We start from the raw sequence: 72089 nt of genomic DNA, 5'->3' as shown, positions 1-72089 counted from the left end.
CATCTTTAGAAAGCTGTACAAGATTAATAGTGATTACCTGATTGCTTGATGAGCTAACCTCTGTTTCATCTGACTTGGCCTTGGAGCTAGGTTGGCATAGTTCATGTCTTTATCTGCATCATCTCCATTAGCTTCCCAGATTTTTTTGAGTAATGAAAGCCTTTTTCCTTTTATTTGAGCAACTCAAATACTTCTTTTTGTAGTCAACATGCTCAAATCTCTTTTTCTCAGAATTTAGCTTTCTGCACTCATTTGCAAAATAACCACCTGTGGCGCCCTCCAAACCCGGGTCAGAAGTTTGGGGTCCACAATACACACACACCATATACATAAACCTGCTTATAACAATAATAGAGTTAATAATAATATACAGTGACCCTACTTACTAACATGCACGGATCGCAATAGGTTAAATTATGCACACAAGCCACACACACACACTTATATTACAAACATCCAAATCCCAACTATTCAAACTTACAACTAAATATTAAACCTTCTTAAAAACTTTTTAAACTTAAACTATCACAAAAGTCTTCAGCCATCTTATTCTGCTCAACCTGGAATCCTAGCTCGCACACTGGATTGGGGAGCCTCGCTACCAACGGGTTCCTTCTTAACTGGAAAAGAACATAAACAGAATCGCACAAATGAGCTAACTAGCTCAGCAAGTCACATTGACAATACTGAGATTAAATAATGATCAAGTGAAATGATTTAAGGTATTAGGTTTATGGATAAGCAATGATTTAGAATTGGATATTAAGTTTTCATTTTTAAAAAACTAAGGTTAGGCTGCTGATCAGTCACGCACTAACCCCGAGCAAGGCACACAAATCTGCTCTAATTACTGGATCCAAGGCATACTTTGGCCTAACACGACCAATAATTTGGTCTGACCATGAATCGGGTCCATATTTTATAAAACAATCTAATTCTATAACAATACCAGAATAAACAATGTAAAGCAATAAACAGAATCATAAACAACATTGAGTTTCAAGCATAAGATGGTTCGCAATCTTCACAAGGGAACAACATGGCAATTATAAAGATTGGCTATCAGCCGGTATAAGAATTGGATAACAAAAGAGTCAAAGTCTCGTGGTTATATGGGCTAGTCTTCCAATGTATAAGGTATAAAGGTTTGAGTGTTAAACAATTTCAGTTCAGTGATTGGTATTTAGTTTGTATGTATTTGTGGAGTAGTATCGTATATCTGTGGTTCGTATTTGGGTATTCAACAATCAATGCTTCAGAAAGAATAAGGATTATGGCTCAAAGATCAATAAATGGACTCAAGGTTTAGGGTTCAGTGCTTCAAAACACTTGCAATATAAACAGAACTATCAATTATTCACAATATATCTTGAGAAGGCTCAAAACACTTGCCTTGTCTTAACTCGCTAACACTTCACTGGATTTCAATGACGATCTCTTATTCACCAACTATCTGCTTCCCTTTCCTACGCCTCGCTTCTTATGCTCAGATATCACAAGTATCTATCAATACTTATCTCACTTGATTCTATTCGGTATAAGCTTCTATCTACCCTTCGTTTCACCCAAATTCGATTTACGGATTGAAAGTTACAAGTAAAACAGTCAAACAATGCACATATACGCATATAACACATCAATTATATCAGATATAGCACATAGCACGTAAGATATTCGATCAAAATACTTTTTTAAAGAAGATTTGATGTTAAAATGATTTTTCAGATATTTAATATAAATTTTTAAACATTTTTCGAAATTAAAAACGGATCGTTGAATTATTTTAAAACAATAAACAGGGTTCGATTGCCCTAATCTGGCTTCAAAATCATTTTATATTAATTATCGAGCCTTGAAAATAATTTAAAATAATATTTTAAAACTCGAAACTATTTTCAGAATTTTTAAATCAAAATAAATAATTAAATCTAATTAAATAATTAATTAATAATTAATTAAATCAATTAATTTTCAAATTAATTTACCAATTAACTAATTAATTATTAACTAAAATTAATTAACTAATTAATTCAGATTTATTTTTGAATTAAAAATAATTTTTGGAATTAAAATAATAATTTTTAAAATTTTTAATAATTAAGATCGAATTTTTGCAATTAAAATAAATAGAAAATGTGATTTTTAGATAATTTTTAAACAACAATCCTATTTTTGCAACTTTCTGAAACTACAGGGACCTAACTGCATCGTTTTCAAAACCTCAGGGACCTGTTTGCAATTTTACCAACCCCTCGCCGGAAAACGACGGGGATCACCGGAGAATTCGTTCTCGAAATCCTACCATCATCAAAATCTCCATAATTAATCTACAATTCACAAGGAATCTAATCATACCATTCAATCACACAGATAACCCCTGAGTTGGCCGGAATAACTCGAAGAAAATTCGTCGGACGACGAGTTCTTCTTTTCTCTGGCCAGCTCGATTCCGGTATCGTCTGTTGACGAGACCACCACCAATTGATTTTCTCTTTTCAAGCTCTATAAATCCATACCAACTAAACAATCTAATAACCCTTAGAACAGAAATCCCCAATTTCAATTGAAAACATTCATACGGGTTATAAACCCTAATTTTTAAATTCGAATATTAAACTTAAATTTGAACATGTTATTGAACTCTAAATCAGTCATATAATATACCAAAATCATCAGGAATAAAAGATCTACAACATGTAATCATCAAATCACAAAAACAACATTTCGAACAAAAATTCATAATTTAAATCAAAATAATTCGAAAATAAATAAAAATACAAAAAATAAACCTTTGATTCTGCAGTAATGAAACTTATGGATTATGATAGTACACCTCAAGACCTTCATTTTGAGTACTCGAGCTTTCCAAACGGATTCCGGTAACACTTTGAAATTGAGGTTTGATTCTCAGAAACTACTATGAAATTAGGGTTTTCTCTGTAAAATTATATATTTAACTGTTTGCAAATGATTATCTGTACAAAATAAAACACGGTAAAATCTATTTATATTTACGGAATATTGGTACCCCGTTGGATCATACCGGATATAAAATAGTACGTTTATTTGATAAAACAGATCCAAAACGGTCGCGGTTTTAGGATTGTTAGGTCACACACACTGTAGAGGGGGTGAATACAGTGTATAGTACACTCAAATCGAACTTTAAGAACTTAAGTAACAGAAAACAAACTTTATTGAAATAATAAACTCTGTTACAGTATGGAACTGTTACCTCTCAGTGATGAACAAATATCACGAGAGCTGCTAGGGTTACAATGAATAATCTTCTCTAATAATGATAACACTTATAGTGTAAACCCTATGTCTGTGTTTATATACTACACAGTTACAAGATAATCGCTAATTGATATGGAATATAATTCTGCTTCCTAAAATATATCAATCAGATATCTTTTCTTCCAAGTATTCCATTCTTCACGGAATTCCTTCTTCATGCATATCTCTTCTTATGTTTATCTCAATCTTCTTTCCTTTAATCAGCTACTGTCCTTATCTGATTATCCTTCAGCACTTAAGTTATGATATCTATCTTCTGATGATTATCTCCTGATAACATACGTACTGATATCCTTAAGTCCTGACTTCCAGTATAAGTACTGATCAACAGTTAAGTACTGATTTATCCTGTTCAGTAAGATCTGAAAGCTAAATATAAAATATATTAGCCATGACATTATCAAATATATCTAACAATCTCCCCCAAGTTGTAAATTAACATAATATACAAGTTTAACAGATATTTGATGATGTCAAAAACATTAAGTACAAATGCATGAGAATTAGACTAGATAACTACAACTTACAGTCCTTAAAGTTTTTACCAATTTCAACTTCTGATAACAACTTCAGTCTGTATAAATATCAGAATTTAAGCAGTTGTAGATCTTCGACTTGGCTTCTTCATTTTCTGATCTCTCTGATGTCAGGAGTTGTTCTGAGATAGTTCTTCAACAAACATTTCTCAACATATCTTAGTTCATCAATCATTCTCCTTTTAACATCTTTAAGCTCTGCAGTATCTTCACCAGTTTGAAAGATTGCAGCTCTGAGATCATTGATCTTTGCTTTTCTCAACTCCTGATCTAGTCTTATAACATAAGCTTTGTCAGACTCTAGATTGAATTCAAGTCCCTTAATACCAAGATACGTTCTGATCTGTGCAGTATTAGGCTTCATATCAACAATATCACCATTGTGATCTCTGTACTTTGGAACATATATGCTGTCAGACTTAACAGAATAAAGCCTTTTCTGTCTCTGAATCTGTTCTTTTAAGTAGTTTGTAGCAGTCCCTGTTATTCTGTCATCCACTTGAAGTAAGAAAAGTACATGCTCCAATTCTTCAAAATACTTCAATGGAATGGCATTTTGTCTTATATGATAAACCCTACCATCTGTCATGAAATACAACATGATATATTCTTTCAAGTAGGTATGGTAAACCATCTGTACAGATTCCAGTTGATTCAATCTCTCAGGAGTTGCTCCAATACCTGGTTCACTCAAGGAAGTTGGATCATTGGTAGTGTTGTGTACTCTTCTTTCATCAGCACTTCCCAATCCAGTTTTATCTCTAGCTTCCTTTCCAGTAACTACTCTTGCTTCAAAACCACTTGCAGTAGTCTTCAAAGATTGAGTCTATTTTGCTTTAGTGAATCCTGGTAGGAGTGTCTTTGATCTATTTTCTGATATCAAGTTAACTTGAGCTCTGTCAGAGGTTACTTGCTTCTTCTGAATATCAGAACTTACAATTTCTTGACTCTGAACAACTTGAGCCATGTCAGAGGTTGTTTTAAGAACTTTTCTTGAAGTCAGAGCAAGATCATCTTTTTCATCAGCAATTTCTTCTTCCTCAGGAGGTACATAAACCTTGATAGGTTCACCAACCTTTTCTTTACCCTTGGATCTTGGATCTATCTGTGGTTGTGATCTAGCCAATGTTGCTTCAGTATGTGTCCTTTCTTTGATCACAATGCCTTTAAGTTTTGGAAGTGACTTTTTACCAGAAGCTTCAGATTTAGATGTGACTTTCTCTGATTTAAGTCTGGCTTCTTCTTCCTTTAAACTTTCCAAGTCCATCCCTGGATTTTCTTGAAGAAATAACTGTCTTAACATTTCTTCATCAAGATCTAGAAGTTCATCAGAACTTATCCTTTTACCAGCAGCAGAACTTATTCTTTTCCCAGTATCAGAACTTGTCCTGTGACTAGCTTATCTTGATGTAAACCTTCTACCTTGACTATGACCGCTACCCATTCCAGAGTATCCTTGATCATCATTTCCATCATCCTTTCCTTGCAGTGTCTTGTTAGTTTTGCATTTGGACTTAATTACCTTCTCCCCCTTTTTGGCATCAGCAGGTAGTAAAATAGAGATAAGTAATTCCACTGAGGATTGGATTTCAGTAAGTTGAGATTGCTGAGAAGCTTGATTTGTCAGAATGTCATCAATCTGAGCTTGTTGTTTCTCTTGAGTTTTCTCAATATAAGCAATCCTGTCAATGGTAGGTTGAAAGAACTTTTTCTTATCAATTTTCCAAACTTGTTCTTGTTTGATAAAGTTCTCCTGAATCTTGTGTAGCTATGCATGAGTAGTTGAATGAAGACCTTGTAGATGTTTAGTACTCAATGCAGTGACTCGAAGCTGGGTTTTAAAATCATCGGAATTTAACATTTCATCAGCTTTAGTCAAGTGCTCAGCAAGATGTAATGCATTTGGAACACATGAAACTGAGTTCCATTCCTTAGTCCACTCCTGACCTGCAGGAGTTTCACTCCAAGGTACTGGTGCTGGTGCAGCCCCGGTAACAAACTTCTCTACCAGTTCAGACTTAGGAAGAGTCTGTTGAGGAGTATGTCCTGAAGGACCTGCTTCATCAGCATCTACAGTTGGAGCAGCATCAACAGTATCTCCAGCATTTTGCAGCATCAGAACTTAAAGAATTAGTATCTTCGGATAAGACAACAGTGTGAGTAGCAATGGAGGCTTCAGCATCCTCTAATTGCTGATCTGATACTAAGTTCTGATCAACAGCCAAATCCTGATGCTCACCTAAAGTCTGATCATCAGCATCTTGATACAAAGAAGGTGTTGTTGATAACTCTGGAGTTTGAACAGCATCAGTAACAGGTGTTGTGAAAGGATTATTTGCTGTTGGAGCTTCTAAGAAAAGTATATCAGGCACAACCAGGTTCTGAATATCAATTTCAGCACTTGTGCCTGGATCAACAAGAGACACAGATGGTGAGTTAGCCTTGTCAGATACAGCTTCCAGAGATGGAGTTGATGGAGAAGAAGTGACTGGAGCAAATTCCTTGTCTTGTGAGATCAAAGATTCCTGATCCCCTTCCTTAGCTGCTTCCTCTTCATCATCTGAAACTGGCCTTTGTTCCCTCTGTTTCTTGTACTTCCATGTTGATTTGGATTCCTTGGGAGTTTCAGGAACTATCATTCGTCTAAGCCTCTTGAGAAGCCTAGAACCCCCAATTTCAGAATCCTTCTGAGAAACCTCTTTATCAGCTTCAGATACAACAGGTTCTCTAGCAGGAACCGGTTCCTCAGAATCAGAATCATCTCTCAAGGCAATCCTCCTTCTCTTTTGAGGTGCTTGAGGAACATTCTTTGTCCTCTTTGGCTTGGAAGATGAAGACTTCACAGTAGGTGCTGAAGATGAAGGTTGAGCAGTCTGTGAAGTGGAGAGATAGGATTTGAGATATGTTCTGAGGGTAGGTTGAGTAGAATGAGAGGTAGGTACTGAGGATGATGGTTTTTGGGTGGTTGTGGTTGGTTGGACATCAGAGTAAACAGATCTATAAGTATCAGGATTAGCATTTACTAGGATCTGTTTTACAGACGGAGGAATCTGTAATGGTCTAACCATTGTTTTCTTTGTATCAGCATTTACCAGATCATTAAAGTATCGTTTTGTAACTCTAAAAGGTGGGGTTGAGGAACTGACTAATTGAGGTTCATCAGTACAAAAAGTATATATAAGTTGACAGAATCTAGCAAAATAGACAACATTTCTATCCTCTATCATCCTATCCCCAATAGAACCAATTATTCCAGTTGCAAAATCAAAATGAGTTTGATGGATAATAGCATACCCTATGTGCTGACTCAGAATTGGGATAGCATCAAAATTCGAACATTTGTTCCCAAAAGCTTTGGTGATGCAGTCAAAGAAGAAACTCCATTCTCTTCTGATATTAGCCCTTTTTAACTGCCCAAGCTTTGCCAAACTCTTTTCATATCCCAAATCAGCCATTAACTCCTGAAGTGCTGATTCCTCTGGAGTTGAAAAAGTATAATTTTCTGGGAGATGTAGAGCTTTGCGTATTGTACCAGGAGTGACTACATAAGATGAATCACCCACTTCAAAAACAATACTGGGAGTGCCATGTTTACCACCATCATCAAAGTGCCCAGTCCGCCAAAACGTCAGAACTTGTTGACTCGAAAAGGCTTCAGGCTGTGTTAATGCGTACCCAATCTCACTGTGTGCAAGAAGATCTTGCACAAAATGCAATTCAGATGGAGCTTCAGTATGATCAAGAATTGCAGCATAGTTGTTTGGAACAAACTTAGCTCCATCAATGATTAAATCCTTTGGTGCCATGTGAAAAAAAAAATAATATTCAAGTATGCCTGTTAGGTGTTTGAGATAATGTCTGTATGAAAAACCAACGTGAGAAAGAAGAGAAGGAGAGTAAAAGTAAGGAGAGAGATAAAGTATAAAGAAAATAAAAGATTAAAGAAATCTTCTCTCTGTTGTACTTATACTCTGAACAAAAATGTTACCGTTGGACACCTGTCAGACATGCAGTAATAACGGACAGTTACTGGGCTCGAGAAAACAGGAATCATTACTTACCCAGTTGCCTAGTTTTAAGGAAAAAACCGTTCCATTTATCAAGAGAAACAGTTTTAATTCAAAACTTAAACAGTTAGCACTGATTGAATTATTTTTCACTGCATCATTGATATTCTGAAAATACATCACATGAAAATGACCAAGATAAATTAGATAAGTGCTGAAGATGAATCAGAACTTAATATAAAACAAAATTTATATGGTCATCAGAATATCAATCAGGATTTATCAACACAAGACAAAATAACTCAGAGATAAAATCTTGAAGTAAAAACAACTTTCATTAATATATCAAGACAATACATTTATGAAATGGAAATTACATCAATACTTATACAAGATTTTCCCTAAGCTTCTAATCCTAACATCAACAGCCTTAGTCCTAGCTAAGAAGCCTGACAAAGCTGATGATGAAGAAAAACAGGAAGAAGACGAGATTAAGTCATCTTCTTCTTCCTACTCTCGACAAACAGAATGGCAAGTCTGATGATTCGCTCTTGTTGGCGGAGAGCTTCCAGCCTTTCCTCCTCCAATCACTCCAGATGGCGATGGTAGTCCATATAGAAGAACAGGAGGCGTGTCAGTACCTCCTATGGGACAGAGTCCTATATCTCCTCAGGAATGGCTGTGACATGCCATTCCTACTGCCACTCGGCACAACTTAGCTCCATATTGAAGGTTTGGTAGTTCAAAAACATGTTGTATCTGACCATTATGTTTTTGAAAGAAAAAAGAGGATAAGTGTGTGAGAAGAATGTGATGGAAAGACTGATGTGAAGTGGTTGCTTATATAGACAAGAGAATGCCAGGAGACGCAAAGAAATTGAATGCTGACAGGTAGAATTAATTCTACCTTGTCTCCCTAGACTTTGAAAAAGAATAACAGTCATTGGAAAGAGGAATCATGTTTTAAAACGCACAAGAAACAAGAACCAGTGGACTATTCAAGGACGAATACCATTAATCCTAATCATAGTGACTATTAATCTTCCACTTCAACATATTCTAGTTCGAACTGAGACTGTTATCAAATTTTATTCACAGATAAGCCAAGTAAAGGATTAGACTGAGAAATCAGAACTTAGACCTATACCAGAACTTAACAGTCATCAGAACATAATTTCTTAACTCGAAAAAGGAATACCCATCTTAGTAAATACTCATACAAGTTCTGAGTTATAGACTTCAGAACTTAATCATTAGAACATGTAACTAGAACTTGTCCTCAGAATTAGTGCAATGTGACACAATGACTGTTTATCTAAAATAACATAGACCACCACAGAAATTTTCATCATTCATATGGAGTGATTAGTGTGTGCATTAAGCTAAATAACAGACAAAGAGTAAAGTCTGATTCACTTCAGTACATCTTAGAAATAAGGCATAACTAAAATTTTGCTAAGGAGTTGTCATTGTCCTGAAACCTACTGATGAATGAGTTTATGCTTGAGTCCACCTCAACTGTTTTGTGCTAATTTTATGCATCTTTTGCAATTCTATTTTACAGTGGCTTCTCAGTGTAAGTGAGTCATGACTGTTTATCAGAATTTATGCTATTATCAGAGTATTTCTCCAGTAATCATAGAGTGTGAAAAGTCACCAAGAAAATATTTTGCTTTTCTAATGCATATTTACTTAATACCAGCAATGCACTTGGGTCGTCCCTTCCACATTTTTACTATAGATCTCAAAGGAGTACCTGATTTTATTCTTTGATCTTTTTGCTTTTTCTTTTGATAAGTGAGGTTTATCAGCACTTAGTACATTCAGCAGTTTTACTAGTATCAGAACTTAACAGATGAGTAGCATTATTCTAATTTGTGACTTAGTAATAAGATATACAAAGTAAACTTAACTAAGCTCAATTATCAGAATTTACTAGTGTCATAAGATTTCCACTGAAATAATTACTTCTTACATGGAATCATTTGTTTATTGAAGACTACTAGGTCAGTATCTAGCACAGTTATCCTCATAGGATTGAATAGGTACTAGAACAGACATATCACTTATCAGAGTTTAGAAACATATATCAGACAACAGTCAGTACTTAAAGACATTTATCAATTAAGCACAGAATATACAATGAGATTAATTCTGTAAATACTGAGCATAAAGTCTGATAACACAGAACAAGTCTAAGCAGATTTAGAGAAAGAACCTGAAACCATTCCAAGTTCATTTACCAATCTTGTAAAAGTAGCTTCACACAGTGGTTTTGTGAAGATATCTGCCAGTTGTTGATCTGTGGGAACAAAATGCAATTCCACTGTACCTTCATCCACATGTTCCCTGATGAAGTGGTACCTGATGCTGATGTGCTTTATCATAGAGTGTTGAACTGGATTACCTGTCATAGCAATAGCACTTTGATTATCACAGTAAATAGGGATTTTGAAATATGTTAACCCATAATCTAGTAACTGATTCTTCATCCAAAGAATCTGTGCACAACAGCTTCCTGCAGCAATATACTCTGCTTCTGCAGTTGATGTGGAAATTGACTTTTGTTTCTTGCTGTACCAAGAAACCAATCTGCCTCCAAGAAATTGGCAGCTTCCACTTGTGATTTTCCTGTCAATTTTGCACCCTGCAAAATCTGCATCTGAGTAACCTATTAGTTTAAAATTTGATTCTCTAGGATACCATAATCCCAGAGCAGCTGTTCCTTTAAGATACTTAAAGATTCTTTTTACAGCTGTTAAGTGAGGTTCTCTTGGATCTGCTTGAAATCTTGCACAAAGACAGGTAGCATACATGATATCAGGTATACTAGCAGTTAGATAGAGTAGAGAGCCAATCATACCTCTGTAGTCAGTAATATCTACTGATTTACCGGTATCCTTATCCAGTTTTGTAGCAGTGGCCATTGGAGTGGATGCACATGAACAATCTTGCATTCCAAATTTCTTCAGCAAGTTTCTGGTGTACTTGGTTTGACAAATAAAAGTGCCTTCCTCATTCTGCTTGACTTAAAGGCCCAGAAAATAGCTAAGTTCCCCCATCATACTCATCTGATATCTTGACTGCATTAGTTTGGCAAACTTCTTGCAAAGTTTGTCATTTGTCGATCCAAAAATGATATCATCAACATAAATCTGGACCAGAAGTAAGTCCTTTCCATGGTTGAGGTAGAACAGTGTTTTGTCTATTGTCCCTCTGTTGAATCCACTTTCCAGAAGAAATTGAGCTAAAGTCTCATACCATGCTCTAGGAGCTTGCTTAAGTCCATAAAGTGCTTTATCAAGCCTGTAGACATAATCTGGATGTTTGATAACTACAAAACCTGGAGGTTGTTCAACATATACCTCTTCCTCCAATTCTCCATTGAGAAAAGCACTTTTCACATCCATTTGAAAGACAGTAAACTTTTTGTGAGCAGCATAAGCCAAAAATATCCTTATGGCTTCTAACCTAGCAACTGGTGCAAATGTTTCATCATAATCAATTCCCTCCTGTTGAGAATATCCTTTTGCAACCAGCCTTGCCTTATTCCTTGTAATTATGCCATCACTGTCAGTTTTGTTTCTGAATACCCACTTTGTACCAACAACAGATCTATTCTTTGGTCTTGGCACTAGGGTCCAGACTTTGTTTCTTTCAAATTCATTCAACTCTTCCTGCATTGCTTGCACCCAATCAGCATCTTGAAGAGCTTCTTCCACTTTCTTTGGCTCAGTCTGAGAGAGAAAAGAATTATAAAGACATTCATTTGAAGTACCTGTTCTAGTTCTGACACCTGCATCAGGATTTCCAATTATCAAATCAGGTGTATGTGATTTTGTCCACTTCCTTGCAGATGGAAGGTTTTCTCTAGAACTGGATGCTCCCCCATGATCCATGCTATCTTCATTTTCATTTTCTGATGCTCCCCCTGAAACTATGCTCTCTGAGTTGGATTCTTCAGTATTTAGATTTTCAGCACTATCAGAACTTGGCTTATCAGAACTTGACGAATCAGAACTTGAAGAGCCAGATGCATGTTCTGATGTTTCTTGAGATGTGGTAGGATCTTGAGTATGCTCCCCCTGCATAGGTGCATCTTCCTTTGACGTAGTCACCACAGTTTCAATAACATCAGAGTTTAATCCATCAGAGTTTACAGTATCAGGACTTAGATTGTCAGGATTTTCAGTATCAGAATTTGAGTCTTCATTTTCAAATCTCAGCTGATCATGGTCAATGAAATCTTCAAGACCAGTAATCTTCTTGTCATCAAAAGAGACATTGATAGATTCCATGACCACTTTTGTTCTCAAATTATAGACTCTGAAGGCTTTTGTGGAAAGTGGATATCCAACAAAGATTCCTTCATCAGCTTTTAGATCAAACTTTGATAGCTGTTCAGGATGAGTCTTGAACAAAACACTTGCATCCAAATACATGAAAATATTTCAGATTTGGCTTCTTTTTCTTCACCATCTCATATGGTGTTTTTTCATGCTTGTTTATGAGTGTTGCATTTTGAGTAAAACAAGCAGTCTGCACAGCTTCAGCCCAGAAATAGGTTGGAAGCTTTGCTTCTTCAAGCATTGTACGTACAGCTTCAATGAGAGTTCTATTCTTCCTTTCAACAACTCCATTTTGCTGTAGAGTTCCAGGAGCAGAAAATTCCTGCTTTATTCCATGGCTTTTGCAGAACTCTTCCATTATCAAATTCTTGAACTCAATGCCATTATCACTCCTTAAAACTTTCACAGAATCTTTGACCATTTTATCCAGATGTTTGATATGATCAATCAAGGTTGATGCAGTTTCACTCTTTGTATGCAAGAAATATACCCATGTGTATCTGGTGAACTCATCCACTATGACCAACGCATACTTCTTCTTTGCAATTGACATGACATTTACTGGACCAAATAGATCAACATGTATTAGATGATAAGGTTCAAGAATTGATGATTCAGTCTTGCTCTTGAATGAAGATTTTCTTTGTTTGGCTTTCTGACATGAATCACAAAGACCATCAGGAGCAAATACTGTGTTTGGCAATCCTCTCACAAGATCTTTCTTGACCAGTTCATTTATATTGTTGAAATTTAAATGAGAGAGTTTCTTATGCCAATTCCAGCTTTCTTCAATTGATACTCTACTCATCAGACAGATTGCAGAACCATCAATACTTGTTGAAAGCTTAGCTTCATAAATGTTACAACGCCTGTATCCTTTCAGAACAACTTTGCCTTTAGATTTACTCACAATTTCACAGTGTTCTTCAAAGAAATCAACATGATAACCTCTGTCACAGATTTGACTTATACTCAGTAGGTTGTGTTTAAGTCCTGAGACCAGAGCTACTTGTTTAATTATGACATTTCCAAGATTGATATTGTCATATCCCAATGTTTTTCCAATGTTGCCATCTCCATAAGAAACACTTGGGCCAGCTTTCTCCACAAAGTCTGATAGCAGGGCCTTATTTCCAGTCATATGTCCTGAACATCCACTGTCCAGAACTAGAATATTTTTCCTGTTGCCCTGCAATCATAAAGATCACTAATTATTAGTTTTAAGGACCCAGACTTGCTTGGATCCTTTGGCCTTATTAAGTTTGTTAACATTTGCAGCGGATTTAGCATCAGAATTTATGTTAACATTTTTCTTATCAGAACTTACACTATCAGACTTTGAATCAGAATTTACACTAGAAGGAACAATGGAAACTTTCTTCAAAGAAGGTTTTATTTGATAATAATCATAGTACAAACTATGATATTCCTTACAAGTATAAATGGAATGCCATAAACTACCACAATGAAAACAAGGATTTTGTGGTTTGTATCTAACAGACTGACTCTTAACTCCTGATTTTGAAGATAAGGAGTTAATATTCTTATTCTTCCTGCAAAAAGAAGCCAGATGGTTAGAACTTCCACAGTTATGACATGTTTTCCTACGAGCATCAGGAACAGGTTTATAATCATTGCTTTTATTCACACCTTCCTTTCCATTCCTATTTTTCCTAGGTGATTTTACCTTGTTTGCATTCTTAACATCTTTCAGCTTATGTTTAAGCTGCTTCTTCGTCATTAAGCCTATGTTCACTTCAGCTGTCTTTTCCTGTTTTTGTTTGTCAGAAGTTGATTCCTTTGTAACTTCTGATTTTTCATTTTCAGACTTTACAGTTACAAACTTAACAGGTTTTAACTTTGGCTTTTACTTATCAACAGACTTAATTTCTTCAGTTCCTTTATCTTTCTTATCTTCTCCATAACCTAAGCCCTCTTTCCAGTTTCCACTACTTAGCAAATTTTGAGTTGTTTTGCCAGAGTTAGTCCAAGTCCTGATAATCTCTCTTTCCTTTTCTAACTCAGTTTTTAGAGATTCATTTAATTTTAGCACTTCATTCCTAACATAAAAAGCATCATCTCTATCCTTCTGAGTTTGATGGAACATGACTAACTCTTTTTCTAAGAAATCATTCCTTTTCTTAAATGCAAGATTTTCAGAAGTTAATCTTTCACATGTTAAAGTTTGATCTCTATAGCTAACAAACATGGTTTTAAGATATCTTCTCAACTCATTAATATCATCAGTATGAAAAGCATAAGTAGTCTGAGGTACCTTTGTTTCAGCAGCTTCAGAACTGCTCTCGGCACTTTCTTTATCAGCATTTGCCATCAATGCATAGTTCTCCTCACTTTCAGAGTCTGAGGTGTCTGTCCAGCTTTTCTGCTTTGTGACAAGAGCCTTGCCTTTGTCACCCTTTACCTTCTTGCAGTCAGGAGATATGTGGCCTTTCTCACCACAGTTATAGCATTTAACATTGGTGTAATCTCCTCTGTCAGATTTTCCTCCTCTGCCTTCAGATCTTCTGAAATTCTTCTTATCAGAACTTATGCCTTTCCTGGAAAACTTCTTTCCCTTCATGAACTTTCTATATGCAATTTTTGTGATTCCTTTCACCATAAGAGCACACAGCTTCATCATCTCCTCATCAGCATCAGTCTCAGGCAAGCTTTCAGAATCTGAGTCATCATTACTCTCAGAACTTGATGACTCAGTATCAGACTTTATGAAAAGAGCTTTACCCTTGTCTTTCTTTGAGGAAGCTGCTTTGGGGAATTCTTCTTCAGCCTTAAGAGCAACTGTCCTTGACTTTCCTCCTTTCCTCTTGCTTCTTTGTTCCATCTCCAGCTCATGAGTCTTGAACATTCCATAGATTTCGTCAAGAGTTGTTTCATCAAGATTGTAGTTGTCTCTTATTGTCGTTGCCTTCAAATCCCAGCATTCAGGAAGAGCTAACAGGAACTTAAGGTTTGAATCTTCAAGATCATACTCTTTATCATCCAATGACAAATCATTCAAAAGTTTGACAAATCTATCATATAAATCATTCAATGACTCATTAGCCTTTGAGTCAAAGTGTTCATACTCTTGAGTGAGTATTGTCTTCCTGTTCTTCTTAATTGTGTCAGTTCCCTGACACCTTGTTTCCAGAGCATCCCATATCTCCTTAGCAGTCTTGCAGTTGATTACCCTGTTTGACATTACATTATCAATGGCACTATACAGTAAGTGTCGTACCTTAGCATCCTTAGCAATTGATGCTATGTCTTCAGCAGTATAATCACTCTTCTCCTTTGGTACGGTCTTTGCTGCTTCACCTGCAACTGCAACAGCGAGCTTGGTTGGTTTGTGAGGGCCTTCCTTGATTCTATCAAGGTATTCTGGATCTGTTGCTTCTAGGAACATGGTCATCCTTACCTTCCATATGGGATATTCAGATGATCTCAGTATGGGAACTCTGATGGTCTCATACCGACTCTGAATTTGTGTCTTTGGTGGTTCCTCAGTTGTGGTAGGCTTAGTTGGAGTTTCTGTGTTCGACATGATTGTGTTTGGATCTTTAACTGTATGTGTGTTAACAGAGTAGCTCTGATACCAATTGTTAGGTCACACACACACTGTAGAGGGGGTAAATACAGTGTATAGTACACTCAAATCGAACTTTAAGAACTTAAGTAACAGAAAACAAACTTTATTGAAATAATAAACTCTGTTACAGTATGGAACTGTTACCTCTCAGTGATGAACAAATATCACGAGAGCTGCTAGGGTTACAATGAATAATCTTCTCTAATAATGATAACACTTATAATGTAAACCCTATGTCTGTGTTTATATACTACACAGTTACAAGATAATCGTTAATTGATATGGAATATAATTCTGCTTCCTAAAATATATCAATCAGATATCTTTTCTTCCAAGTATTCCATTCTTCACGGAATTCCTTCTTCATGCATATCTCTTCTTATGTTTATCTCAATCTTCTTTCCTTTAATCAGCTACTGTCCTTATCTGATTATCCTTCAGCACTTAAGTTCTGATATCTATCTTCTGATGATTATCTCCTGATAACATACGTACTGATATCCTTAAGTCCTGACTTCCAGTATAAGTACTGATCAACAGTTAAGTACTGATTTATCCTGTTCAGTAAGATCTGAAAGCTAAACATAAAACATATTAGCCATGACATTATCAAATATATCTAACAAGGATAATTATCCAAATCTATATATTTTGTAAATGCGGTCTTGGTCTCAGCGCTTTGGTTACATGTACTACGAGATGATAATATAATATTTTAATAAAAATATCCCGTTTCTCGAAAATACGGGTTTTATCAATTTACCGAAACAAATTTTGTATCGAAAATATTGTGTCGGGACCCGCACGGGGAAAACAGTACGCCGAATCGAAAAAGACAAAATATGGAAAATGCTCGGAATATTGTAATTAGATTAGGAAGGAGTTTTCGGAAGAATTTCGGGTTGTAAAAATGTAAGAACGGTTGAAGTCGGTTGGTTGCCGATTGTACAAAATAGTTTCTAATTACTCGGAAAAATAATTTATTAAATCCATAAATCTTTTATAAAATCATAAAACAACATAAAAATTAATAGAAAGATATGACAAATATATATACTTTATTTTGGACATATAAAAATTGAAATACTCAGATTATATCATATTTAAACATCCAAACACATATACCACTTAACAAATAATTCACAGAATAATTACCGCATAAATATATAATATTTATATATTAGCAAAAATAATTACACGTTATCCCAGATATTACACCACTTAGCCCACACCTGAAACATTTGAATTTGGTTTTGTCAACCATGTTTCTGTTGGACTTTGTAACTCCAAAAATTTTTATGAATTTGAGCTTTTCAAATATTCTAGATAGAAAGGCTAGATGCTCATTAACCTCATCCATATAATCTTGACTTGAACAGTCTTCATCTTCAGCCATCAACCCTTTTCCCTTGGTCATCCAAGGCCCGCCTTCACAAACATTAAGGTTTGGTGCAGATTTAATAGCTTCAACCTTCAACTATACTTATCTCTCTTGCTCAGCCACCAATGTCATGGATCCACCTTTCTTTATTACATTTTCTATCAGCTCACTATGTTCCAGCTCAAGCTCATAGGTCTTTAACATACCATACATTCTTTCAAGAGTAAAGTCTTTATACTCTTGTAAATTTCTTAGAGAGACTGTCATTGGCTTCCATTCATTTGGTAAAGACCTTAAGAACTTCAGGTTGGAATTCTTGGTTTGGTAGACCCTTCGATAAAACTTCAGTCCATTTAACCGTTTTTGAAATCTACATAAAGTGTCATTCAGTGACTCACCATCTTCAAAGTGGAAGTGCTCATACTGTTGTATTAGAAGTTGCATCTTGTTTTCTCTGACTTGCTCAGTACCCTCACATAGCACTTGAATTTGATCCCAAATTTCCTTAGCAGTTTTACAATTTATGACACAATTTATGACACTATCAAACATGTCGGAATCAAGACCATTGAACAAAATATTCATGGTCTTTTTATCATTGTGAACTGCTTCAATATCTTCATATGTCCACTTTGATTTGGGATTTGGAACTGTTTTCTCATTTCCAGTAGCTTCACCAGCTTCTGTTGCAGCCTTGCGAGGTATATGAGGTCCATTCTTTATGCAGTTGACTTAGATTTCATCTTGAGATAGTAGATGAAGGTGCATCTTCACTTTCCAGTGATGATAGTTATCTTTGTCCAGAATTGAAATCTTCACTCCAACATCCTTCTTGCTCATCTTGTTTGATTGCTTTAATCTTTAAACTCTTTGTGTGTTAAGAGCTTGCTCTGATACCAATTGTTAATCCCTAACAATATAACAACAGAACTACAGAAGGGGGGTTGAATGGAGTTATGGTTACTTTTTGCTTTTGTAAAAAGTTCTTACTTAAATATATAATTGTGTTTGAGTATGGAAGAATGCGGATTATGATTATAAAGTATATAATCACACAAAGTAAATAAACAAGTTTTTAAAAACTTTCTAATGGATTTGTATTTCCACCAGAGATGTATATATTGAGAAAATCTCTGTGATGCAAGAATGCACACAGCTGCTTACAAGTATTACAACTTAAAACTTGAGAGTGCTAGCAAATACAGCTTACAAAGACTCTCTAATTGATTTCTTACAATTCTGATTCTAAAATACTTGCTACACTTCTTTTATATATCACCAAGTTACATGCGCAAAAAGACAAAAGTATTTCTAACAGCTAAGTCCAATTCACATGTTTATTCATTTCTCTGTCCAATGCAATCCAAATTAGATACATCATCTTTGAAAGAGCTTGTCTTGCATGGAAATGGAAATGTTTCATTTTCTTCCAACACCTATAATCAGGCTTCCATATTCCTATTATATACTATCAACCTATGTGACTCGGCTTCCATATTCCTATTATATACTATCAACCTATGTGACTCTGTCAGCTTCTTTCAAGCCCCTATCAACTGCTATCTTAGTTGATTATCCGTTGAAGCTTCAAAGGCGTTATCCATTGACATTATGTTGGTGTCATCCGTTGAAGCTTTCTTGATAATATTCGTTGACATCTTTATCTGTTATCCCTTGATGGCTTGACTGGCTTATCCATTGAGGGCATATGAATTATCCGTTGAAGCTTGTAGAATCATCCGTTGAAGCTTTGTAGATTAGCAGTTGAATTTGTTTTCATAGCAGTTGACACTTTTTCGCTTATACAAAATTACAAGGAATTTTATATGTACAATTAACCCACCTATTTTGTATATCTTGCTAGTAGTCAACATGACTTAAAAACTACTAAAAATTACCAATTCCCCCGTCTATTCCAGTGCACAGAATGTGCTATATACTTATTCATATAAGCTACTTCTACAACGGATAGATAATTGTGGTTATCCGTTGAAGGCTACAAATGACACTAAATAAATCTACTCAGGTATTTTGGTGAATTATAATCAAGACTACAACATATTTCTAACAAAGTGGATTCTCAGCCTCTAATCAAGTAAGTCAATCTTCAGATACTCCTACTCATGCTTTACTTGTTGATAAACTGGATAATCCGGGTAGAGTTGAGAAAATAGTTGATGATGATAGTGAGGATTTAGAACAATTACAAGTGTTAACACCTGCAAATTATGCCCATGAAGTGTTTGATTTAAGTTCACAGATTGATTTTATTGTTTTTAATGTTGAGTCAAGTGAAAAAGCTATCAATAAAGATTTTGTATATCCTTTAACTGGGTATAAATCGATCCCATTTTATAAGTTTCATGAGAATGAATATGCTAAGTATCATTTGGAAGGGAGATATAAGAAAATGATTAATGTCTAGTTTGATGAAAATAAGTGGCCTGATAACATTAAAATTTCTGAACTAGAGTTTTTTTAGCCTAATAGAGGAATAGTGCATGAAGCAACAAAATTTGATGAATGTCATGTTAAGAATAAGGTCACTGAGATGATGACTCAGCTCAGGCTAGTAATTGCATTTGATACTAAGAGAGGATGTGAGCTTTTTGACAATAAACTTCACAGGAATTTAGTAGGATGTTATGGTGTAGGTGAGCTGATGTATTATAAGCTACTGGAAGAAAAAGGACCAGAGTTAGCTTTAGAGGCTAGAACTAAGCTTAAGAGGCATTTTAATCTTCAAGCTGCTCAACCGTACTTATATCAGGTTTTCAAGGGGAGGGTGCGAGGAGTGATGGGTAATGGTAGACTTGCTTTAGATTATTTCATTACTGATAATAGTTTATCCCTAAATTTTGATATGTCCAGTAAAATGGTCAACCAACCCGTATTCATTGCAAAATTTCCAATAGTTAAAGTATTATTTGGTTGAGATTCTCCTATGGTTACTTGTCTAGGAAAGGGTCATTCTCCTGTGAAAAGTGTTGAAGCTACATTGCTGAAATGGGATGCAGTGTTGGATCACCAACAAACATTGGCTAGGATACCTTATGAGAAACTAACTGCAAAGTTTTACAGCCCTTTTGAAGTGTTGGAACGTATTGGTTAGGTTGTGTATAGATTAAAGCTTCCTGAAATAAGTAAAGTCCATCATGTTTTCCACAACTCTTAGCTCAAACAAGCTACTGGGCCTTTACCATCAAGTCCAACAATTCCAGATCAGTTTATTACAGAACTGGTATTAGTGGCTGAGCCAGAATTGTGGGTAGATATTAGACAGCGGCAACAAGACTCACAGACGGCTATGAAGGTGTTAATTAAATGGAAGGGGCTACCACTTTTTGTGGCAACCTGGTAGGATGCCATGTCTATTACGGCACGATTCCCATACTTTCACCTTGAGGGCAAGAAATATTATATGCTTGCTCAAGAGAACTATCACGATTAAGTCAGGTATGTGAAGCTCCATTTATTTAATATTTTTTTGAAATAATTTTGGGAATAACAACTATAAGTTTTTTTATCAATATTCAATATTTATGTCAACAAATATGAAAATAGTGGATGCGTATTCTCATCATGAGTTCCAAGTTGTTGCTGCAATGAAATGGCTATTGATGCGGTTTGATACATTCCCCGGTGTCACCTTTATCTTCCTTTTGGTTTTCTCAATGTACTTTAGAGATAGCATAAATCCTGCAATTGCAGGGTTGGCTGTAACATATGGACTCGCCTTAAATGGTAATCTATCGAGAGTAATATGGTGTTTGTACCATTTGGAAACCAAAATGATATCATTAGAGATCATTCTTCAATATATGACCATTCTGAATTAAGCTCCTCTTCTCATACAAGAAAATAGACCAGCTAGTTCTTGGTTATTAAGAGGAGAAATTGATATTTATAATTTGCAGGTTCGCTGTGCTCTACATTTACCCCTTATTCTACATGGCGTAACATGCACTTTTCCGGCAGGGATGAGAATTGAAATTGTTGAAAGAACAGGAAGTGGGAAATCAACTCTAATACAAACACTTTTCTAGGTAGTTGAACCTACAGATGGTTGTATTATCATTGATAGCAATGATATTTCATTCATTAGACCCAAAGACTTGAGGTCAAGGCTTAATATTATGCCTCGGGATCTAACCATATTTGAAGGAACTATACAAAGCAATTTAGACCCGCTTGAGTAGTGCGTCGATGCACAAATATGGGATACTTTAGAAAAATGTCAACTTGGAGACGAGGACAGGAAGATGGATAGAGTTTTAGATTGTAATGTTCATGAGCTACATGGGCTTGCTTCTTAGTCATGGCGTTGCAAAGGAATATGATCCTCATCATCAAGGTTGTTATAGAAAAAGTCTTCTTCTTCTCAAAGTAACTACAAGAAAGATTCATCTGGTATTTCATGTTTCCTAGCTCAAAAGATGTATGGGAACAGATCCTGTCTCTGCTCAGATTCCAATCCCAGCACAACTCACATCTGACCTGGAGTTGGAAGCTAAACTTGAGCTTGTGCTTGGTGTTAGAAAAGTGCATATTGGAAACTCCATTCGAGAGGAAGTTTTGATTAAATGGAAAGGATTGCCAGCATTTGAGGCGACAAAGGAGGATGTCACACTAACTAGCCAACGTGTTCCTTCTTTCCACCTTGAGGACAAGGTGGCACTTGCAGGGGGTGTTAATATCAGACACCAGGCCCAAAGCCCTGTAACTAAGGTCTATAAACGTAGCAGGCCCAAGGACAAAAGAGTCATTTAACTAATAGCTGGTTGTATTAGGGTAGAGATGAGGAGGAAAAGGATATCGATTATCTTGTATATGAAATTAAGGGTTGGGAGAGTCTGGAATCTTGAAAGTCCAGTTAGTCATTTTATACTCGTTTTATCCTTTAATGAAACACTATTTTTCTTTCATTTATAAAATCAGTATCATCTTTGTTGTTAGCTGGTGTCGTGGTTGCTAACTGGTGTCAATCGTTTGAGTAATAACTAAATTCATTACATAGCGCATGAGGCAAGAACAATGCTAGTAAAAGGATAGCCACAAATATAATGTTCTTGAGTTTCCATCGTAGAATTGCAGAGGACACAGATAGAGTCAACATTAATACCAAAACGTACCATTCTGTCTCGAGTGAGAAGGCGTTGCTTAATCACCAACCATAAAAGAATTAAGTATTTACGGACTGCGAACTTATGTCATACCAGATGACTCCAGTCTGGTCTTTAAGGACGTGAACTAAGGGACTTCCATCTAGTAGATATTGAAATATTATCCCCGCAATCATCCCAGGTAATTCTATCAGCAAAACTTAAGGCAATAGGCCAGTAGTGGAACAAATATGACGCAATTTCATGGCCAAATCATAAATGGTAGTGTTAAAATCCTATTCCCCATTACTAAGCATTGTGTTAATAGTAGCAAGATAACTAGATTCCATAATAAATATAAAAGAAGCTCCTAGTTGCTCTATAATATATGACCATGAACCCTCGGGTCATACCAGAGATTAAAGTTGGAATTGTGACCAACATGATAAGTAACATGTTGCAGTGCCATGTGACGTGAGTTAAAAATCTATTTAAGACTCCATGAGCACCCTGACAGTTTTTCATCGACCAAAAAACTTTCATTTACAAGATGCAAGCATAAATCCAGTCAACCCATATTGAGCTAACTCTACTTATAATACGTCAGAGTTGAAATAGCACTACACTCGAATTCCACATTTCCATCGTAGAAGATCTTTAAATCCCAGGCCTCCTTCAAACAACAATCTCCCACGACTACTTTAAAATGACAAAGGCCACTAAGTTTACCACTACATTGGAAAAAAAGCTGTTTTTACCCCGTAAAAACCCCCGTGAAAAAGTAAAAATAACGGGTGGGACGGTACCCAACCGAAAGATTTCATTATAATGATATCAAGATGATTACAAGTGACTACAATCAGTAAAATAATATTAATAATATGTGACAGAAAACTCCTTCTCCGAATATGCAGTCTAAACGTGTCGAATGTGCGGCTTGGACATGTCGAGTGTGCATTTTGTACTTGTCAGTTGTGCATGTACTCGTCGACTGAGAGAAAATATGATATATGTGGTGTATTATTGTGTGTATATGGAGAAGTTAAATATTAGTAGTATTGTAATTTGTATAGGTGATATATGATTGTGTTTTTTAAATAATGTATGAATTATACATAATAATATATATAGGGGCCCTATCCAACCAACAAATCAGGACCATTGAAATAAAAAACGAATGGCTAGGATCCGCTATTGCCGCTATGTTTCATTGCGAGGCCGCAATGAAACATTGCGGATGTGGCCCACATACTCCATTCCCTTTTTTACCCTTTTCCTATGTTAATTCATTTATCAATGTTTTTTTAACTACATAAATATTAATTTAATAAGATATTATTCTTAATATTTCTGATTAAAAATATAATATTTAAAAAATATTATAAAATATTTTATAATAATATTAAATATTATATTTAATATTTAATATTCAATATTTTAAAAGTATTGAAACATTAAAATGAAATTAATATATTTAAATATTTAATAATATATATTAAAATAATAAAGGAAAATATTTTGATATTTACATATTTTAATTATTCAATATTTTTAGTAATAAATTAAAATATTTGAATATTTGAAAATATTAATAATATTAAATATTAATTCGAATTTTAAATAAACATGAACCCACTACCGCAATGAATCATTGCGGCAGCGTAATGAAGCATTGCGGTAGTCGTCTTTTGAACACAGACACACGCGGAAACTACCATTATACCCACCCCAACCCAGAAACAAACACAAAACACCGGCGATCAAAAGCGATTTCAGCGAAATCAAACAGCTCCTGATATCTTCCTTAATCAAGCAGCTTTGTTCTCTTTCTCTCTCTCTCGCTCATACATTCTTGAGGTAATTTTCCGAAATATGTTTGTTTTTAACTGTTAGGGATATAATTGGGGGTTTGATTTCTGTGGACTGTTAGGGATAACTGTTAGGAATACATGATCCACATGCGCGGCCCTCCTAGCTGGTTCTATGATGTCATTCCCGATTTTCTCGCACATTATGATCGGGTAATGACTGAGTGGAAGGGTCTTGGATACAGTAGGCCCGCTTTCATCAGACCGAAAGATATTCAGCAGCCTCTTATTGAGCGTCAGCCTCCTGCTGGAGATGCACGTGAGGTAGACATTCATGATACAGCTCCTAGTAGCTCGCAACAGACAGCGCCCCCTATCTCTCAGAAGCGTCCTCGTGAGGTACTAATAACTATCATTCACGAACTTGTGATGTTTTTAATTTCGTCTATTGAATATGTAAATGACCTATGTGTCTTTAATTTACATTAATGGCAGGATGAGACTGGTGGTCCTGAGGAGGATACCGCAGTACTTGTCCCCCCTAAACGTCCACGTGAGGTATAAATTTCTAACAAAAGCTTTCATTTCATACATCGTAGAACTTCGATTAATATGTCTGTGTTGGCTGTAATTGCAGGAGGTTCAGTCTACTGGTGATATTCCAGCCACCCATGCTCCTACACATGTATCTATTCCCCCTCAGGTACAAATATTTTATAAATATTGTCCTCCTGTGCACTTACATATTTACAGCTTCCTGTGTTGAATAATGTTTATGTATTGGCTTGTAATTGCAGGTTGAGGTTCAGTCTACTGGTGATGTTCCACCCGCCACTGCTCCTACACCTGTATCCATTGCCTCTCAGGTACAAATCTTTGACAAATATTGTCCTCCTATGCACTTACACATTTTTAGCTTCGAGTGTTGAATATGTTTATGTATCGGCTTCAAATTACAGGTTGAGGTTCAATCTCCTGCTGATGTTCCACCCACCACTGCTCCGACACCTGTATCCATTCCCCCTCAGGTATAAATATTTAACAAATATTGTCATTCTATGCACCTAAAATATTTTAGCTTCGTGTGTTGAATATGTTTATGTATCGGCTTCCAATTGCAGGTTGATTATACTACTCCAACACCATTCCACAGATCTATGACATTTCAACCTATTCCACTAAAGGTATTATTTGTTCCCTACTATGTCAACTAAATGGGATTAAAATGGATTAATTCCCTACAACTAGTTATAGATGGATTAAACTAAGTGTTAAATGTGTACTTAATTTATGGATTGCAGATGCCTATTACTCCAGAATCTTTAGAGGCCTCTTCCTCCCTTGTCACTCCATATGTACATTTGGGCATAGGCGAGTCTTCTGTTCCTAGTGAGCTACGGGACATGTTTGATGTAATAACTCTTAACTCTTTTTTAAAGTAAATGGCCTTAGATTAACTAGTTTCAAATATGCTAATTGTGTTTTTGTTTATTTTGTAGATGGACTCAATTGAAGATTTGGCGGAGGATGCGGCGAAACGAGGTGGTCCTGAGCGGCGTGGTGATATGACAAGGCCACTAAAAAATCGGAAAGTGAGGTGGTTGTATCGGCATTTCTGGAGTTTAGAGGTTGATTACATTTGACGTGATCACAGTGAGCGGGGCATTACTTATCCTCTTACACATAGCCAAGTAACAACTTTGCGACCAGAGTTTTGGGTGGAGGATGATGTTCTCAATGCCTATGGTGAGCTCTTGAGACTTAGAGAGGATAAACTCTGGGAAAAATGGGAAAAAATTCCCAGAACAAAAAGTTTCAAGCCCAGGCGGTATTTCATTGCTCCTAGCTTTTTCATGGCGATGGCACTTGAGTTTTGTCCTAACTTGAAGGTACTCTATTAAACAAATAGCAATGCTCCAACCTGCTTTTCTATAAACAGATATCAATTATGCTGTATAAATGTTAACCTATTTTTTGACTTGTAATTGTAGGCTTCTCCGAGTACCCTAAAAGGTGATGCCAAGAAGTCAATGGAGAGGTTCTTTAGAGATTATGCTAACAAGGGGGGTAACTTGCCTCTTCAGTTTTGTGACTTTGCATTTTTCCCCACGTGTGATAGCTCTCATTGGTTCTTGTTTGTTGTTAATCTCAACAAAATGAGAATGCTAAACATTGATCCTCTTAGGGACGACAAAGACACAACAGGGAACATCGCTCACCCCTTCCAGTATTACATTATGGTAACTATATCATTCTTTAATTCCCTACCAGTAGTTTTAAATAGATTAATAATTAAATAATGACTTGTTAGGTTCATTTCCCGTGAAATATCATTCTTTAATTCCCTACCAGTAGTTTTAAATAGATTAATAATTAAATAATGACTTGTTAGGTTCATTTCCCGTGAAATATCATTCTTTAATTCCCTACCAGTAGTTTTAAATAGATTAATAATTAAATAATGACTTGTTAGGTTCATTTCCCGTGAAATATCATTCTTTAATTCCCTACCAGTAGTTTTAAATAGATTAATAATTAAATAATGACTTGTTAGGTTCATATCCCGTTATTTGCAGGAAAAGTTGATCCCATATATGCTCAATTATTTGCATCCATCTCGATTTCCATTGAAATATACCCGGGTTAATGGTCTTGATGCTCGACCCAAGCAAGATGGTGGCAATGATTGTGGTGTGTATGTATCCAAGTACATGGACGGTATGCTCAACGGGATCTCCTTGCCATCAGCTGTGTGGAACCCTAAAGTTGATGTACAGACTTTTCGCTATCGGATGGCGCACGAGTTATCAAAAGGGGTTGCTAGACACATTTCTGAGTGGGGCATTCGACAAAGAGAGGCGGGACACTAGTTTGTTATTTGATTAGTGACTTGTAGTTACTTTAGTTAGTTGTACATATTTTGCCCGGTTGTATTTTATTTAGATTGGTTGTATTTATTTTGGTTGGTTAGATGTATTTATTTTAGTTGATTTGTTTGTAGTTGGCATATCAAGGCCTTTTTTTTTAAGTTTGGTTTGGTTTGGTTTGGTTTGTTTATAGTTGGCATCTCAAGGCCATTCATTTTTAAGTTTATTTTGGTTTGGTTTGTTTTTTTTATAGTTGGCATGTCAAGGCCATTCATTTTTAAGTTTAGTTTGGTTTGGTTTGTTTGTAGTTGGCATGTCAAGGCCATTCATTTTTAAGTTTAGTTTGGTTTGGTTTGAAATTTTACAGGTTTTTGGTTGACTTAAAAATAATAGGTCATGCCGGTTTTTTTATTTTACAGGTAAAGTTTAACTTAAAAACAAAGAGGTCATGCCGAATTTGTTATTATGTACTTTGAAATATTAATGAATTTTAATTAAATATTTTCAATGTTGTTAATGTTAGTACTTGTTGCCATTATTAATAATCCCAAAAAAAGAAGTGACTCCAAAAAAAAATTTGAAAAAAAAATTATTTTTGAAGATTTTTTTTTCCAAAATTGGGCAGAAAGTTTTCTGTAAAACAGAAAAAGTTTTATATAAAAAATAAATCATTTGCAAGTGCAGTGACCAATATGCAAAATTCGGCAAAGCCCAGTTTAGGCCCGCAATATTTCATTGCGGATGCCGCAATGTTTCATTGCGGATTCCGCAATGGTTCATTGCGGGGGTAATCTGGGTTTTGCATAAATTTGCAGATTGGTCATTGCACTTGCAAATGATTTATTTTTTATATAATACTTTTTCTGTTTTACAGAAAACTTTCTGCCAAATTTTGGAAAAAAAAATCTTCAAAAATAACTTTTTTTCAAATTTTTTTTTGGAGTCACTTCTTTTTTTGGGATTATTAATAATGGCAACAAGTACTAACATTAACAACATTGAAAATATTTAATTAAAATTCATTAATATTTCAAAGTACATGATAAGAAATTACAATCAATTTTTTCCTTTTTTTCCTAATAATCTCGAGGGACAATTTCTTCTATCATGGCCTTCTTCCCTCGCCCCACAAAAACTGCACTTTCGAAATTGTTTATTTGAACTTTACGTCTCGATACCACTTTTGAATCTACCCGCTTTTGGACGTCCTTTTGTTTGTGACCTTGGGGGATCTAATAACGGATCATCTTCTTCATCACTTTCATAGTCCTCATTTATTTTTTTCTCTCTCTTTTCTCCCGGAAAAGACTTAATCACATACTCCTTTTCTCTCTTGATCACGCTCATCAAGTAATTGTACCGCGGAACGGAGCAACTACCAACAACGGACAAACCTTGGAAAGCTTTACACAATCCACTATATCTTGCCGTTTGAGATTCTACAACATTACCAAGCATCCGAGGCGTACACGGTAGAGGTCCCGCAACTTTGTTTCCGTTTATTGTCCACCTCATTGTTACAAGATCTGGTGGTATCATCGTCTTTTATTTCTTGTTAAGGTAACGGATCATGTGTCTACAAATCATCCCGGAATGTTCAAATTTTTTACATGTACAAGAATAACTCCCGTCGATGGAAACCTTCAAGAAAAAATTCCTTCTATTAATCTCCGGCAAGGTGGACTTTTCTACCAAATACATCTTTGAAAGATAATCTCCACAACCTTTCATGCTTTTCACAACAAAAGATTGACTTTTTTGAAGCTCTTTTTGAAATCGCTTAAACATCTCTTTTGTGTATATCTTGGAGGCATGTATCTCTATTGACGAGTTAGAGAATAGTCTCCTTTCCTTGTACTCGGTGTCAAAATCGGCTTGAACCTCCCGTAAATATTGTGAGTCCAAAGCTTTTTGTGAATTCTCAATGTATTCTTTCAAACCGGTCGACGCTTTCACATACTCATCAAAAAATGAATTCATAGACTCGCTCCTTGAGGTGGTAGTCATACCGGCAGCAAAATGTTGTTTCGTGAAAGCAAAAACCCATTGCCGTCTAATTGCATACATATCATTTAGCCAATTGTGATTTTCAAGATCATATTTCTCTTTCAAGTCCTCCCACCTACCTTCAAATTTCGTTGGTGACAATGACTTGTAGATACATGCATTAAAATCCGTCTTGAACTCCGAGTATTGAGTATACAAAGTAGATAGTTTCTCGGAAAACTTGCTACTAATATGCCACGTACAATATGTATGGTTGGTGTTAGGCATAACCTCATAAATGGCATTACTTAAAGCGATGTCTTGATCCGTAATAATGGTAATAGGTGGCTTGTTATCGACCGCTTCCAACCAAGTCTTCAAAACCCATCTATAAGTAGTCTCTTTCTCGTCCCTTATAAGTGCAAATCCAAACAAAATATTTTGGTAGTGGTGATTCACTCCCGTAATTGGAATAAAAGGCATGTCATACCTATTAGTCCGATATGTCGAGTCGAAAGTCACCACATCTCCAAAATTCTTGTACGCGTTAAGCGAACGAGGATCAACCCACACCAAACCCCTAACCCGATTCTCCTCATCCACATCCACTCGGTAGAAAAAATTGCCATCACTTTGTTTTTGCAAGTCTCGTAACAAAACCAATCCACACTCTGCATCACCGGAATCAAAAATCCGTCTTCGAATGTCACGTATTACATTTCGTACGTCTTGAGCGGAAAAACCAATTTTTTCAATACCACCACACGTCTCACTAAGTAAATTCATCACTTTCGGGGTCTCGATACCCGATTTGTTGAATAACTCAATCAAAGATCGGGTAAACGGATCTATGTTGCGTGATCTTTGCATGAAATTTACCTTATCCGATGTAACCATAGCATGATTGTGCTCTAGGTTGACCTTGGTTACTTCCCATTTGTTTGAGCTTACTTTGTGAGCAACACACATACGAGAACGACAACAAGTTCGAGGAATAACATCTCGAGGTCGTTTCCCTTTAGCCCTATCTTCAACTTTCAAGGGTTTTGGGCCCAATCTTCCACCCTTTCGACATATATACAAACGTGACGATATACCACCATTTCTTGAATGCTTATGACTACTTCGAATAATTATCTCGAACCCTATACTTCGACCATAACCTCGATAAAAACTTTCCGCTTCATCCAACGAATCAAACATCATACCAACAAAAGGAACTACATCATTCATATTTCCAATAAAATTTTCATCATTAATTTTATCATCATCATCGCCATTAAAAGAATCATTACTATCATCGGAATCACCGTGAACATCGTGATTCTTCCAACCGAATCCAACATCATCATCACTATGCGTTTTTCGCTTCCCCGGATCATTAACTTTATCTTCAATACTATCAACATCTATTACTTCATCATCATTAAAGATTTTACGATAAACCCTCTTTTTTGTGGGGGGGGTAACATAATTAAAATCGTTATGATCACTAGATGAACTTGAATAATCAAATAAATAAGAAGCCATGGATATTGAATACTAACCTTTTTTTCAGAAGAATAAATTTGAGTAGAATGTTAAGAAGCAGTAAAACAGCAATGTTTCAAAAATACAGACATTTTAAGGTAGTTGTGTGCATTAAATGCACGCCCGCAATGTTTCATTGTGATGGCCGCAATGAAACATTGCGGCACTGTACAAACCCCCAAGCCAACAACTGTAAATATTTGCAGTTTTAATAAAACTTTACAACGTACCCCAGCAATGTTTCATTGCGGGGGGAAGTGTCTACCGCAATGAAACATTGCGGTTGGGTTGTTTATTTTTGTTATTTTCTTTAAAATTAGAAAATTAATCAAAAAAAATTATAAAAAATAGTTTCTAGACTTATTATATTTCATTTAATATGTTAAATGTTAGTTTGAAAATATAAATGTTTATAAGAGTAACTTAATTATAATATGCAACTATTTTACATAGTTTTGTGAAAATTTTGCATAATAGTTATGTCAAATGATGTTTCTTGACGTGTAAGTTGTAAAGTACAAATTTTGACGATCCAACTATATGGATGTTAAAATATAATGATTATAATAATTAAGAAAAATTATTTCTTAAATAAAATACGGTATTTATATATATTTTGTTACCAAGAAATGTTTAACATTTTGGGGGCTAAATTATTTTATATTTTTTTATAGATAACGAAAATTCGATAAATTTTCATTTTTTTGGATTTTCACATTTTCAAATTTTAGTATTATATTTGTTTATTAAAATTTAAAATTGATAAAATATATTGGACAAGTACAAGAAAAATAAAACATTAAATATTTTATTTCATTCAAAGATAAATGGAGTACATTCAAATATTTTTTCAAAACAAATACATAATAATATTTTATGTCGACGAGAATGATCAAACTTTAACGGTGTTGGAAGAACCGCCTTTATCACCCTTATCGTCGTCTTTCTTTTTCTTCGACTTTTCCGCCTTCGCTTTAGCTTCATTTTCTTTTTTTTTCTTGCGCTCAAGCGCCATTTGAATACGGCGGAGAGCTATTGTCATGTCTTCGTCTCCTTCGGGCCCGTCATAAGCCACACCATCGATAATTACCTTATTATTGTCATAATCATAGTAGAAAACCATTTTTCGGAAATTAGAGAAGATAATGTTGAAGAGAAAATGTAGAATAAAAATAGAGAAGAGAATGTTGAAAAAAAATGAGATGAGGTAGGACTATTTATAGGTGAAAATCTGAATTTTAAAATTCAAAAAATTAAATTTGGCACAAAAAAATTTTGCTGAAAAAAATTCATTTGACTTGAAATTGCCGCAATGAAGCATTGCGGCGCTTTCAAACTGCCGCAATGAAGCATTGCGGCGCTTTCAAACTGCCGCAATGAAACATTGCGGTGTGTCGGTCAAGCTTCTGCTCTATTGACCAGTCAATTCAACTGCCGCAATGTTTCATTGCGGCAATTTCAACAGTCAAATGAAATGTTTTCAGCAAAATTTTTTTTGTGCCAAATTTAATTTTGTGAATTTTAAAATTCTTATTAATATTGGCACAAAAATAAGTTTTGCACAAAAAAAAAGTTTGACTGTTGATAAATTTTTTAAACTAAAATAACTCAATTCACTAAAAAGTATAAAATTAATAATATTATTTTTTAAACTAAAATTATTCATACGATAATTTAAAGAAAAAGTACAGAAAAAATTAAATTGATAAATTTATTATTAAAATTGATAATATTTTAAACTGTTGATAAATTTTTTAAACTAAAATAACTCTATTCACTAAAAAGTATAAAATTAATAATATTATTTTTTAAACTAAAATTATTCATACGATAATTTAAAGAAAAAGTACAGAAAAAATTAAATTGATAAATTTATTATTAAAATTGATAATATTTTAATATATTACTACTACTTATATTTAATGTTAACATATTTTAAAAAATTAATTACTGTTGAACATTAATATTATTTTTATACTTATATAAATAAGTTAAATATTAGAATAAGCTAAAGAGAGGGGCAGTTTGGACATTAAAAATTGGGAGTCTAACCAACAATGAAACATTGCGGCCCAGCAATGAAACGTTGCGGAATGCGCAATGTTTCCTGTGCATGGCGACATCCCGCAATGTTTCATTGCGGAAGCCAAGACCCGCATTGAAACATTGCTTTCCCCGCAATGTTTCATTGCTGTGGGTTGGCTGGTTGTCCCTCCAACCCACGTTGGCTCCTGATTATTTCCCATATATATAATACAATGGATAAGTGAGTAATGAAGTAAATCAGTATAGATGATGAAGTGAGTGTGAATGTAGATTGGCATCAAAAGATATTACATATACATAATCTGAGTTAATAACTCAAAGTAGGGGTGTACACGGTTCGGGTTGGTCGGGTTCAGAGATTTTAACAACCCAAACCAATTAAATCGGGTTTATAAATTTTCAAACCAACTCATAAAATATAAATTTATAATCCAACTCATTTAATTTACTTCGGTTTGGATCGGTTTGGTTTGAAGTGTTCGGGTTAAAAAACAAGTAACTAATTTTTATGGAACAATAATAAACAAATAACTTTTTAATTTATATCAGTTTATATTTTTTTGTTTTGAAATCCAAAAGCAAAATCATTAGAATAAAAGCAGTCATGAATGTATATATATACAGATACTAAACTGCTTCATTATGTAGGTGGGACTTTAATTGAACCGGAACCTACAGAAACTTAAATTGTTAACCATGCTTAACTTGTTAATCATGTTCATTATTTAAAGGGGCCTATACTATAATAATAGCAGAAAATCTCAGTGTTAGTGTAACCTTCGAAGTTTCGCCATCACCAGGATAAACAGCTAAGGTAACATATTAATGTATATATATTCTAATCGGGTTGGGTTAGCTCGGTTAAAAAAAATCGAAACTCATATCCAACCCATTTAAATCGGGTTCACCGTTTTTCAATCCAATTGTATTCGGTTTAAAAAAATTCGGTTGGATCGGGTTAAATAGTGTCAGTTTAGATCGGGTTGGTCGGTTTAACCCGAACCGTGTACACCCCTAACTCAAAGTAGATAGTAGAGAGAGTAATATTTTTATATGAGTAGAAGTATGTATTTTGTGAATATGTAGATCATGATTATATTTGTTTTATACTTGTTTAAACTTCTTTAGATAGCTCTCACGGTTGCTACAATTTTGACACATCCTTGATGCATGTTGCTTAAAAATAGGAGATATAGTTTAACCTCCCTCATATTTTTAAGGGTCGTTATTTGACTTAGTTTAGCTGTTGTTCCGCTCCCGTCAACCGCCCCGCTCCCGTCGTGTCGACTGCAGTTGATGTCGCCTGTTCTTGTCTATTCCTTTGTATCAGCAGAAATTCTTTATGCTTCAATCATTTTGTTGAATAATCTTCATATCCTAACCGGTGAAAATCCGATACTAACACGAGCCAAAATGCTCAGAATTTTCGCAAGTATATACCTTTAGCCAGAAAAAGAAACATAGTCCAATAACCATGTATACTAAAACAATAGCTCCCGTTAATTTCACTACGGTTACTATCTGCACGCATTTTGAGATTTTTATAAAATATAGTTTCGTAATGTTTTTTTAATTTTTTTTTGAATAAAAGTTTAAAGATAGAACTTTTATACAGAAAAAAAATTAAAAATATAATAAAGTTATACTTTAAATGAGTATTGAAAAACGTGTCAAAAAGTGATGTATAGAATTCAATGGGACAGAGGGAGTATTCTTCTTGCTTGACTAATCAGCGAGTTTACTACTTTTGCATGTGTTATTTGTTTATGAAATTATGTGATGGGGGGATCATTATTCGGGTTAAATCGCTAAAACTAAAAAATAATCTGATTTTAATTCGATTCGAATCGAAACCGAAACGAGATTCGTGATTCTAGTTCACCTTATTTAATAAACCGAGTTTCGTGATTTGGTTTCAATTTTATCTTAAATCAACCTGTTAGCAAACCGAATCGCATATATATACGTAATAATTTATTTTTTATATTATTAGTTATGCATTACTCTTTGCTTCAACTAAGATGCGATTACACCCTATACACTGGGGTGCCACTTATCCCCATTATTTAAAAAAAACTAATTAAGTATGCTATGTTTATGTTTATGTTTATGTACCCCTTTTTAATAATCCTATATTAATGAAAATATATTGATAAATTAATAAGTTATTTTCTTTTCAAAAAAGATTAATAAGTTATTTAAAATTATATGTACAAAAAAATAGTTATTATAATACTTATTTGATAAAAAAAAGTAAGTTTTCCTAATTCATAAAAGAACAAACTCTCTTTGCTTAGTGACTGTTAAGTGTACTAGCATAAATCCCGTGCGATACACGGGTTCCCATTAATATTTTAAATTTTTATTTATCCAGTTATATTATATTTTTAAAATATTTATATAAATATATAATAATTATAAATTTATTATAAAAATAATAGAATAACATGTGGTCGTAATTTAGTAGAATAAATAGACTATTTCTAGTAGTTTAATAATTTAGTAGTTTAGCAGATATATAACACTATTATTTATATCTTTTAATAATAGGATAAGTTGTATTCGTAGTTTAGTAGGATAAGTATACTATATTTAGTAGTAGTTTAATAATTTAGTAATTTATTAGATATATAGCACTATTTATCTATTTTTGTAATAATCAAAATTAGGGAATTATCGTTGAACCAAACCGTTGAACCAAATTATCTCTATTCCGGCTATTATAGTATACTAGCTTACGGCCCGTGCGATGCACGGGTCTTAATTAATATTTATATATTTTTAATTCTATTTTATGTAATTTTATTAAAAAATTATATAAATAATTAAATACTAAATAATGATTATATAATTATACTTTTATTGTGTATAATTTCAAGTTAAGTTCAAATGTATAAATAGTATATTATTGATGAGATCTATGTAAATATTTGTTGTTAGTGAGATTCAAAACTGAAAACTTGTACGTATCTTTATAAATAATAATATAAATGTTTGTTGTCAACGGGATTCGAACCTGAGAACTTAATGTATTTTTATAAATAATAATATAAATGTTTGTTGTTAACGGGATTCGAACCTGAGAACTTGTGTAGTGTCTTTTTTTAGTATTTGAATCTAACGGCTCAGATTATTTGATAAAGAAGATCTGAGGGTCAAGATGAAAAGGGATAACCAAAATGAGGAGTTAACCTAAATACAAATTATACCTCATTCCGGTTATTATAGTATAGTATAGATGTGCGCCTGATATGTATCAATCATTCTAAATATAAGTCAAAACATGATATAGAAATAGTGCTTAAAGCATAAATTAAACCTTTACTTTTGTTTTTCATAAAATCAAAATCTTTGATTGGAAAATCCATCTTTTAATAAAAATACGAGTAATCAACCCGTACTGACCTCCATCCGGTCATAATGTACCTAAGACACTATATTGGCCTTTAATAGTGAACTAGTCTCGCTAGCCTCTTGTTTAGCCGGACTATCTCCGTTAGGGCTCTTACGCAACATTCAATTTTTAGGAATTCAGTGAGAACCTTTATATTGGAAAAACATTCGTTTTTTTTTAAATTTAATTCCATTTTTAACATTTACCAATATTTAAAATCATTCGGATTTTTCAAGTCGAAAATCATTCTTAATTTCATTTTAGGACATTCAAATGGGGTAAACAAGATCTTATATTATTTAACACTCCTCCTGAATCGTATGATATTTTTCGATAAGATTCACAAGAACAAATATAACCAATATCAATACTAACAACAAATATTTAAATTAAATGAAAGGGGGTGTGAGGATTCGAATCTAAGCCCATTACTCTGATACCATGTTAAGTAAACAGTCGCCTCACATTCCTTAACCGAATAATGTGAGATACATGATATCATGTTAATGTTAAAGATTCTGTCAGTGTCTTTCTCTATCACCTTAAGATATCTTAAGACAAACTTGTTACTTAACATAATATCAGAGTCCGGTTTAGTGAGAGACGCGGATTCGAGTCATTCCAACCCTATTTATTTAATTTAAATATTTGTTATTGGTATAAATATCAGTGATTCTATTTACAATAATAATAATAATAATATCTCCTTATTCTTAGTAATTTACTAATTTCATTAAATTATTATATTAATTTAGCATATTTTCTGTCATGATATTTGGCGACTTTAATGATTCCTTCATTTATTTAATACTAGCATAAATCTCGTGCGATGCACGAGTTTTCATTAATATTTTAAATTTTTATTTATCAAGTTATATTATATTTTTAAAATATTTATATAAATATATAATAATTATAAATTTTTAATAAAAATAATAGAATCACATGTGGTCGTAATTTAGTAGAATAAATAGATTATTTCTAGTAGTTTAACAATTTAGTAGTTTAACATATATGTAACACTTTTATTTATATTTTTTAATAATATGATAAGTTGTATTCGTAGTTTAGTATGATAAGTATACTGTATTTAGTAGTAGTTTAATAATTTAGTAGTTTATTAGATATATAACACTATTTATCTATTTTTGTAATAATCAAAACTAGGGAATTATCGTTGAACCAAACCGTTGAACCAAATTATCTCCATTCCGGCTATTATAATATAGTATATAGATTTGGATGAGTTGCTTAATGGCTGTTTATTGTGTTTTATTGAGAGAGATTTAGTTTATAATATTGATAACGATAGTGTAATACATCGCTTCAAGGGAAAAAAATACAACTGTTATTTGAAAATGTGTTTAAATTTTATTTATGCAATTTTTTCCTACAATTTGTACCCCACTTCTAAATGCATGGAATCGTCACTGCTTGAACTCCACCGAAATTGTTATTATTTAATAAAACCTTTAGTTTAATAGAGAGTATTCATTATTTATCTCTTTCAATAGAAAGTATTCATTATTTATCCCCATGAATTATTATTCAAACACTATCAATTATTTATTTGTATTTGTTATTCATGTATAACAAGTTTTTAATAATTATTATTGGAGAACATCCATTTGTCATTATCTGTTTAATACATGGTAATTTGCAGGCTGCAAATGCATTCAGGTCGAAGAAATTTATTCATCTTCTGTTAATATCAGTTCTTTTTAATAACCATTGTATTGCTGGTTACAATTTAATTTATCCGCTTTACCGAACCATCTAAAACCGCACAACGTAACGCGGATTGAATGGATTGAGCAAAGATTGGTATGAAAATTTTAAAAACCGCAATATATAGTATAATTTAGATTTGACCTCTGACCCGAATTAAATTGGACCGTAAATTAAATCGGACCGCAATCACCTCTTTGCAAAACAGACACCAGCCCCCTTAGCTCGTATAGCTCAACCGACTTCTACCGCAAACCAAACTAAATAAATAAATAAATCATATAATTTATTACTCCTTCTGTCCCAACCATTTATTTACATTTTTCTTTTTTGGATGTCTCATCCAATTCTTTACATTTCAAAACTTACCTAAAATAGTCAATGAGTCCCACCACTTTCTCACTTTTCCTTCCTTCTCACACTACTTTTACTCCACTATCTCCCTTTTATACATTAAAAATCAATGGGTCCCACCACTTCATCCACTTTTTCTTCTCTTTTTCACTATTCCAAACATAAAGAATTGGCTGGGACGAAGGGAGTATATATCTACATCAATTACAAAAAAAAACCTCTATAATTCGATTCTAATTATATTTTTTCAGTATAAACATAAAATAGGTGACTTATTTTCTTCCTCGGTAAACTAATCTCCGTTCCACTTATTTTATCACCAATCAGATTTTCACCTTTTATTAAATAATATTAATTAAACTGCTAGTTACCAAAAAATTGTATTACTTTTTAAAAATATTAAAATAATTAACACCTAAATTACTATATCAACTAAAAATTTGGGACAGATGAAATAGGAAATGTGGCAACAATGAATGGGATGGAGTAAATACAAAATTCTAAATTATAAAGGTTTATCTATAGGTAGTCGGAATACATAATGAATGAAATATCACGATAGTGACATAAGCCTTTAACAATTGTGGTGCCATCTCATGACCACGCGAAACTCTTTTCTCATTTTGCTGTTCAGTTCCAGATCCTTAATATTTAATCATTAGCCACCTAATTTATTGTCTGAAACGAGAGACTGTTAAAGTAGAAAATAAAAATACAAAATTTCATTAGCATGGCCAAAATCAAAACTTACAACTGCACTGCCTACCCCCGCATTCTTTTATTGTAGCAAAACAATGGTAACTATCGTGTTCCCCCATAGAAATTACAACCATTCACTTTATATGAATAGCACTGTCATCTATATAGCCCAAATGGGCAGATTACATATATGGCACAACATTTAATGCTGGGTGTATTCTCTATGCATATATGTCAGTGTCGGGGAGCCAACTTCCATATCTTTACGGTGCCATCGTCACTTGACGAGGCAAGTAGCCCATTCTCCTGGCAAAAAACAAACAATAACATACATCAAATAGATATTACCTGGGAAACTTTCATCGTAACGTAAAAGGACTCAATATTATTTAAGTTATCCAAATCAACTCTAAACCTTAAAACCTGTTCTTTGTATAATAAACCATTGAAGAACACTTTATGTTCTTAAACTTGCTACCAAGATTTCCATGTAGCTAAAATAGTATCTCGATTCTATTTTACTATTTGTGCTTGAAACTTCAATTAAATATATCATAAATTTAACCATTAAAGGAAATAAATTAAAAAAATCAGTTCCACAATAGATCTGAAACACTAGAATTTCACATGTTAAATCAAATCCAAATATACGCTTTTAGAAAGAACAAAATAGATCAACTATTGAAAGTCCTACAAATATAATAGGGAAAACAGATGAAACGCCCTTCAGAACAGCATAATGCTCTATCTTCAGGCACGCAATTTATCCAAGTATAAAATGGCTTAATTATCTTCAATTTATGGGAAATAACTAATCCTAGGTACAAGGCTATGAGGAACATACAATACAAATTTGTATTACCACCAGTTGGCATAACATTGCAATAGTGACTTGCAAATTCTATCACCTAATCTCATATAATAGTTTTGACACAGGTTTTGTATTTTCGCCATGGTTGTCACGATGCTCGACTAGTCACGACTAGTCGACAACTAGTCGAGCCGTCGAGAATGGGTAGTCGACTTGAGTAGGCGACTGGAGAAAAAAAATGATATTTTGCCCAACTTGTCGACTGACTGGTCGACTGGGCGACTAGCCGGGTCGACTAGTCTTTCAGATCCTCAACTGGTGCTAAATCCAACCCAAACCTGGTCAAAACCTGGTCAACATCTAGCCTAATTTAATTTTAAACCCACACACACACTTGTATTGAGCCCTAATTACATCCAAGCGGCTACAAGTAATGAGAGACCAGAATCACAATCAGACTTCATCATAATCTTCTTCTACCTGGTAAGTATATTCTTCTTTCTCTTCTCTTCTTTCACACACACACGCACATATATACATATGTATGTCTGTATTATGTATAGTTGTATACATACTTACATAGTATATGTATATATACAATACACACAGTATATGTATATTTACTATTTACTTATGTATACATAGTATATGTATATGTATTTACTTATGTAGTTATATGTAAACTTGATATCACTGGAAGGTTAGTGGTGATGACTGATTTATCAGCTGAATACTGAAATATAACATTTATTAGGTGCTAAAAACCTATATTACATAGATATATCTAATTATATACTCATAATAATGTATTATTTTATTAGTCGACTAGTCTACGACTAGGCCACGACTAGTCGACTAGCCTGGGGTCCATCGGCTCGCCTCGCCTCACCGCCGTGACAACCATGATTTTCGCTCAATAGGAGTAACATTGTAACACAGACTTGCAAATTCTATCACCTGACATCATACATTAGCAAGACCGTGACATGTGGTTTAGAAAAATTACCTGGGATCCCCACTGCACCGAATTCACGTCCATTTCATGAGCCTTCTCCTTTTTCAAGAGTAATTTATACATTGGTCCATCACCCTGTGACCAAAAGGCATGACAGATCCAGTTATTACTAAAATTCTGCTGAATGAGGGGCAAGGGCAACATAGTAACAGGTCTATTTATAAAGCAGAAACTAGAAACTAATGCAAAGTTCGGGGTTGGAACTCCTGAAATACTGAGAATGAGTATGTAAACTTCAAGTTCCTAAAAAAGGCCAACTGTTTGTCAGATAAACCATGCTACAGATAAACCATGCTGATAAGAGTAAGAGACCCGCCACAAATTCTACTGATCTGTTTAATTGGAAGGGAAAGGTAACTCCGCCACAAATTCTACTGATCTGTTTAATTGGAAGGGAAAGGTAAGGAATGAGGTAAGAATGAAAGGATAGTAGTAGTAGTAGTAGTAGTAGTAGTAGTAAGGGCATAACAGTAATCATAGTATTAATAGAATCTGTGCAATCTTGTAGTATTGAGGGTCAAGTAAGGGTATATTAGTCTTTTGTGAGTTAGAAGTATTGGATATATATATATATATATACATATATATATATATACATATATATATATATATATCACTTGTAATGCTACATTGCTATTATGTTGAAATATATGAGAAGGAAACATGTCCCTCCCTCCCTCCCCTTTCGTTTTTTTGTCCATGGACGTCCGAGTTCGAACAAAAATCAGAAGCAGGTCAAAGGGAGACCACAGTACTGGCTCATAGTAGAAAGAAACACGAATCCACATTAAGTGTCCTGAGAGTTCGTAAGGTGAAAGGAAACCATGGTTAAAAAGGGTCATCTGTAATTAGCAGAGTAGTAGTTTCTGATAAGAAATGTGATGAATGAACAGGCCAATGTTGAAAATTTGTGCAAACTCTATGAAGATTCTGGAACTGTTGAGATATTAATTATGCATCTATAGGTTCATGCATTAGAAAGTTCTTGTAGTTTCTTGCATTTATTATCTATACATGGAACCTGAGTAGACTTATGCATTTAATAACTATCTAGAATATTCTATTTCTACTATAAAATGTACTCAGCAGATTTGTATCAAATCAGATCTCAGAAATATAATATATTTTCATCAAAACTTCTGCCTAATTCTTTAAGATTGATCTTGGGCTTGTAGTTAGTGGTTCTAGCTACAAATAAGAGAGTGGTTTGTAATTCTCTCAACTTGGTATCAGAGCAAGGTTATCAGTTCAGCTGAACTGTGAAGATTGCTTGCTGTCAGAAAAGTTGCATTAGGCAGAAAACAAAGTGCAGCTGCCAGTTCCTGTTTTTTTTAAAAGTTTGAACAGATGGATATCAATGGTGAAGCGTTAAATCAGTTCGGGATGGAGAAACTTACGAACAACAACTATCAAAACTGGAGGATGTGTATGAAGGCGTATCTCCAAGGACAGGATCTTTGGGATATTGTCGATGGTGGTGATACAGATTTGCCTCCGGACAGTCCTGAAAATTCTGAAGCACGAAGGAAATGGAAGATTAAATGCGGAAAAGCGTTGTTTGCATTGCGAGGCTCTATTCACAAAGATCTAATTGATCACATCCGAGATAAGGAATCTCCAAAGGACGTTTGGGACACATTGGAAAAGCTGTTTACCAGGAAAAATACTGCTAGACTTCAGTTTCTGGAAAATGAACTAGCGAATACAAACCAAGGGAGCATGACAATTGCTCAATACTTTCAAAAAGTAAAGAGTTTATGTGCTGAAATTTCAGAGCTTGATCCGGACGAGCCTATCAAGGAGGCACGAATGCGCAGATATCTTGTTCGTGGCATAAAGAAGGAGTACACCCCATTCTTGACTTCAATCCAGGGATGGGCAAATCAGCCAAGCATCGTCGAATTGGAGAATCTGCTAACCAATCAAGAAGCTCTTGCAATGCAAATGGCGAAAGCTTCAATTTCTGAACATGATGGCGCGTTGTTTGCTAGAAAACAAAGGTATAACAATCATAATTATAAGACTTGGAAGGCAAATAATTTTAAAGAAACGAATGACTGGAAAAGAAAGGGTTCCGGCAGTGAGGAGCAATGGAGACTCAAGGATTCAAATGAACAAAGAAACTGGCCACGAAATAATTTTAAACAAAAGGAGATGAACTCAGGTGCTTCACAGTATGAGGCAAGGAAGAAGATTATATGTAACAGGTGTGGCAAATTTGGGCATATAAAGAAGTTTTGCAGGTCTAGAATTGTCAAAGAAAATGCTAACATCTCTGCAAATGAAGATGGAAATCGTGATTGGGAAACATGCCTTTCTACGGAGACAATCAGTTCAGGAATTTTTTTTCAAGAATATGCATTGACTTCGTGTGATGGAGGCACTTTGGAAGGAGGCATGGCAACCATCGATTACTCGCGAGATTGGATCATTGACTCCGGTTGCTCTCATCATGTAACAGGCGACATTTCACTACTATCGTCTCAGAAGGAACACAAGGGAAACAAAGCAATTATGACAGCAGATAGCTCAGTTCATCCTGTGAAAAATGAAGGGCATGTTAAAATGAAGACCATGGATTCAAATGCTGGACAAGTCACTCTAAATGGTGTATATCATGTCCCTGGTATGACAAAAAATCTGATCTCTGTATCTCAGCTTTCAAATTCTGGAAGATATGTTTTATTTGGCCCAAATGATGTCAAGATTTTGGAAAATATCAGAAGTATTGAGGCTGATACAGTGTTGGAGGGGAAGAAAGTTAATTCTCTCTATGTTTTGATGGCAAGTGATGCTTTTGTAGAAAAGACAAGCCGACAAGATAAAGCATCACTGTGGCATGCTCGTTTGGCTCATGTGAGCTATGAAAAGCTGAAAAATATTTCAGCAAATAACATTGTTAACGGGTTGCCTAATTTGGGAAGTTTTCATCATGAAGCTGTGTGTGAAGGATGCCAATATGGCAAAGCACATCATCTTCCATTCGGAAAATCTTCAATAAGAAGTACAGAACCTTTGCAGCTGATTCATTCTGATTTATTAACAAGCAACGCAGCAAGTTATAGCGGTCTTCACTATATGCTTGTAATTGTTGATGACTATACAAGGTTTTCATGGGTTTTCTTCATGAATGAGAAGTCCGATACTTTCTCAATCTTCAAACAATTCAAGAGGAAGGTTGAAGGGGAGTTTCAAAGAAGGATAAGGTGCTTGCGCACTGATAATGGAGGGGAATTTATATCAAACCAGTTTGCTGAATTCTGTGAGATACATGGAATAAGAAGACAATTTACATGTCCACGAACATCGCAGCAAAATGGGGTCGCTGAACGCAAGTTAAGACATTTACAAGAGGTAAGCAGAAGTTGGATTCATTCAAAAAGTCTTCCCCAAGAACTCTGGGCAGAAGCTATGCAGTGTGCTTGTCATGTAATAAACCGATTGCCCTCAAAAGTGATCAATATGAAAACTCCGTACGAGCTTCTCTACAATGAGAAACCCTCAGTTTCTTATTTCAGAATCTTCGGTTCTACATGCTATGTTCATGTTTCTGATCAGCTACGCACTAAAATGGATGCTAAGGCTAAGAAATGTGTGTTTGTGGGCTATGATCCTAACAGAAAAGGATGGCGATGTATGGATCCTGAAACACGCAAGGTTGTGACATCAAGAGATGTTGTCTTTGATGAAGCAGCGTCTTACTATGTACAACCTATATTAACGAAGCTTGCAGATCAGTCAAATGATGAATTTGAAGATGTACAAGACAAAACAAATCCTCGAAGTCCAATCGTACCTCAAAATGATTGTGAAAGTGAAGCACATCATGAAGAAGATAATGGAAATCAAAGAAGTGATCAGCTGCCTTGAATGTCGCAAAGAATACGCAAGAGAAATGAAAGGTACAAGGATTATACTATAGGAGCTGATTATGATAAAATTACAGAGTGTTTCTTTGCTGGCCCATTTGATGATTCCGAACCAACATCATATGAAGATGCTAAAGGCAGATCGAATTGGGAAGCTGCGATGGAAGAAGAAATGTCAGCACTTTACAAGAATGAGACATGGGATCTAGTTCCCAAACCTAAAGGTGTAAAACCGATTTCCTGCAAATGGGTTTACAAAGTGAAGCGTAAAAATGATGGAAGTGTTGATCGGTATAAGGCGAGGCTTGTGGCCCGTGGTTTCTCTCAAAAATATGGGCTGGATTATGAGGAAACTTTTAGTCCAGTGGCAAAAATGACATCTGTTCGAGCTACTTTATCTTTGGCAGCCTCAAAAGGATGGAGACTTTGGCAGCTAAATGTAAAGAATGCATTTCTCTACGAAGATATTGATAGAGAAATATATATGGAGCAGCCTTCAGGTTTCAAATCAAAGGAATTTCCTAATTATGTTTGTCGACTAAAAAAAGCAATTTATGGGCTTAAACAAGCTCCGCGGGCCTGGTTTGGAAAAATTGCTCAATATCTAACATTTTGTGGTTATGTTTCCTCAAGTGCTGATGCTAGCTTATTTATAAAGAAAGATTCGAAGGTGCACGTTCTAGTGTTACTATACGTCGATGACATGATAATAACGGGTAATGACGAGCAAGAAATTAACAGGTTGAAAAATGAACTTGCTATTCGTTTTGAGATGAAAAATCTAGGAGAATTGAAACACTTTCTTGGTTTGGAGGTATCAAGGTTCAAGAAAGGTATTCTTGTTTCTCAAAGTCAGTATGCTAAGAAGATTCTTGAGAAATTTAAGATGATTAATTGCAGGCCAGCAGCTACTCCAATGGAGCAGAATTTGAAGTTAAGAGCTAATGTTGGAAAAGAGCTCAAGAATGTAACAACGTATCGGACCTTGGTTGGGAGCTTAATATATTTGACAATCACAAGGCCTGATATTTCATTTCCGGTTGGAGTTGTTAGTCAATTCATGCAAAAGCCAAGGAAGCCTCACTTGGATGCAGCTAATAGGATACTTCGCTATCTTAAGCACACAATGAATTATGGGCTGATGTATAAAGAAGGAGCGGAGATTCTACTTAGTGGATTCACTGATGCAGATTGGGCAGGTGATCCCTCATCAAGACGATCTACTTCTGGATACAATTTTGACCTCGGTTCAGCTGCAATCTCATGGTGCAGCAAGAAGCAAGCTACTGTTGCGTTATCAAGCACAGAGGCAGAATATAATGCTGCGACACTTGCTGCACAGGAGTGTGTATGGTTAACGAGACAGCTCAAGGATATTTCTCACTCTAAAATGGAAGCAGTGGAGTTATATTGTGATAATATGAGTTCGATTCGTCTAGCTTCAAATCCGGTATTTCACGCAAGAACTAAACATATCGAAGTGCACTATCATTTTATACGGGAGAAAGTGTTGCAAGAAGAAATTGACCTCATCAAAGTTGATACAAACGAACAACTTGCTGATATATTTACGAAGGCCTTGCCAAAAGTGAAATTTGAGTTTATTCGAGCACAGCTTGGTTTGGTTTCCGAAGTTCGCACAAAGGGGGAGTGTTGAAAATTTGTGCAAACTCTGTGAAGATTCTGGAACTGTTGAGATATTAATTATGCATCTATAGGTTCATGCATTAGAAAGTTCTTGTAGTTTCTTGCATTTATTATCTATACATGGAACCTGAGTAGACTTATGCATTTAATAACTATCTAGAATATTCTATTTCTACTATAAAATGTACTCAACAGATTTGTATCAAATCAGATCTCAGAAATATAATATATTTTCATCAAAACTTCTGCCTAATTCTTTAAGATTGATCTTGGGCTTGTAGTTAGTGGTTCTAGCTACAAATAAGAGAGTGGTTTGTAATTCTCTCAACTGCCAACATTGCAACAAAAAAACTGATACGGCCAAAAATCTTAATGGTGGTGATAGAAATCAGTACTTAAATCACGGATTTGACTTCATACTGTTCCCTTAACATGTGTGTGTTGTCTAGGGTGGTTGGCGTTGGCTGTTGGGAAATAAAGGGGAGTACAGTAACAGTATAAAAAAAGTACCATGAATTCTACAAAATTGCAGCTCCAAAACAATAAACATGAACCCACAACAGTTCTAATTTAAAATGATTAATATCATAAAAACACAGGGAAAACATTACCAGGATGTACACGGAAAATAGAAATCACTCTAGCAATATACTTTGTTTTGGAACGGAAAAGCAGCAGAGAACTAAAAATATATAAAACCATACCAAGTCATGCTGATTCTCAACAAATAAACGAATAGCATCATCCGCTGCTCCACTAGCAATTATTCCTTCTCTGACATCATTGTATGTGTGAGAAATAAATCAAGATAGGAAGTCAAATGAGATGGATAGTTAAAGTACTGAGGTCCAAAAAAGGATTGCATTTGACAAAAAATTCACCTACTAGGAAGCAGTTAGACCGAACCCAAAAACTTGTACAATTGCCCCCCTTTTTGATGTCATAGTTCTGGACTACGTTCTATAATTAATTATACATCCAGTTTAAAAAATAAAACATGAAATGCATTAGTAGTTATGAACTGTTACATACAACCTACTGTATTTAAATTATGACATCAGACCTGAACCAGACCAGTGTCGTACAAGGCACACACTTTTAAAAAGCACAAGACCAGTGTTTTCACCAATCTCTCTCTCTCTCTCTTCTCACTATAGTTTCTCTTTTCAGAAACTATCTTCTTCCTCACGGGTCAAGCTCTCTCTCTATCTATGATCTATCTCTATAACTCTTGTTTATATCTAATTCTCTACTGTAATATCTGTTTTCTCTCATTTTTAGCCTTAAACTTAATCTTCTGTAATTATTCTTTTAAAGTCAGAAAATACTAAAGAGACATAAAATCTCAGTTCAGAAACTAGAGTTCCTGACAGAGAAGCACATAAGTGGATTGTTTAAGTCAAAGCGAAAATTTATAATAGATAATTAGATAACAGACATAAAACAAATAGTTTGTGGTGTAAATATATGTCTGTAATAAGTAACCATTACTACCTTGACCAATGGACTGAGAAAACTGTTCTATCATGATAGCCAGATAGAGTGCAAAGATGTTTCCTGAAACAACAAGTACAAATACTTGATCAGCATTGATATCAAACTATTGTAACTACCAGCTACCACTAATAAGAAAACTGCCATGTGTAGGACATTAAAAGTGAAATTTTATATTCGGAATTCTAAAAACCATTCAGTTAATTAATGTACAATTATTATGTAATAGAATCTAGATTCTACAAGTCAAATTACTTGGGGAAATTAAGTGATTTTAAGACATAAAACTCAAGACTGTGGGTAAGTACGTTCCTTACCAAGGTGCATAGCCATCTCCGGACTGCATACTCATAATGTCTGCACCCCATACCTTTATGGTAAGATCATCACTACAAAGTTAACAACTGTCACTGCATTAGCAATGCACATATGTATATATCCCTTCTGGTAAAACAAGACCACAGCGGTAGCATATATATCCAAAAAAAATAGTGCGAGTATGCTAGAAGGTTTCATACCTAGAAGTAACCATTTTATCTCCAGTGGCATTAAAAGATATAGACCATACTGTAGATGAGTGTCCACTGCAAAAAATCCACAGCACAGTTGTAAAAGACTAACTTAGAAGTGTACTTTAGAGGATAAACATCTGAAATTACATACAACACCTAAATATAGTTTTTCCTGTAAAGTTTACAGATTCAGCAAATAGGGTTTAGGGTTTGGAGTGAGGACTAGAGATTTAGCCTCTTTGATTATTGTAGTGGACTGTGTTGCATACTGGTGTCCAATATTTTTGCTGCTTGTTATTAAATGTCTCTTGCAGTTCTATTTTTATTGTAGTAACATTGTTATTGCACTTTCAAAGCTGGAAGTCTTCAGCAAAACAATATGCTTACTCCTACAGGTAAAGGGAAGGTCAACATAAGCTATTTTACAAAACACACAAAAAAATATAGTTAAAATATAGTGCAAATATATTATCGGACTAACCATCCCAGTTGAAAGCTTGTGGGGTGTCTGGATATAAAATTAAATAACTTCCTTGTAAGAAACACAAAATTCTATGCTAACGCTTTGTTCATAATATTTGTATATGATGTATAGACATATTTATAAGGATTAATTTTTTATATATAAATTAAATCCTGATATATCACTTGGAATTTTTTACTTCATCTTCTTTCTAACCAGCGACTAGTTGTAAATGTATTTTTAGCTCATTTGCTTTTGATAATCCATACATGAATGATGGAAGTATAATTGACATAGATATATAATTGAAAATTCGAGAAACCTCTCCCCACACATTTTGCTAAAGATACATGGTGCATATGTTTGCAAATCTTTCAGTTAAACATGAGAATGAACACAAGGTCCACAAGTGTCCAGGTTCTGAAGTATCAATGTTACGAGTGTAGCAATGACCAACTAAGATATTAACTTCAAACACAGGGATACAATCATGTGGGAACTTATTTAGCATGAAGAAGGATTTTAGGTAGTACTTGTTCGCTTCATTTAAAGTTTGAACACAATGCCAATCGTCGCTGTCGCCTTCTTCTATCCAAACCTGTAGGTAGTAGTGTGCATTATTTTCACTCTTGGTACAATCCTGTTCAATTCAACGAGAGCTGAACTACTACAAAAACAATATTCCACATCATATGTACCTTAATAGTGTTATCATAGCTACATGAAAACAAAATATCCTCGGAAGGGTGCCAATGGACCATTTTGACATCTTGTGTATGACCTTGTAAGACTGAAACACAGTCAAATTCATTTCCAGGCAAAACTTCCCAAATCCAAACAGATTTATCTCTGCTACAAGTAGCAAGAAGAGAGCCGGATGCATTCCATGAAACACTCTTAACTTCATTTTCATGACCCTGTACAAACACAGGAACACGATAAGATGACCACAACATTACTTTGCAAAAGGTGTATCAGAAGCATTCTAAAGAGTCCTGTTATCCTTCAAAAGTAGTGATGCTGCATGCAAACTATGCAATAAAAGACAATAAAAATTATTGTAATATTTATCACAATGAAGTTGCCGCTAATAATACCTCCAAAGTGGACAAGCATTCAAAGTCATCCCCAACCTGTGCCCATATACCAGTGGTGGCATCAAAGCTTGCAGTTGCCAATAATTTACCAGATGGTGACCAGGAGCATGATCTTACAGTTCTGGTATGGGTATCTTCAATAGTTGCCTGCATAAGCATAAATATAGTATTACAAAACACACTTCATCACTAACTGGAAGATAATAATTTTATTTAGCACTCCTTAATATACCCACTTATTGATAAATGAGGTTTAAGAAATATAACAAGACCTGATGATGAAAAACAAGAACCTAAATCATTTTAATTTGGAAAAAATAGAGAGAAAAAAGATCTTCAATTTGTCCGTTGATATATGATGATTGCTTTTCTCTAAGTACTTTAAGCAGCAGATCATATGCAGGAACAAAGACGCAATAAGAGGTTACATTTTATATAGAAAGAGTAAAGCAAAATAAAACTGTTTCAAATTAAAAACTGCTTCTAGTGACAAGCATCTAAGGATGAAAGTTAGCCTTCTCTCAAATGACCCTCTCCTAATATTTACTTCAAACAGCTTTCCATGGAGAAACCTAAACATATACATTCCTATACTATCTGCAACTAAAAACAAACATCAAACTTCAATAACAAGCTTCTAAATTAGAAAACATAGTCCCACTAGAACAGAAAACAATGACTTGACTTCCATTCATAATGTGATAATGAAGTATTAACTAAGCATCTTATGCTACCAAACCAGTGCAATGCGTAATAACTAACCAATCATAACGTTAACATCAATATAGACATTATCACATACAACTTATCATCTTTACCCAAGAAAACAAGTACCCTTAGACATTACATACTACAGAATCTATCAGTACTAGTATCCAATCAAATTCAATTAATCCCTCAAAAAAAAAATCAACCTAATAACATTTTGCCACATAAAAATCCAATCTTTACAACTAATACTAATTCATTTTAATTGCAAACATTAGGTCTAACAACCTTGAGTTTCTAATAAAGCATAAAAACATTTAAAAACTCGAAATAATAAAATTTAATAAAGACAAAGAAAGTAATCATATTTTTGACATAATCTGAACTATGCATAGACAATAATTTAGGACAAAAAAAACAATGAGTTGGATGTTAAAGAATTAAAGACCTTGAGGTGAAAAGATGAATTGGGGGAGCTTTGTTGCCAGATTTTAACGGTTTTGTCGCCGCTGCAAGAAGCAAGAACGGCCGGCACGCCGTCGGCGCCGGTGGTGGGGTTCCAGGCTAGGCCCCACACTCTGTCAGAGTGGCCTTCTAGCTTCTGAATCTCCATCAGTTCTGCGTTTTCCTCTGTCACTATAGCCATTATTATTTTGCAAACAATTGTTTGTATGCATCCAGGGGAATAATCTTATTATTACTAGCGATTTTGATATACCATACGAACATATGAAACCTACTTGTTTTGCTCACAATTAAAAATAAACAAATTTACGAGACCGGCCAAATTCTATTATATTGTCGATTACTCCCTCTGTTTCATTTTAATAGTCGTTTGACTTTTTTATACTCATTTCAAATTGCTTTGACTGCATATTTAAAATAATAATTTTTAAAATTTTATTTTTCTGAATAAAAATATATAACTTAAACTTTTATTTACAAAAGAAAAATTTTAAATATAATAATTTTTACTATACAGTCAAAGTATCTTGAAATATGTGCAGAAAAGTTAAGAGACGGTTAAAATAAAATAGAAGGAGTAATTATTATTATTATCATTTATATTCAAATTCAGTGAAATTTAGCGTTCGGACCCGGCCATTACAATTTTGAACACAACAAACTCATTCCATTGTACAAATATTTATACCCTCGTGAAAACAATTTTGCAGAAGCACACACATGCACACACTTTTTCATTGAAAGAACTTTCAAGCAAAAAGTTACACAGATACCTATGGCCAATAAACAAGTAATACTTTACTATACTAGCTGTAATATCCCATGTGTCTATGAAGTAGCCTAACTATTTCAAAGTTGAAGAAATTTGAATTGCAATCTATAACATTTCCTGAAAAGTTCCCGCTTTGAACTTTGACAGAGAAATGAAAGAGGTCGTTTTATTTTCATTCATGTTTTCCCCTTCATCTTTAATATTTTATAATAAATTTCGTTGCCCTTTATTCTTCCTCAAAAGCATATGCGATGTTACCGCTTCAACCATAAGGAGAATGGGGGCAGGCCACCCCGCATGGTTTTGACAACCTCACTCCTTGAACTTGGGGTTTCGTCGACTCTCCACCCCTTCATTCGAGACGTGTGCCAATATTTTAGGGTTGCTCCCATCCAGATCAATCCGAACGGTTATAGAATTATGATTGCACTTTACATCATGTATGATATTGAGGGATAACCCAAACTGACAGCTGAGCAACTCCATTATTTTGTCACTATAAAGCAATCTGGTGCTAAGGACTATGGTTATGTTTACTTCTCTGTCCGGCCTGAATTTTATGGAAAGAATTTAACCGTTGGAAGTCCAAGCAATTCTGAAGACTGGAAAAGACCATACTTCTATATTTATGACGTGTCTCGCGTGCAGACCCATTTTAACATTAGTCTTGGTAAGTTTCTTCGAACTCAGTATCCTTTCATATATTCAATACTTTGCGCCTTGGCACTAATACACTTTACATCTCCCCACTTTGTCACAGATCAACCGTTATGCCCCATACTTAAAGGTAGAGATAAGGAGAATGCAGACAACATAGTTAAACTTCCTGACGAGAAGAGAAACCTCCGGCTCGTAATCACAAAAAATAATTTAATTCGGTGTGGGTTTCAAAGACAAGAAGTGAAGATCTCGGAAAAGATTGTTGTCAACCCTCGTACGAGCCAAACCGGTACCCGTTTCATTGACAAATAGAATGTTTGGTTATATAGTCTTCACATCAAATGCATTGCATGGTAGCCCATATTAATCTGTTGCATCCTGTATCACTTGCATTGAATTATAAAGCATTTACATGCTTACTTTATTACTTTTTTTTCTTGTATTGACGTAATTTTTTGTTGATTGTACAGGCATGGCTTCCAAGAAGCCTCCCACGATCCATTTCATGAGGAAGAAAGAGGTGGGAGGTGCTTCTGATAACCCTTCTCGTGATCAGGCAAACTCCCACTCCCTTGTGGGTGTAACTGCCCAGGATCCTCCTAAGCAAATAAGTTATACTGAGCATCTTCCACAACCATCTTCTCCACGTTCTTCTAGTAGAAAGAAGCCTATTGAAATCATGATTACTCATGAAGAACCACCGCTAAAGCGGACCAAAAAAAACAAAAGCTCTTCATTCAGTCCTCCTCCTTGACAGGTTAGCCATATCTTTGAAAAATTGGCGAATGCCCATGTTGTAGAAGCTAGTATGTATGCTTGGTCACATCAGTCCTTGGAGGAGTCCAATGCTTCCATGACTAGAGCTATAGCTAAGCTTTTCTATCATCAAACCACTCGTCACAAGAAGATTCGGGCCTTAGCTTCTTCAAATCGAGAGATGAGCAAACAGTTAGTGGCCTTCGAATCCATACTTGCGGAGACTCGGGCCAATGCTGAGTGCCAGAAGGTACTTGGAAGAAAAAGCTTGAGGATGCAACTGAGAGACTTAATAAAGATCTTCAAGATGAGAAGTCAGCCAAAGAGAAGCTCAAGTTGGATCATGTTGCTGAGAAAGAGAAGACAGACTCCCAGATAAAGGACCTTATAGATCGTGTTGCTAAGCTGGAGAGGGAAGCTAAAGATGCTGCTGATGCCCTCCCAATTACCATTAGTGAGGATGAGGATCTTCTTAGAAAAGATTGATGACTTTGATTGGTACCGATTTGATGAAGAAACCGGGAAACTTGCTGATGACCTTAGGAAGGAGATGAGGAAGAGAGCGACTAAATGAGGCTCCTGTTGGGAACCACGGACTTAGGATGTTACTACGTTTTACGATAAAGATTACGAAAAGAGGATTACCTTGTTAATGGTTGATTCCACGCTCTTCTATTGTATTCTCAAATTCCCTTGAGCGAAGTGTGGCCTCCGTCTTCTCAAGTTATCCTCTCTTCTTGCTCCTTGGTGGCTACAATATGTTTTCACACAATTGCCAAACAAGAAGAGAATAAGAATATATATAGGCTACAATAGGGACCATGGATAATTAGGTTGAGCCTTCTAATTACATCTTGAGCCTAGCCCAATGTAATTAAATATTAATTCAATCCACTAAAGAATTAATATTTGCACTACCTTTCCTAATACCGTAATTTAATTAATTCGGTTCCAATATTATTTGCTTATTAAATTCCCCATGTTTAAAATATCATATGTCCATTAATTAAATAAATTACTGATAATTTATTTAATTAATATCTTTTATCCTTGATCATCCACTCAACCTTTATTTAATTATGCCAGAATAAATTCCACCTGCAGGGTTTCACATAATTAAATCTTTTTGAGCTTTCAAGGGGACATCATTAACCCGAATATTATCAGGACATGGATTCTTTCAATATATAATATCCACCATGTATATAATTCCATCACCCAAAATATAATGATATAATTCAAAAGAATTATTTCATATATAAATCAAAGCATGTAAATAATATACACGTGTCAATTACTATTTCCGGATTAAGAACCTAAGCATTAATAATAACACAGAATCTTAGTTCTCCTTCTTAATCAGTATTAAGGGAGCAATTCTAAATTTGATCATGTTCAATATACACAAAGTATACTAGCATTATTTATTAGTCAATATAAACTAATCTAAATAATACTACAGTCATACCAGTGGATTGTCCAACACCACCTGTGCTGTGAACCTTATTATATTATATAACTGTATTTAACAATCTAATATTCTGTATCCCATTTGATACTAGATTGTTCATAATATATAATATTAGACAACATGTAAACATTCAAATGATTCTCAAATAAACTGGCCAGAAATAAATGTACATACTTCAAATAAATATTTTCAGTATACACTAACAATCTCCCACTTATACTCAAAATATTCTATGTGTACATTAGTGTTTATTTAATCCACTATTACATAAAAATCTATGTGTCCATCCATCTGACTCCTATCGCTTCCACATGCTTGTCAAAAACCTTGGTTGGCAAGCTCTTTGTGAAAGGATCTGCCCGGTTGTCTTCTGATGATATATGAGCCACAACTATATCCCCTCACTTTACGATTCCTCGTATGAGATGATACTTACGTTCAATATGTTTAGCTGCTTTGTGGTCTCGCGGTTCCTTTGAATTTGCCACAGCACCAGTGTTATCACAATACACCGTCAAGCTCCTAGGCAAATTAGGTACCACATCTAAGTCCAAAAGGAAGTTCCTGAACCATACAGCCTCCTTGGCAGCCTCAGAGGCCGCCACGTACTCGGCCTCCATGGTGGAGTCTGCAATGTATTTCTGCTTTACACTCCTCCATATTACGGCTCCACCTCCCAAAGTAAAAACATATCCCGAGGTTGATTTCCTCTTATCCCTATCTGATTGGAAATCTGAATCAGTATATCCCAAAGGAAATAGATCTGAGGCCTTGTAAATTAACATATACTCCTTAGTCCTTCTCAGGTACTTGAGTATAGTTTTTACTGCACTCCAATGTTCCTGACCTGGGTTCGACTGATATCTACTAACCTTGCCTACAGCAAAGCAGATGTCAGGCCTCGTACATAACATAACATACATTAAGCTTCCACATGCTGAAGCATAAGGAACTGCTTTCATGCTCTCTATATCCTTAGGTGTCGAAGGAAACTGCTTCTTAGATAGAGCAACTCCATGCTTAAAAGGTAGAAAACCTTTCTTGGAGTTCTGCATGTTAAAACGAGCTAATACTTCATCAATGTAGGGCTCTTGAGATAAAGCCAACATCCTTTTCTTGCGATCCCTTATAACTTTGATCCCAAGGATGTATGCCGCTTCACCTAAGTCCTTCATGTCAAATTATTTGAACAACCATGCCTTTACTGATGACAACATCTCAACATTGTTTCCAATGAGTAAAATATCATCTACATATAGTACTAGAAAAACCACTGCATTACCTTCACTTCTCTTATACACGCACGATTCGCTTGGACTTTGATCAAATCCATATGACTGGACTGCCTGATCAAAACGAATATTCCAGTCTCTAGAAGCTTGTTTAAGTCCATAAATAGACCTCTTAAGCTTACATACCAGATGCTCTTGGCCTTCCTTAATGAATCCTTTTGGTTGTTTCATATAGATGGTTTCTTCAAGACTTCCATTAAGAAAAGCTGTCTTGACATCCATTTGCCAAATCTCATAATCGAGATGAGCTGCTATAGATAAAAGAATACGGATTGACTTAAGCATGACTACTGGTAAAAAGGTTTCCTCATAATTGATACCTTCTTTCTGAGTATACCCTTTCGCAACAAGTCTTGCTTTCCAGGCTTTCACCTTTTTATCTAATCCCCTTTTTTTCTTGTAGATCCACTTACATCCAATAGGTTTTATACCTTTGGGTGGTTCCACGAGCTCCCAGACCTGATTAGAATATATTGATTCTATCTCAGATTCCATCGCCTTTTGCCAAAGATCTGCATCTTTGTCTTGTACTGCCTCTTCGTATGTACGGGGATCATCATCATGTTTACCAGGGACCAAGTCTGAAGACTCTCCCAAAAACATGAATCTATCAGGCTGTTGAACAACCCTCCCACTACGACGAGGCACTGGTGCGGTATTAGTGACAGGTTGTACATTATGTTGTGGTTGTTCTACTTGTACTACAGCTTCATGGGTATTATTTGTCCCTCCCACTAGTTCCTCTAAAACGACACTACTCATGGGTTTGTGATTCATTATATAGTCCTCCTCCAAGAATCTTGCATTGGTGCTAACAATGACATCCCGATTTTTCGGACTATAAAATAAATATCCGTTCGTTCCCATGGGGTAGCCTACAAACAACTTTACTTCTGTACGAGATTCTAACTTAGTCGCGTTCTTGTTCAGCACATGTGCTGGACAACCCCATATTCGAATATGTCTTAGACTCGGTTTATCCCCGATCCACAATTCTAAGGGGGTTTTAGGAACCGACTTAGAAGGTACTAAGTTCAGAAGATAAGCTATTGTCTCTAAGGCATGTCCCCAAAACGACTTGGGTAAATCCGAATAACTCATCATCGATCTAACACTCTCTAAAAGAGTTCGGTTCCTTCTCTCTGCTATACCGTTTTGTTGGGGTGTGCCTGGTGCAGTTAATTGGGATTCTATCCCATTTTCTGATAAATATTCCCTAAATTCTCCAAGCAAGTATTCGCCACCACGATCTGATCATAGTGACTTGATACTTTTATTAAGTCGCTTCTTAGTTTTAGCTTTGTACTCTTTGAACTTATCAAAGCACTCAGACTTACGGCGCAACAAATAAACATACCCATATCTAGAATAATCATCAATGAAAGTGACGAAATATTCATAACCACCTCTTGCTTGGATATTCATGGGTCCACATAAATCAGAGTGAACCAATTCTAACACTTGTTTGGCTCTATTCCCCTTTGCCTTGAAAGGCCTATTAGTCATTTTACCTTCCAAGCAGGATTCACAAACTGGAAATGGCTCCACTGCTAATGAGCTTAAAGGCCCGTCTACTACCAGTCTTTGAATCCTCCTCAAGTTAATATGACCTAATCTCAAGTGCCAAAGATATGTTTGGTTCAAACTAGAAGGATCCTTTCTTTTAGTAGAGTTAGAAGATGTGTTGTTCAATTCCCTAAATTGCAGTTGCAGTGCAGGTTGACTAGGATTAATTATATACAAATTGTCTTGCAATGTACCAGAACATATAATTCGTTTATTCATCATAATAGAAACATTACGATCCAAACAAACATTATAACCATCCAAAGCAAGTTTAGAAACCGAAATTAAATTCCTTCTAAAAGAAGGTACATAAAGACAATTGTTCAAAACCAAAATCCTATCAGAACCAAAAGATAAATGAATAACTCCTACTGCAACTACTGCTACTTTCGTAGCATCTCCCATGAACACGTATATCTCACCATCTCTAAGCATTCTGGATAGCTGGAACCCCTACATAGAATTACAAACATGATCAGTGGCTCATGTATCTACACACCAAGTGCTCGTAGATATAGCCGCTATAAATGTTTCTGTAACTAGAGAAAGAGACATACCAGTATTGTTTGTCTTCTTAGGAAGAGGACAATCCTGTTTCCAGTGACCTGACTATTTGCATCTGAAGCACTTTCCCTTAGGCTTTTTCACACCACCCTGAACTCCCACTGCCTTCACAGCTTTCTGTGTCTGAGCCTTTTTCTTCTTCTTAATACCTTTCGGCTTAGAGGAAGAACCTTTCTCAGCCACATTCACTTGAACACTCTGCCGAAATAATCCTTCAGCTGCCTGAAGTTCTGTCAGCAGTTCCGCGAGACTATACTGCCTCTTATTCATGTTGTAATTCAAGCGGAACTGCTCAAAACTCTTGGACAAGCTCATAAGGATAATGTCAATCTGGGTTTCCCCGTCAAGTTCAGCACCAAGGATCTCTATCTCATTCAGATGCGACATCATCTTGAGAACATGATCCCTTACAGGTGTGCCTTCAGTCATCTGAGTGTTCATTAAAGCCTTCATGGCTACTTGCCTAGTAGCCCTATTCTGATCTCCAAAAAGTTCCTTGAGATTAAAGAGCATATCCGAAGCAGTGGCCATAGACTGATGCCGATGCTGCAAAACACCCGACATTGCTTCCAGAATGTAACATCGCGACATCTCATCAGCCTTAATCCACCGTTTATAATACTCTTTCTCATCTTCAGGAGCATCAACAACAGGCTGTTCAGGCTTGGGTTCATAAGTGCAAAACTTGTACTCCTCAGCAGTCAACACAATGTCCAAATTTCGTTTCCATTCAATATAGTTAGGTCCGGTAAGTTTGTTATCCTTAAGTATGGTGAATAGTGGATTAAAGCCCATTTTATCCTGAGAATCATGCATAAAAATATCACATAAATAAGGGTGCATTAATTATTAAGATCTATTGATTCCTCTAACAATTATTAAAATTTAATGCACTAACATCTAAACACCATAAGCTTCTGGTACGCCACGATGTGTGACATGTATACCACCTAATTTTGTTTAAATGTTACTTCGGTCCTATTACTAAACAATATGCCACGTTGGGGTGGACTATATTATTTTTCATAGCTAAGTGTATACCATCATCAAATCTTAAATTATTTGAAATCTATGGAACTTGGTACGCCACGATGGGTGGCGTGTATACCTTCCAATATTCGTAATTTTGCCTTGAATAGAATATTTCAATTCAATATTCATCAATGGTTTAATTTCCAGGTAGTGGAGGAGTCGCATCGGTCTCACTTAAAACCCACAGCCTTACAAGTTCGATGAACTCGTTTTTGACAAAATTGCCCCAAATCAGAAATAAAGAAAATCCGTATTTTATTCCTTTTAAAATTAATTTAAGAAGTTTGTTCTAGTAATTTCTATAACATTCTAGACACCATAAATTACATGCCACGATGGGTGACGTATATATAATTTATATTCGTCTTTATGTTAAATTACCTACAACCAATAATGGAGACCATGGGATTTAATTTCATATTAATTCCCTCTCCCACTTAGAATTTTTATTAAAATTGAGGAATTTTAAAATTAAATGGGGTCCTATGTCGTTATAATTATGTCTAATCATGCATTCAAAATACACACATAATTTTAGCAACATATAACATTTAATTAAAGCAATAAATAAAATTTATGTCCATGTCGTCCTAATTAAGTTAAACATGCAATTTTAAAGGAATTACACACATAATTAACGACACACGTAATCAATAAATTAAAGCAATAATTAAAAATTTAATGGAAAAATTAAAATAAATCTTCCACTATTATGGCCCTTGAAAATCCAGCTTTCAAAAAAAATCTGCCCCAAGCGCGCCCCGACGCCCCCAGCAGCCCCAGCCGCCCCAGCAGCCCAGCGGCCGCAGCGCGCGCGCCCAGTAGAAGGGGAGTCCTCCCTCCCTTGTTTCTGCTATTTTTTCACCGCGCCGCAGCCTGTTGCTTTTCTGTGAGTTTTGTTTTGATTTTGTTCGATCCAAACATCAACAGCAGCCCCTTGTAATCGCACACCGGAACAAAAAACTACCGGAATTGATTTCCGATCGCACATAACTATTACAAAATACCCGGAACAATTACAATAAAAATAGATCTAATACAAAACTAATTTTGTAAAATCTATTCTAACACGATCAACCCTCGTGTAAATTACAACCACGATTAAACCACGTGGAAACCTAAACAAAAATTAACCACGATTAAACCACGTGGGATCCATACACATAATTAAAATATACATGGCCATAATAGTGGATTAACAACCTGCATAAAAAACAATACAAGCAAAACACTATATACACGCATATATAATTACGACATGGACATTATATCATAAAACGTAGAACCCATTACCAGGCTCTGATACCAATTGTTGGGAACCACGGACTTAGGGTGTTACTACGTTTTACGATAAAGATTACGAAAAGAGGATTACCTTGTTAATGGTTGATTCCACGCTCTTCTATTGTATTCCCAAATTCCCTTGAGCGAAGTGTGGCCTCCGTCTTCTCAAGTTATCCTCTCTTCTTGCTCCTTGGTGGCTACAATATGTTTTCACACAATTGCCAAGCAAAAAGAGAATAAGAATATATATAGGCTACAATAGGGACCATGGATAATTAGGTTGGGCCTTCTAATTACATCTTGAGCCTAGCCCAATGTAATTAAATATTAATTCAATCCACTAAAGAATGAATATTTGCACTACCTTTCCTAATACCGTAATTTAATTAATTCGGTTCCAATATTATTTGCTTATTAAATTCCCCATGTTTAAAATATCATATGTCCATTAATTAAATAAATTACTGATAATTTATTTAATTAATATCTTTTATCCTTGATCATCCACTCAACCTTTATTTAATTATGCCAGAATAAATTCCACCTGCAGGGTTTCACATAATTAAATCTTTTTGAGCTTTCAAGGGGACATCATTAACCCGAATATTATCAGGACATGGATTCCTTCAATAAATAATATCCACCATGTATATAATTGCATCACCCAAAATATAATGATATAATTCAAAAGAATTATTTCATATATAAATCAAAGCATGTAAATAATATACACGTGTCAATTACTATTTCTGGATTAAGAACCTAAGCATTAATAATAACATAGAATCTTAGTTCTACTTCTTAATCAGTATTAAGGGAACAATTCTAAATTTGATCCTGTTCAATATACACAAAGTATACTAGCATTATTTATTAGTCAATATAAACTAATCTAAATAATACTATAGTCATACTAGTAGATTGTCCAACACCACATGTGCTGTGAACCTTATTATATTATATAACCGTATTTAACAATCTAATATTCTGTATCCCATTTGATACTAGATTGTTCACAATATATAATATTAGACAACATGTAAACATTCAAATGATTCTCAAATAAACTGGCCAGAAATAAATGTACATACTTCAAATAAATATTTTCAGTATACACTAACAGCTCCTTGATCTCTTTTTTATTCCTATCAGATTTTATCTGCTTGACTCATCGAAGATGCGGGCACTCCATTTATTTGCCTCGCACTTGTAGACTTGATTTCTTTGACTTATCTTGATGTTTTTTGGAACCTTTATTGGCTTGCTTTATTTATGCATCTTGATACAATAAAGTTGCAAAATGTTTTATGATCACTTTGTTATTCATGTGATGAGATGATAATGATAAGTGGATTTTACATCTACTTGGAACGCTTCGTTTCAGGCTTAGGTTTGTGTTTTGGACTCAAGTTGTCGGTATTTTTGATTTGTTTTTGAGTTATTGTATTTCAGGCATCAGTTAAATGAAGAAAGGAGCTTTTCAAGTAAATATGCTGAAAAGAGATCAGAATTGAAAGCCTAGATCATTCTCAAGTTGTAGAGAATCTCGTTAGTTTCGCGTGGGCAGTTGAATTGCCTAATTCTGACGAGCAGAACTCAAGATACGGCCAAAAGAAGAATTGTCAGAATTTTTCCAGAATGTCAGCGCGGCCGCGCCAGAACCAGCGCGCCCGCGATGCTGAAAACACTATTCTAGCGCGGTCGCGCCCGAAAACAGCGCGCCCGTGCCCTGTTTCTGCCCCAGAATCCTGATTTTAGTCGAAATTTAAGATTTTGAGAGTCCTGGTCATCCTGGAGCTTATATATACCAATAAAAAGACGTTTTTGTTATTCCCAAGGAACTAACAATGAGATTTACAGAAGGGGGGTTGAATGTAAATCTCAAAACTTTTTCAAGTTTTGAGCAGTTTCAAAAGCTAAGTGTATGTTGAACAGATATGTGTGAATTGCTTTAAGCAAGTGCAGACAGATGTATATTCAAAACACAAATATAAAGAACATAGAGGCTTTAAAAACTTTTCTGGTGGATTTGTTGTTCCACTAGAGATGTGTATTTCAGAAAATCTGTGATACAAAGAATTGTTCACAGCTACTTCCTAGTACAAACTAGATGATTTTCTCTCTAAGTTTTTCTAAACAGCTCTGGAAAATTCACACCTAATTACTAGCTGCAACTTGGTTTATATATCACCAAGTATTTTAAGTGAAGACAAAGATAAAATACAATTATAAAATAGTTCTTCACATGTTTCTTCTTCATTTCTCTGTCCAATGCAATCTAAGATAATCTGTGAATCTTTGAATACTTCCTTGTTTGCACCAGAATAGAAATGCTGTTTTTTCTTGATTCCTCCAAGAGGCTACCATATTCCAATTGTCTCTGTCAACCCATGTGCCTCTGTCAGCTTATGAATTGTCACTATCAACTGCTATAGAACTGAGCATCCATTGAAGCTTTCATCTGTTGGAGGCTTTATCCGTTGATGCTCTTATCCGTTGATACTTTAGCAGTTGAAGCTTTATCCGTTGAAGCACTCATCCGTTGATGGATGTTATCCGTTGAAGCTTTAGAGACATCCGTTGAGGCTTTGTTTCTCATCTGTTGAAGGTCTTTAATTTATCAGTTGATACTACTTCATTTATACAAAATTACAAGGCATCAAATATTTACAATTAGCCCTCCTATTTGCATATCCACTAGTAGTCAACATGACTTATAATTTCCTACAACTTCTAAGAATTATAACTCATTTATAAAGACTGAAATGTGCTACAATACTAAACTTATTTCTAAGTAAAGCTACTCCATCAACGGATAGCCAAAGTGGTCTTATCCGTTGAGGCTACAAACACTAGATTTCTACTTAAGTATTTTGTTTAACTTATCATCAAACTAATACACATATATTCCTAACAATCTCCCCCTATTTATTTCTACTAGAATTGTAGGCATAAATTCAGAGTTAACTTGATGATAACAAAACACTTAAGAAAAATATATGAGTTGAAACTAAGTAGAAATTCAAAAGTGCTGCAAAAGTGTATGTACTGAGATAGAGTTGAAGATTTACAGTGTTTCTAAGGGTGCTCTTTTAGCCTGAGCAAATCATTTTCTTTTCTTTTGTTCCCTTGTTTTCTTTCCTAGCCTCCTGTCATTTTCCTCTACTTGGAATTGGAGTTGTCTATAGAATTCAGCTTCATCTTCATCATTGATATCCAACTTAGATTGCATGTCCTTGAGAGTTTTATTACTGGCAATCTTAAGCTGGTCTTCAAGTCTGAAAAATCTTCTGACTCCTTTATTGTCTCTGAACTCCATCAACCAATGAGGTATTTATTAATTTTAGTTCCATGCTCTGGGATGAGTAATGTTCTAGGCAAGGAATTTGACTCCCACCAAGTCTTCCTTTTGCTGGCAATCTTGTTGAGAATCTCAGTTTTGGCAGTCCTGGTAAAACCAGTGTCCCTTTTTATAGCTGAGTAGACTCTAATCAAGGTAGAATAGCTCTCATGTAGAATTCTTTGAAGAGGCCAAGTCATTTCCACACTTCCTTTATACTTGAACACTAGCCTTTCTGGTAGCTGTCCATAGGCATTTATTCCCCTTACTTCCTCCAGCTCATCCAGGTAAAGTTCAATATCTGTATATTCTTTTATGTCATAAATGTGAACATAATCATACTTTGAGGCTTGTGGCTTAGGCTTAAGTTTATGTTTCTGAGTGAATTTACTTGAGGTTGGGGAGGTATGGATTTGGATTTTCTTTTCAGTTCCTTTGGTGGTGGAGAAGTAGTTAAGAAGGTAGGAACCTCGATGGTGTCCCAATCAATAGGTTCCTCTTTAGGGATGATTGGTTCACCATGGATATTTATACTGGGATCAGCAACAAAAGGTTCAGGAATAGAAGGTTGTGGTTTGGATTTTGATTGAATTACTTCAGTGTCATCTTCACTCTTCCTTTTTGCCCTAACCTTCTTTCTGTTACCCTCTTGCAATTTCTTTCTTTCCTCACTTTCTTCTTCCACACTTTCACCAACCACATTCCCCATATCCACATTTATGCTTTCAGTCTTGTTTCCTTCACTCTTGTCTTCAATCTTCTTCTTTTCTTCAATTAGACTTGACTTTAGCTGTTTTTCAAGCTTTGCTTGTGCTCTTTTGTCAGCCTTCAGCTTTTTAGCTTCTTCCTTTAGCCTCATGGTCTCTTCCCTCTTGGCTATTGAGAATTTGGGATGTCCTTGAATCACAAAGATACTCTTTTCCTCTCTATAGATGATAGCCATATTCATTCTTTCCACTACATCCTTGGTCTCTTTGTGCTTTATGATATTACCACCCAAAACTTTGTCTTCATCAGGCTTTGAAAGAGGAAAATCCACTTCTTTTAGCTGAGCAGGAGTTAGAGGGTTCTTTGTAGAGGCCTTGTTGAATCTAGTGGTTGGCCTAAGTACCATGATCTTCAGGTTCCTTGAAGAGGTTTCTCCAACCTTATTCCTCCTTACTGGCTTGTGCTCCATAATGATTGGCTCAACTTTTGTGCTATGTTTCACGGATAGAGATTTTGCAGTTGTAGAACCAAACACTTGTTGCATCCTTTCATCAATTTTCCTCCTTTGCTCTTTCACTTTTATCTCAGCTGCTGCTAGCTGGATTAGATCAGTTTCATCAAGCTTTTCTTTGATTTGAAGTGTTGGAGAAGTAGTGATGGCAGGAACTAGCACTTTGGATATTTGAATGTGTGTAGATGGCTCCCCTTCCCCTTTATTCTCCCCCTTTTTGTTATCATCAAGGAGAGGGGTCAAGCCCTGTGCTTTAGCCAGTTGCACTAGGAGACTAGTCTGAGACTGTTAATTTTGAAGAATGGTCACCATAGAGTTTTCAATAATTTGAACTCTTTCCTCCAATTTGGCCATCTTCTTTTCAGCATCTGATTCTCTTCTCAGTCTCAGTAACAGTTCTTGCATGGTACCAAAAGGCATGATTGCATCCAGCTTCTCAGTATTGTAGGACTTTAAGTCAGCTATATCCTTTTTGACTTCATCCACACTTAGATTCTGTCTCAATTATTGTAGCTTCATGAGATGTAGAGAATCTAAGTGGGCTTGGAGAATGGTCTTGGTACCAGCATTTGAAGTTTCCTGAATTGCCTTTTGGATAAACATGACTTGTTTGACTAAGGATACATTGAAATTCCCTGGTGTAGACTCCTTTGACAATGCCCATTCAGGTAACTCTGGAATAGAACTTGGGCCTTCATCTCCCCCTAAGTTCATGCTTCCATCAAAAGAACCAGATTCATCATCATTAGAATTTACTCCAAATTCTTCAGATGGCTCTCCAGCTGTAGAAGGCATCATATTGACAGTAGCTTTATCCCTTTGTAGAGATTCTGAAGTATGTACTAGGTTTAAAGTCTTTTCTGCCTCCTCATTGTCCTGAGTAGCCAACAGTTGATAGGCTAACACATGATGAGTAAAAGTGTCAGCATCCAAGGAAATGTTATCAATTACAGCTTTGTAATTTTGCTGAAATTGTCTTTCCTTGTCAGCATCATCCACAATCATTGACTCACTAGAAATGGCTGGATCCACCCTTATATCTCCTGTACCTGCTTTTCTCTCAATTTCTCTATTTTCTTGCATCAGGGGCTCCCCCTGGCTCACACTCCTCACACCCTCACCTTCACCTACTAAGGTGGTACTCCTCTCACTTTCTTTTGCCATGCTGGAAGAAATAGCATGCATATTTAGACTCTCAAGCTCTCCTTTTGCCTGGGAGCAACCCAGCCTCTCACTCAAGTTTTCACTCCCTTCCCTCAGCCCTAGAAGTGATTGTACAGTAACCATGTCTTCTATACTTGGAGTTAATTCAGTTGTTTGTGTAGAGACCATCAACGGATAAAGAATATCCGTTGAAGTTGAAACTGATGGTATCAACGGATAACTGCTGTAAAGCTTATCCGTTGAAGAACAACCACTTGTCAACGGATGAGGGATATCCGTTGAAGAAGGAAAGGAAGTAGAAACTGAAAGTGACATAATTGTTGAATCTGTGTGGATTGATTTTAAATTAAGTGACACAGATTCTTTAACTAGGTCTGAAAGAATTGGCTGATGATCCAACAAATCATCTAAAAGATGATAATCACCAGTACTTGAGTGGGGCTCCTCCCTGAGTTGTAAAGAGGGAGAATCAGGAATTGATGTGAAAATCATGTCCACATCCAGAGATGGTGATGGAGAATTTGGTGGTTCGTGTGTGTCAATTTTGAGAGAATGGGGCTGTAACTCCACATTTGTTGGAGTCACATCAAGCTGAATTTGTGAAGGCAGAGATACAAGTGATTGTATCTGTGCAGTGTGTGCACCCAATGTGGAAACTAGGGTTTTGACCTTCTTTCTTCTTGTGAAGGCTTTTACAGGTGAGTGTGTGGCTTCAGTGTCCCTCCCTCTTTTGTTATGTGTCCCTGGTTGGGGATTATTTTCAATAGCTACACCCTTTTGGGAGGGTGCAACTAGGGATGAGTTTGAATCATTTTCAACCACCACAGTCTTTTGAGAAACTGTGGCTTGGCTAGCTTGGGTGCCACTCACCTCTCCTACCTTATTCTGGGGGTTTTCTTTATGTTAACCCTCCCCTCACCAATAACACCCTGTTCACTCCCCTCAGGGTTTATGGTAGTTGTTACAACTGTTGTCTTTTGAGAGACAACAGAGGTTGCTTTCTTTGACTTGGGTTTTGAAATTTTAGGTTTGGTGGCCTTGGTAGGAATCTGTTGGGGCATTGACACAGATCCCATGGCCATACCTAAAGGCAAAGAAATATTGGGGTTGGAAGTAGTAGGAGTTGAAGAAGTATTTACCTCACTTACCTGAGGTGCATCCATGAATGGTAAGTATACCAATGGCACCTTACTGTTGAGGTCAATCCTTAAAAGATCTCTAAGGACCCTCTTCTCTTGTACCCAACATTTGAGTTTATTACTCTCATTATTTATGACCAAACCTTCAGCAACATGGTTAGCCAATAACATAAAGAATCTAGCATAATAGATGTTATGAGTTCTATTAGCTTTGTTACCTAACCTAGTACCCAATTCTAGCATAACATAGTTGCTAAAATTATAGTACCTATCAGAAACCAGCATATAGAGCATATTAACAAGAGCTGAAGTTATTGCATCAAAATTACTAATTTTCCCAGAGAAAACCTTGATAAAGGCATCACTGAGAAAACTGCATTCTTTCCTAAGGCCTTTTCTCTTAATACTGACTAAACTAGTAGAATTAAAGGAATAGCCTATGGAATCTAACATGCTAGATACATCATTATCAGTGTGTGGTGTCATGTCATTGTTTTCAGGAAATTTATAACAGGACTGTATATCATCAGAGTTGATATAGTAATCCTTACCTTTGAGAGAGAAGGAGATGGTCATATCAGTGGGGTTGAACTCAGCAGTTGTCCAAATCTCCTCAACTACCTCACAGTAAATCATTGGGGCTTCCAGCATTGCATAGCTCAGTTTGCAATTCTTGATAAAATCCATCATCTTGTGATAATCTGAGTGGGCTTCATTCTTTTCAACCAAAGCTATGAAATTGTTTTTCTCATAGACAAACCCAGATTGGGACATTATCTTTACTACTGGTGCCATTGATGTGGGTAGAAGTTGCAGAGAAAAGTTGAGAGTTTTGGGAGAGAAAGAGAGTAAAAGCTTTTGAAAATTCAAGAAAGCGTAAAGTGAAAATAAGAATTCAAAGGGGCTTTTATACTTTCTCAAATTAAAACATAAAGAGAATGATTAAACAATATTTTTTAAGTAAATTACAGCTGTTTGAGAATAAAAGAAAAACTGTATGTATTCTGAAAACTGCCTTTAATACAAATACATACAACTGTATATATATATGTATCAACGGTTAAGAAAATAGAATCAATGGCTGTGACTCACTCAAAATGACTGATGTGGCAGTTCAACGGATAAGGTAAACGGTCATCCGTTGAAGATTAACACAGTTTTATCCGTTGAAGGATAAAATTTCCAGAAATGTATTTGTCTTTCAACGGATAATGAACATCCGTTGATGGAACAACTTTGGCTTTCAATGGATAGAAAATATCCATTGATAGGATAAACTATACTTAAAGCCAATTTTGCTCTTGCAACAAATTCATTTCAGGCTGCATAACAAATTACAATTATGACATGAATTTAGGAATAATTAAGAATACCTAGCTCACTTACCAATCTTGTGAGTGTTGATTCATCAAGTGGCTTGGTAAATATGTCTGCAATTTGTTTTTCACTTGGAACAAAATGAAGTTCCACTGTACCATTCATCACATGTTCCCTTATGAAGTGGTACTTGATGTCAATGTGCTTGGTTCTTGAATGCTGCACTGGATTTTCAGTAATGGCAATGGCACTTGTGTTGCCACAGAATATTGGAATTTTGTCAATATTTAGCCCATAGTCAAATAGTTGAATCCTCATCCATAATATCTGTGCACAACAACTACCAGCAGCAATGTACTCAGCCTCAGCTGTTGATGTAGAAACATAATTTTGCTTCTTACTAAACCATGACATAAGCCTATTCCCTAGAAATTGACAGGTGCCAGTTGTACTTTTCCTGTCTATTTTGCAACCTGCATAATCTGCATTTGAGTAGCCAATTAGATCAAAACCAGACTCTCTAGGGTACCAAATTCCTAGATTTGGAGTCCCATTGAGATATCTAAAAATTCTTTTAATAGCAACTAAGTGAGATTCTCTAGGATCAGCTTGAAATCTAACACAAAGACATGTAGAAAATATTATATCAGGTCTACTAGCAGTTAAATATAGAAGTGAGCCAACCATGCCTCTATAGCTTGTAATGTCCACTGTAATAACCCCAATTTTTGGAAATTTTTGAAACCCTTATGAATAGTGTTTTTTCTGAATGAGAAAACTTTTCATGCCACACTATGTAGGGGTTCTGTTATGGATATTCTGAGATTTTATTAGTACTCTATATGGTATATAAGTGTATGTAAAGATCGTCAGAATCCAATTCCGAACACTTTGATTTTTCCCGAAAATCCACTAGATACGGAAAGAATTGAGTATAAGGTAACATGATTAAAAGGATTTAAATTCAAGGATTATAAGAGAGGATCATAAAAGGAATATAATGTATTGAGAAAGGTTAAGGGAACCCAAGTAATAAGATCCCGGGTATGATCCCTCAAACGATAAACGAGAACGAAAGTTAAGTGAACCGTATAACAGATCAGCGGTCATTAGCCAAGTACTTAAGAGCTAATCAAAGAGGTTAGTGATGATGATGTCACCACACCAACAAGAAGATGACAAGTGTGGGAAGATGACATAGGAGGATGACATAAACATGACCAAAGGGAAGGTATTGTTGGTTGATTTCAAGCCACATAAATTTTACCATGGTTAAAAGGTAATTAACAAAACAAAAGGATATCAACCAAGCTTTTTATGCACAAAGATCAAGAAAACAAAGCAAGCTTCTCTCTCCCCCCTTTTCATCTTCTTCATTTCGAATTTTTCACCAAAATGGTGAATTAGAAATTCAAAACACAAGCTATACTCCATGGAAAATTATAAGGTTTGTTTCTTTGGATCCTATATTTCATAACTAAGAAGAGCAAGTAGTTTGAGTGCTTGAATCAAAGGTTTTCTATCTCAAACAAATCATTTTAGTTTAGGGTGAATAGTAACTTTCAAGAACAAATTTGTGATTCTTGATTTTATTTGCAAGGTCAAGGTAGCTTAAGCATATATTAAGGCTTCCATGGACATTCCAAGGATCTTTCATGGATTAAAAGCTTCAAGGAAGGTATAATCTCTTAACCAAGATTTGTTATTGAATGTTAAGAGCATAATATGAGTAATATAGTTCATGAGAGGCTTGATGGTTGTGTATGTAGAGATTAGTTGGTTTTGGGTTGTTTTTGGAGTTGTAAATCTTGGTTGTTGATTAATGAACTTAAGTGTAGTTTAAATTCATGATAAAGAATAGTATAAATTGTTAATGTTGAGTTGTTGGGGCTGTTATGATAAAGTATGGATGGAGTTTTGATTGGGTTGTTAATTGGGATTGATTGGTGGTTGAATTGGTTGGTAAAATTTTGGGAAATCGCGTAAACATAGCCGTCGTAATGTCCGATTTTCTTTGGACTGTTTTTGTGCATAAGATCAGAACCCTTGAACCCCCTGATAGATTATGACCACTGCCATGATTAGATAGCTCATGTTACGAGCTTTGTTTTGATATGTAGTTCGTTCGATTCCGATGCACGGTTTAGGAGAAACGACCGTTTCGGGTAACGGCGTTTCGCGAACGAAACTTTTTCCCTCGCCTTACTTTGAAATGTAGGTTAAAGACCAAAAAGGGTTAATTAATGTATGAAAAATTTATGGTAAGTGTGTTAGGCAGTTGGTAAGACACTCGCGAAGGAATCACTTTAAAACTCGTAAAGGTTAAATTATTAAAAATGGTGGAGCCGAGGGTACCCGAGTGACTTAAGCGAATCAGTGAGCGCAAAACAAGCGTTAGAGTCTAAGTTAGTTAAAGTATAGATTTACAAGTGACTTTGGTTTAATTCCAACTTACTTGTTGTTTATAGGTTACCAGACTCGTCCCGAGCCATTCGTAACCCCAGTCGCTCAGGCAAGTATTCTATCCGTTATACTGTTGTTGTGATGTATACACTTGTATATGCATTATCTTGCGATAGATGCATGTTGGTTATTTAGCAAATTCTTGCGATATATTGTAGCATGTGATATGGTATATATGCATGCCTGTTTCATATTCTTGAAATATATATCTGTTGGTTCAGTTGATAATACCTATGCTAGAGGATAGCGGTAACTTGCATATACCCTTAGTATAGGGACCCAAAGGTGAAAATATTTTCAAAAACCGGGAGTCGAGGATCCCGAGTAGATTTTATATATATGGATATGGATATTTATATATATATATATATATTTATATATATATGTATGGTTATAGTTTTCTAAACTATTAATCGAATAAGGTTTATTCGATAACTTTAACTTTATTTATTTATTTGAATATTATTTGAATATTCATTCGAGGGCTTATGACTCTTTTATATATTATTATTGAATATTATTTGAATATTCATTCGAGGGCTTATGACTCAGTTTATATTATTTAATGAATATTATTTGAATATTCATTTGAGGATGTATGACTCCTTTATTTTATTTAATGAATATTATTTATAATATTCATTCGAGGTATTATGACTCAGCTTATTTTATTTATTGAATATTATTTGAATATTCATTTGAGGATCTATGACTCCGATTATTTGCTGAGATATATTCTTTATTTTATTAAAGAATAAGGTGTAAATAATCAAACTTATTTTCGATTATTCAAATAAAGATAATACTTTCACATAAGTATATCTTTGGTTATTTAATACTCGTTTCAAGTATAAATTTTAATACTTCTACTTCAATTATTTTTATAAAGATTATTCTTTATGGGAATATTATTTAATTAATAATATTCAGATATTTTCTAATATTCTGGGGACTGATTTACTTCATTAAATCAGCCTTACTCCAAACACTCTTTAAAGTGTTTTCGAGTCTTCAAAATGATTTTTAAAAGTCAGAGCGGATCCCAAAACTCATTTTTATATTTAAGATCTTCCTTTTTAAAGGGGATTTAAATACTCGCTCAAAACCTGGGGAATCCGGCTCTGTGGTGTATTTTATATTCGCAACGAGGTTGCAGATTTGGTAAATGAATTGATTACTTGCCCAACGTTCGGGAAGTAAGCCCATCTCATTGAGTCGGCATAAGCGACAGGCCGGGGTACGGTCTATTATTGTGTAAGTGGCTGGGTGGCAGTCCATCAACGCGTGAGGGGC

General features: G+C 35.2%; 3 protein-coding genes across 6 annotated transcripts; 1 reads left to right on the top strand and 2 right to left on the bottom strand.

The window, feature by feature from the left end:
• Positions 1–19080: 19080 nt before the first annotated feature.
• On the top strand, positions 19081–27105 carry LOC141720529 (uncharacterized). 4 transcript variants are annotated; one of them, XM_074522989.1, is made up of 12 exons: positions 19081–19257; positions 20128–20618; positions 24195–24471; positions 24568–24630; positions 24710–24775; positions 24870–24938; positions 25032–25100; positions 25188–25256; positions 25374–25484; positions 25572–25961; positions 26064–26312; positions 26649–27105. In XM_074522989.1, exons 3-10 carry the CDS (start codon positions 24214–24216, stop codon positions 25713–25715), a joined length of 849 nt encoding a protein of 282 aa, XP_074379090.1. In that variant the 5' UTR covers positions 19081–19257; positions 20128–20618; positions 24195–24213; the 3' UTR covers positions 25716–25961; positions 26064–26312; positions 26649–27105. The 4 variants fall into 4 exon arrangements, with proteins under 4 accessions (XP_074379090.1, XP_074379092.1, XP_074379089.1 ...); XM_074522991.1 differs by having other exon boundaries at positions 20123–20618; positions 25194–25256; XM_074522988.1 differs by having other exon boundaries at positions 20123–20618.
• A 1379-nt stretch (positions 27106–28484) lies between these two features.
• On the bottom strand, positions 28485–30455 carry LOC141719267 (protein FAR1-RELATED SEQUENCE 5-like). Its single transcript, XM_074521645.1, has one exon. It carries the CDS (start codon positions 30453–30455, stop codon positions 28485–28487), a length of 1971 nt encoding a protein of 656 aa, XP_074377746.1.
• An 8214-nt stretch (positions 30456–38669) lies between these two features.
• LOC141720528 (protein CIA1-like) lies at positions 38670–51059 on the bottom strand. The gene is made up of 10 exons (XM_074522987.1): positions 50741–51059; positions 49585–49731; positions 49186–49404; positions 49021–49085; positions 48031–48096; positions 47830–47901; positions 47513–47575; positions 46723–46792; positions 40494–40577; positions 38670–38982 (listed from the first exon to the last, which is right to left on the bottom strand). The coding sequence occupies exons 1-10, from the start codon at positions 50936–50938 to the stop codon at positions 38911–38913; spliced, it is 1056 nt and encodes a 351-aa protein (XP_074379088.1). The 5' UTR covers positions 50939–51059; the 3' UTR covers positions 38670–38910.
• Between the last annotated feature and the right edge of the window lie 21030 nt (positions 51060–72089).

Source organism: Apium graveolens, chromosome 4 (assembly GCF_009905375.1).
Source record: "Apium graveolens cultivar Ventura chromosome 4, ASM990537v1, whole genome shotgun sequence".
Taxonomy (NCBI): domain Eukaryota; kingdom Viridiplantae; phylum Streptophyta; class Magnoliopsida; order Apiales; family Apiaceae; genus Apium; species Apium graveolens.
Note: the sequence above shows the minus strand (reverse complement) of the source record. Positions and strands in the feature narration are given on the sequence as shown.

Excerpts from the sequence above, each read along its gene's own strand:
- LOC141720529 (XM_074522990.1), top strand. The coding sequence starts at position 24,214 with ATGATCCACATGCGCGGCCCTCCTAGCTGGTTCTATGATGTCATTCCC. Across the intron at positions 24,631-24,709 it reads CCCCTAAACGTCCACGTGAG|GAGGTTCAGTCTACTGGTGA; the intron begins GTATAAATTTCT and ends CTGTAATTGCAG. Across the intron at positions 25,257-25,373 it reads TTCAACCTATTCCACTAAAG|ATGCCTATTACTCCAGAATC; the intron begins GTATTATTTGTT and ends TATGGATTGCAG.
- LOC141719267 (XM_074521645.1), bottom strand. The coding sequence starts at position 30,455 with ATGGCTTCTTATTTATTTGATTATTCAAGTTCATCTAGTGATCATAAC.
- LOC141720528 (XM_074522987.1), bottom strand. The coding sequence starts at position 50,938 with ATGGCTATAGTGACAGAGGAAAACGCAGAACTGATGGAGATTCAGAAG. Across the intron at positions 49,405-49,584 it reads AATGCTTGTCCACTTTGGAG|GGTCATGAAAATGAAGTTAA; the intron begins GTATTATTAGCG and ends GTGTTTGTACAG. Across the intron at positions 38,983-40,493 it reads CGGTGCAGTGGGGATCCCAG|GAGAATGGGCTACTTGCCTC; the intron begins GTAATTTTTCTA and ends GTTTTTTGCCAG.